Source organism: Liolophura sinensis, chromosome 5, assembly GCF_032854445.1.
Source record: "Liolophura sinensis isolate JHLJ2023 chromosome 5, CUHK_Ljap_v2, whole genome shotgun sequence".
Lineage (NCBI taxonomy): Eukaryota > Metazoa > Mollusca > Polyplacophora > Chitonida > Chitonidae > Liolophura > Liolophura sinensis.
This window is the reverse complement of record NC_088299.1, coordinates 4,533,102-4,596,293: the sequence shown is the minus strand read 5'-3', so window position 1 is coordinate 4,596,293 and position 63,192 is coordinate 4,533,102. Positions and strand designations below refer to the sequence as shown.

Sequence of the window (63,192 nt, the reverse complement as noted above, 5' to 3'; positions counted from 1 at the left end):
TGATTTGTCCATTGATGGCCGTTTTGATTATTTACGCACCCATTCACTTTCTCCTTTCAAAAGAGTTCCAATCAGTCAGCGGTTGTTTACTAACTATTTCATGGCTTCGGGTACAAATGGAGTAAGCAACGAGAAAAAGACTGCCATTTTACGTCATTCTCTCGGTGCACAAATCTACAGAAAATTCACCTAGACGTTGATACCGCTCTGGATCAGATCGACACCTGGCCAATGCCCGTTACCGCTCTGCCAAAAGCGTTAAATGTTAATCGTGTGGAATTAAGGGAAATATGTAAGTCCCGGACCAAAGTTCATGAAGTAACAAGCTCAGAGGAGGACAGTCAACGTTCCTCAGAATCTGATGATCGATACAGGCTCAGATGCTTCCATCCTGTCAGTTGAACTGTTTCTTAAGACAGTCTGTACAGAATTATACAAGTTCAGTTACTGGCTACGCTTCTCACCCTATACCTACGGTTGGTTGTTTTAAGGCTAACGTTACATCTAAAGACAAATGTAGCCCCACCAATTTTATCGTTGTTGAGCAAGGTACGAATCTGTTGGGGAAAGATTTAATCTAGGCCCTTGATATCACAATTCAGTCTTGTTCACTGTCATGTTTTTCTACAAATGTTTGTACACCTGAGATTTCCAGGCCAGCTGTTCAGACGGCAAGACACAAAGCCCTAGCGTAAATGAGGAATATAAGACCAAGTTTGTTATTGAACTTCCAGATTTATTTTCAGACAACTCCGGTTCAGTCCAAACTCCGTCGGTTGCCCATTACGATTCGTGACGACGTTTCTGATGAACTGAGATGTCTGGAGGACTCCGATATCATCGTGCGGACGGATGCTTCCGAATGGGCGTCCCCCCATTGTCGTACGCACAAGAAAAACGGTATTTTGCGTATATGCACATGTTTACGAGCCCTAAATAAGGAGATTGTTCCGGAGCATTTTCCTCTGCCCAACATTTACGAAATATTGAATGAGGCATTTACGCAGTTAGAGTTAAAATCCGCGTATCACTTGACGAAAAAGCCGAGAATTCACTGCGTTCATCACACACGAGGGGTTATTTCGTTACAAACACGTCTGTTTTGGTCTCTTGTCCGCCCCATCATGCTTTCAAAAAATGATGTCGAGCATTCTTCCTGACGTTCCCGGTGTACAATGTTTCATTAATAAAATCATAATGTTTGGCGCTGATCAGGAGTCACGTGACGGGACGCGACGCGACGCTTCCTGTTGTACTTCAACACTCACAGGACAGAAACTTGACAGTGAAGGACAAGTGTGAGTTTGATGTCTCCTCAATACAAGTTCTTGGCTCTATCCTGGACAAAGAGGGTATTGTTGATGCTGCTGTCCCTGAAAACCAACAGAAACTACGTTGATTTCTCGGTCCCGCCGGTTTCTACACGAAATTTGTACCAAATGTCAGCACAAAAGTCGATCCAATGCGTGAGATTCAAATCTCCAAAACGTTCATTTGGACAGATGCAGCCGAGCAGTCTTTTCAAGACATCAGGACAGACGTACTACACAGCCCCGGTTTGACACTGTGGGACCCCAATCGCGACGTCACGGTTACAACTGATGCCAGCGGTTACGGTTTGGGGGCACTCAGTACAATCAGACTGCAGCTGAGCGGAATTACTCAATCGGTGAACGCAAAGCCCTGGCATGTGTGTGAGTGGTCGAGAAATGGCACACATATCGATGGGGCTTCACTTCACGTTACGCCAGCACCACCAGGCGCTAGGCGGGGAAGCTTACTTGCCTTCTGTAAGGCGTCTCAGTAAAGCAGCACTAGATAAAAGAACGGCGGAAATCCGTCCTGCAACAAGGAAGTTCATTACATTCAGCCTAAGGAGTCCTTCGTCGTCATATGACTGAAAACTTGTTAAGCGCGACGTTAAACCCCAAGCACTCACTCACTCACAGTTACACGGTTGAACACAGACCTGGAAGGTCCAATAAAGTGGCTGATGCTCTATCACGCTTGCCAAGTGAGATAGTAGGTCAAGCGTTAGATGAAGACGATTGTGACACAGTCTGTGCAATCGGAGTTGATTCAGTTGTTACTCAGTCCGAATAACTCGAAACTGCTGATCGGGATTCAGTTTGCTCTCGGTTGATTTCAGTAATTAATTGGGGATGGCCGACTGCAAAGAAGCAGGTGTATCGTGATTTGCAACCATACTTTTACATCAGAGATAAACTTTCTGTTCATAACGTCGTGATTTTTCGCGATCAGAGGATTGTGCCGCCATCCTCTCTGATACCATAGTTGATTGAATGCGCTCATGGTGAAAACCATCAGGGCCTTGTGCGAACGAAAGTAGGCTTAAACGACTGGTGGCCGAAAATGGACAAACAGGTCCAGGAGGCAATCCGTAACTGAGTTACATGTCAATTGGCTAATAAATCCGCGGTTAGACGAGTTGCACCGATACAACCAGTTCCGATCCCGGAGAAACCCTGGCAAAAACTTGGACTAGATTTTGTAGGCCCTAACTTTAATGAGCCAGCTAACAAGAGATACATGATATCTACGATTGACTCTAGAAGTAAATGGCTGGAATTTGCCTATCATGGCCAAAACAACGATTTCCTTTATACTCGCTGTTTTCAGCAGAGAAGGCTACCCTGATGAAATCGTAACGGACAACGGCCCTCAATTAGTCTGCGAGGAATTTGAAAGTTTCCTCCGTAAACGTAATATCAGACATAGATTTTCCGTTGTGTACCACCTTGAAGGAAACAGCGAGGTTGAACGCTTGAATCGCATTTTAAGAGAAAATCTGTAACTTGCGAGAATCGTGAAACGTCCTATAAAGCGTGACCGAATTTCTGGGCACTTATCTCGGGCAACGCGACATGCGACAACATGCGAATCGTCTGAAAACCCCCGATTATGAGATTAATGAACGAGTAAAACAGCAACAAGCCCGATCGAAAGAAGCATTTGACAGACGTCACTGTGTGAAACCTCGTTCCCTTACAGCTGGTGCATCGTTTAGAATCAAGAAACCCTGGCACACACTACAAGCGGAAAGAAAATTTTCTGTTCTTATAAAGATTGTGAAACCAGTTGGCTCACATCCTTATGTGTTAGCAAATGGTCAAAAATGGAATGAAAAACACCTCTGTTTGCAATGTACCAATTCCAAGCTCTTTTATCGGGTGGGGAAATGGTCGAAATGGTTTGAAGATTTCAGAATGTCAGGGTAATGGAAACTGTCTGCACATTGTACCGGCGGTTACTCCAAAAGCGAGAGCTGGTAGTTGTCGAATCAGGCAACCGCCGGTGTGGGCAAAAGACTTTGTGACGGACATAAACAATTGAACGTTTAAACTGAAAGTAACTGAGGTTGTGTCAGGAATGCTTCTTACTTTATAGATGAGAATGTAGTGAACACTATAGGATATGTTAAAAGCACCTATGGGATCTGTTCGTTTAAAATGTATTGGCAAGATGTTTTGTCATTGTTTAAATCGATGTTTACGGACAGAGTTCGATTTCATTCTTTAGTCAGTTATTCAATGTGATTCGTACTTAGTTTTAAGTCGTGGATGCTAACATATATTTAGTTCTATCGTTTAAACGAGAGGGAAAATGTGGCATCCACTATTCAAATGAAATAATTTTAACTATATTCAGTGGCGCTGCTATCAGGTGATTGTAGGGGAGCTTCCTCCATGTTGTTGATACAGAATATACGTCCTGTCTGTTTCCTACTTCATGGCGTTGTTCTCTCCATCAAACCGCCATACAGTGCCCAGGGTAAAACCGCTGACTTTTGGTAAGCTCTTGACAAACTTTCTGCTATAATGATGTACTTGTACTCGTACATAACTAACTGGGAAGTTTGTTAGTTACATGCAATAGGTATGGTACATAAATTTGAGAAGCATTGTTCTCCTTTTAATGGAAAAATACTTTGGAAATTTGGAGAAGTATAATCCACTCTGACCGCTAATCGTCCGTCACGTTAAACAAGGGCAGATAAATGAATTGGACTGTGTTTTTATGATATGCGATGAGAGTGACTTCCCTTTGACCACTGTTTACCTTTGAACGAAAATGGCGCTCGCCGTGAAAAACTGGACAGCGGTTGTGGTTTCGGTCGTTGCTGTAATTGTAGCAGATGTCTACATCTTTACTTCGTCTTTAAGCTTTTCGACAAAGGCCATAATATTCAGAGCTCACTTCATTTTTGGTATCCAAGTAGTGTTGTTTTTCTTGTCTCGCTATGTGTGGCGGAGGCTCGGTGGAATTTTTGACAGTCATTCCGAACAGTTGGAGAAAGTGAAAGATGATGCAACAACAACAGCACGTGGTTTGTCGAGATCGGGTCCACTCGGAGTTAGGACTCCTTGCACTGTTGTGTGGAGGATAATTTTATTTGTATATCTAATCTGCTGCCATGTTAGTTATTTAACAAATTTATACTTTATCGGCACGGAGCCGGCTTTCATCAGTATGGTGACTTACATATGCCTGGGTTCTTTCGTCCATTTGATCACGGGGATGCTTATTATGGGCATATTGGGATGTATCGGCCGCCTTCTACAGCTCAAAAGATACAACGCCAACTCCAGGCGTCGTCTTAGAACCCTAGCAGCTATGATGTATGCTTTAAGTATATCGTTTTATGGTCTTTACACGGCTCACAAATTGCCCACAGTGAAACATGTTCGTGTGCCAGTCAAGGACCTGCCTCCATCTTTAGAAGGCTTTCGGATCGTCCAGCTGTCAGACATCCACCTGGGACCAACTGTGGGAAGAAGCAAAGTCAAGGATGTGGTGGAGATAACTAACCAGCTTCAGCCAGGTATACATATTGACATGCAAAGTTTTTTTAAGACCTGGGATCAAACTTAGGTCAGGTCACACCAAAGACTTTAAGAATGGCACTTGTTGCTCCCTTTCTTGGTGCTCAGCACTGAGAGGTTAGAGCAAGGAAACAGGTCTGGTTGGCCCGGTGTCAGTATAATGTGACTGGGTGGAGTGTCATGTCTGGTGTCTTTGGTATTATACTTCAGTAGCGACATTACTTTGGCAGCTTGCCACAAGAAGACACAATACAAAACGTCCTGGTTGTCATATCACTGAAAAATCTCTACAGGTAAGTATGATGTAAAGCTCCAAGCACACAGGTACATATACATATACACAGACCTGAGCAAACCAGCTTGAAATTCACTGAAAGAAATAGAGTATAAAGAGGTGTGATGGTGGAAAGTTATAGTCAAGGTTGTCCAAGATTTTTCTGACATTAATACAATTCTTTTTTGCCAGCCCAGCGCAATGACCCAGGAACATCTCACCAATGTGATCGCTGTGAGTTCAAGTCCAGCTCATGCTGGCTTCTTTCCTGGCCGTATGTGGGAACCTCTGTCAGCAACTTGCAGATGGTCATGGATTTCCCTTGGGCTTTGCGCTGTTTCCTCCCACCTTGATGCTGACTGCCAATGTATACCCTAAATAAACTAAACTTTCGGCCAAAATGTGCATTCTTAGTTATAAATTAAATATCGCGAAGAATTATTTTTGGTGCTGAAATAATTTTCCAGTAAAACATCATGGCATGTTTCAAGCAAATCTTAAAACATCTTTCTAAAATCAATAGAACTCTCAGAATCAGGGAAAATGGGCAAGTTAGTCATGGATGAAATTCCAGGTCATTAGGGGTAAGTGAAATATTGTTGATTATGGCGTAACACACCAATCAAATAAATAAATAAATACAGTGTCTGATTTAGTTAATACGTCCATTGTTGAGGATAATAGGGGAGTTCCAAATTCAGGGGGGAGTTGAATCCTGCTGTATCATGTGACGTCAGAAATGTGGGAAAACTTTTGTAGATGTACAGATCAGCTGTCTTAGCGTGTTTTGTAGCCACAAGTGACACCACTGTGCTTCGAGAATTTCTTAATTTCACAGACGTTTAGTCCCTCAGTTTTCTCCATCGTTCGTCGACTCTCAATACCTTTTTCTGATGCTTTAACCCAAATGACTGTGTTAGTGTAAATGTGATCAAAAATTGTGGCCTAACAATGATACAGCAGTACTTTCTTTTACCTTTAATGATGAAGGAGTTGGAGCTCAAAGCTCCCCAATTCATTTCCAGTGTAAAGCATAAACTTAATGTTAACTTTACTGGTGGAAGTGTTAGTCAGTTAGCCTAAAGACTGGACATCTTCAAGTTAATTTGGTACAGGTGAAGATAAATATGTTGTGTAATGTCTTCATTGTAAATTATTTTGTATATTTCAGACATTGTGGTACTGACTGGAGACCTGGTTGATGGAAGCGTAGATCGTCTTCACAAAGCAGCAGAACCACTTCAGCAACTTCAGACAACTTTTGGAAAGTTCTATGTGACAGGTACTGCTGGATATCTTTAGATATCTTGAACTCTGTAAAGGATATCTTGTGTTCTATACTCATATTGATATTTTGTATACTATATGCAAACCTTGTGTGCTATATGTATTCTGTGTGGATGTTTGATGTTTTATGTAGATACCTCATGTGTTGTGTGGATACCTTAAGTGTGTTGTGTGGATACCTTGCGTTCTGTATGGATACCTTGTATTCTGTATCAAGCCTGGAAATAATTTGTTTCAGTTAGTCCACATAAGTAAAAAAGTTATAATGTTATTTACATGACAGTTTTGTCGTTTACCAAACATTGGTCGCTGTCAAAACAATATGTGGTGCAGGACATTCTCTTTGTCCTGCTTCTTAATTCCTGGCTTGTATATGGATATCTTGTATTTTGTGTGGATATCTTGTACATGTATTCTATATGGATATCTTGAATTCTATGTGGATGCCTTTTGCTTCTGATATTCTACAAGGATATTCTTGTATTTTGTGTGGATATCTTGTACGTGTATTCTACATGGATATCTTGTACATGTATTCTACATGGATATCTTGTATTTTGTGTGGATATCTTCTACATGTATTCTATATGGATATCTTCAGTTCTACGTGGATGCCGTCTGTTTCTGATATTCTATATTGATATCGTGCATTTTGTGTGGATATTTTGTATTTTGACTGGATATCTTGTATTTTGTGTGTATATTGGCCAGGTACAATATAAACGGGGAGAATCAACTATGGTAGAGTGGGCCTTTATACTTAGCTATGCAAGACTATGTCTTGCTTGAAAAAAATCATGAATTATGATGCAGATACTATTGCCAATGTCAGCAACAAGCATACACCAAACAGGCTGACAGTGTTTTGTGAACTCTATACAACTCTGTGAAATAGTGACTACTGCGAGACCTATGTCATATTCAGATCTCAAGTTCCTGTCCATCTACATGTAGGTGGCTTTGTGTAACAACACTCACAGATGTTATTGGGTTGTTGATTTTGAACCATGAAGAGGGAGTTTGAATTTGTGCTAGGAGAAAATAAGTGAGCAGTACCAGATGACTGCCACCTTCATGTACCTCGTGTTGAGTGATAATTTTTGTGGGTGACAGGGAATCACGAGTATTACACAGGGGATGTGGACAACTGGATGAGGTATGTGGAAACACTGGGATTCACAGCACTCGACAATGCTAATGCTAAAATAAGCCACCAGTGGGCGCCAGCGGAGCAGATCTGTATAGCAGGCACAAATGACATAGATGCAGAACGCATAGGGTAAGGTAACAGTGTTTTATAATGGCAGAGAGCAATGTTTTTCTTTGGTTATTCCAAGCATTCTTTTAATCTCAAGCTTTTGTGAACAGTGTGTGATATTAATTTGGGTCCGTCTGTCTGTCTGTCCATCCATTCGACTTGGCCTTGGGCACGGATTTTGTGGATTCCCTTCACTGTTAGTGTGACTTTCATGCACTGTCTAACAAATGTGGAAGTTTGTCATTAAATTTCCAGTGGTCAGTGGTTTACACTCCGGTTCCCATGAAACTGATAGCCATCGGATAAATGAAAAATTCTTGAGGAATAATATAAGTGAATGAAATAAATCACTTTGTTGAACCTCATATCTGGCTTGCTACAAAGTATAATTTTGAATATTTAGCTGGATATATGTATTTTCTGAGCTCTATATTTCATCTAACATTTGGTAAGTAATATTGCACTTTTAGATCCACATAAAGTCCATGAAATTATACTTTTGATGCCAAAACTTAAGTTTTTCTGCTAGGAAATTAATCAAACTTTACAAAAGACTCTTTAAGTAGCCCTGTAAGGTGGATGAATCAATCAGGTTAAAGCGTAATGTGTTATCTGAAAAATGCCAAATTTGGGTGAAATACAGCATGCTGGTTTTGTTAGTTTTCATGAAATTGTATGTACCATGTATTCATCTGGGTATAAATGTGTGTTTTATTTACATGTAGGTATAAAAACCATCGTATGAATCTGGACCAGGCTTTGGCAATGTGTAACCCCAAGTATCCCACAATCCTCTTGGCTCATCAACCAAAGGCAGCTAAATTGGCTTTGTCATCAAAACACAGGGTTGATCTGGTGTTGTCAGGTGAGCCATCGTGTTGCTTTCACATTTAGGGGTCTTGTTGCTATTGGGCAAGTCTTTGCTAACAGGTGAGTCATCTTGTTGCCACCAGGCTAGTCATTTTTTTGCTATCATGAGATTTATCTTGTTATCATCAGTTCAGTCATCTTGTTGCTGTCAGGTGAGTAATCTTGTTGCTGTCAGGTGTGTCCTCTTGTTGCTATCAGGTAAGCCCTTTTATTGCTATGGTAGAGTTCTGGGGATGTGCTGTCTGGCATCTGCAGCTTGATGCTTGCGACCAGACAACCTGTAGTACTGTAGAAACAATAACTGATTAAGAGTTATCCCTTCTTGCACTGCCTGGTATGCTGCATTTAAACCACTAGCCCGCTATTGACCGGTGATTTTGTGTGATCAAGTCAGGAGGAAGTTGTCTGGTATGTGGAAGGCCTGGAAAAAGGTTTGTCTGGTATCAGGCAGGCCTGAAAAAGAAGTTTGTCTGGTATCAGGCAGGCCACAAAAAAATTTGTCTGGTATAAGGAAGACCTGAAATACGGATATTGGGCATCAGACAGGCTTGAAAAAGTAGGTTGTTTGGTATCAAGTAGGGTTGAAAAAGAGGTTTGTCAAATTTGTCAGATTTATCTGCAAAGGGCAGAGATAACTCTTTTGGAGTTTCTCTTACTGATAAAATGAAAATAAAATGAATACTGAATTGACCAAGAAGGAAATTACAAAGTAAACAAATGGATTATGTGTTAAGATTTATGCATTTTGAACTGGATGAATCTGTACCTCAGGAGATTTATTAGGTATCTGACATGGTGTCAAAGTTTTCTCCAGTTATGAAAGTCACCCAATCATATTTTAAGTTCTTTTTTCTTGGAGTGTGGCATAAAACACATACAGAATGTTAAAAAATAAATGAAGGAACTTCTCCCTTGGTCTGACAGCAACCTGCAGATGGTCGTGGGTTTCCCCCGGGCTCTGTTTCCTGCCACCATAATGCTGGCAGCCATCGTATAAGTGAAATATTCTTGAGTACGGTGTAAAACACCAAGCAAATAGATACATAAACAAACTTCTTCCTCTGCAGGCCACACCCATGGAGGTCAGATGTTTCCCCTCATCATTGGTGCATACCTCATAAACCCTTTCTTCGCTGGATTGTACAAATATGGACCCAGCAGCCATGTTTATGTCTCCATGGGAACCGTATACTGGGGAATCCCCATGAGGGTGTTCACTACCAGAGAAATCAGCGAGATAATTTTGACACGCATGTGAAAGTTGTTAGATATGTTGACCAGAGGAAAAACTGGATGTGATAAAGTTTGATAGAAATGACATGACAACTTATTAAGATATGATTTTGTATTTATCTTTAGCAGAGGACTTGGTATAAGAATCTTACACATGGTCAGGAAGAAAAGTATCACATCATTTCATCATTTGCCTAACTGTTGACGTAAAATTTTGCTCTTTACTAAATTACTGATTTTGCTTGATTCTGAGAATTTTATTAATCATAGCATTGTGTTTTGAATCTTGTTCAGAGGGTTGGATGATATCCAGGTGGGAAATTTAGTTTCAGCCCCGAAAGTGATGTCAAATATCCTTTAATAGGCCACAGAAGTCCTGTAATAGGCCACAGAAGTCCTGTAATAGTCCACAGGAGTCCTGTTTCTTGGGATCATGTAATTTTCTACTATTTAAGCATTTACATGAACTAGAATAAAACCCTAATTGAGGTAAATTCACAATGTGGCATTTCACCCGTTTTATGTGACCATTTACCAATTATCACACAGTCGTCGCTGCTCTGGTTTTTACTCTCTGTGCTCTCTCTGTCTTTTATTGTTTTCTGGCACTTGTATACTTAAAGAAATTACCCCATTCAGAATTTGGAACGCAACAGTTGGAGGTCTTTCTTCCTAAGGGCCACGCCTGATTTAAGGAGTCCACTGGCGCCATTGACTTTGTATTATTCCGTTTCACAGACGACTACTTGTTCCCTCGAGGTGGCCTTCGGTGGTTTCTCGGTTTGTCTGCATCTCTTTTCTAGTGACGGATTTTTTCGCATGTGGGGACGAACTTAAGCGCCCGCGAAATACGCTGACGATATTCGCAGCATGGTTGCAGACACAGAAGGCAGATTTTTCCGTTGATTGTGGTCAGCAGGTTATGTCATGTTACCTAACAAACCATGTGACACAAACGAAAATTTCACAGTTCAACACAAGAAATACGCCGGTAATTTCACTCTGTCCACATAGTGTGTCCGCTCCAGCGAATCTTGGCGATCGAGCTGACCGTCAAACAAGTCGAACAAAGTGAAATCATCGGCGTATGTCTTCCATGGTATGTGACATGTTTTGCCTGAGGAATACGCCCTCTCAGGCGCGGACACCGACACACAGCGGATTTTTAGAAATTCACAAAAAACGCCTGTACGTGCGAAAAAATCCGTCGTGTTTGTTCCTGGCTTTTGGGAATAATCAAGCCATGACTTCAATAGCAGGACATTGCAGTAAAATATTTGTAACCGTTTGTTAAAATTTTCTACACTCACACCTGGTATTGTATTCGCCTTTTTAACCTACTTTTTACAAAGTATAAATATTCGGGGACGCATATTTTTATGAGAAATTATCGCAGAACCAAACTGACTTATACTGAAAGATATTGAGCCTCTTAGTATTTCATATCTTTGGTGACAATTTGTTAAAATGTATTTCAAAATGCATGGAAACCGTTTTTTGGAGTATTACGTTGGAAATTTGAGTAGGTTCTCAGTAGATAAGTGTGAAATATTAGTGAATAATGCGGAATTAAGATTGATTTTTCTATTAAATGAGTTGAAGTATGATTTAGAATGCTGATGTTGCTGGATTTTGCGTGGAAAATGTACATTGTGATGTGGTATGTTCATGACAAGTTGCTGTATAATTGGAAACTATACTTACCATTTTAAACTTACATGTAGTTTAAAAGATTAAGGCAGTTATGCTTAACATGTGTCAGGTTTGTTTGTTTGTTTGCTTCCGCGGTAAACATAGTTTTTCGTAAAATTCAGCATTATTTCACCACTTTATCTTTATGTATCTAATTGTGGTAGGCCATCCCCAGTGGTGACATTCACCAGTTGTTGTTTCATTGGAACACTGTATGCTAAAACGAGGTATGGTGCGATACGCAGTCACTGTGCTAATCAGTACTCGCGTATACTTTCTAACCAGTACTTGGTCTACTCAGCCATGGTGTCCCCCATAGCATAAGATTTCCACATCCGAGGCAAATGCTTAAATCTCAAAAAGCAGTTGTGGACAAAACATACACAAACATCTCGGGCAAACATACATAACAATGAATTTGCACAGGAACAGTAATATGTACTTTGCATACATCATCTTTGTGTACCTGCACATTTAATGTGTACCAAATTGTTTACCCGTGATACACATCTTATTTACAGGACTACTCAAACAAATGTGTAGAAAACGGTACACATTTGCTTTTTGAGAGTACCAATCTCTCACTTCATGCAACCCAGAGCTGTTTCTATTCTCGAGTTGACTTTGAGTTGTGTAAAGATGAGCCTCTATGTGTATTTCTTTCCTTTATTTTCTTGGCTCAGAATGTCACAAATTCGACTTTGTATTTATTTTGCTTAATGGATTGACATCCCCCCCCCCACCCGTTGATATATTACTGACTGCACATGTTTTGTGTACATTGTTTTGTATGTCGCTTGCCTGAGGATTTGATGCTGTATGCAGCAAACTCATTTGGAAATATTTAACATTTTGTAATTTTCTCTAGTGTATGTATAAGTATATATTTATTAAATGCAGTTGTATATTTAAGGAGTAAAATGTCCCACGCGATGTATGCGTGTAAATTTTTACATTGTTATTTGCACGTTCATACTTATTGGAATGCTTTTTAAGATACCTAAAAATGTAGATATATGTAGTAATTATTTATTTATTGAATTTAAACTTTTGATTCTGAACTGATTTAAGGTTCTTGTTTGTCTTAATAACAGTCAGGTTTCAGGATTAATTAAGTTCCATAGGAATTTGAGAATATTCATTTTGAGTTAAGATATTTTTTGTGTAAATTGGGATTTTTGAGTGTATACATTCCCCTGGAATAGAGTTTATTGTAGAAGAATACCTTTTCAGTATAACACCAACCCACCTTTCAAGTATCACACCAACCCACCTTTTAAAACAAGGAAGTCGTATTCTGCCTAAGGGAATTGTCTTGGCATTTTTATCATGAATTCATCGTTAATGACATGTTTTCCATACCTGTGATATAGCATACTTTAACCAAGTTCGGACGTAATTCGGATAACACAGTTTTGTTCTCAGGAATCTTAGTTTTGTCATTGCAGGTGCATGAATTATTATATTGTTAATAATAAAAAATCGGATAGAAATAGACATGCTGTATAACTGGTTTCTCCATGTACGATATTTAACCTATACATATATGTAATTAATATTTAATCAGTTTGATTAATATTTACGAAGGTTAAATTTATCAAAATGACCGCTCAATCTTGTCATCTTGACACTAAATACATCTCCATAATGCATGCTAAGCTAATATTCGCTTGATACGATCGTACATATATGTAGTGCTTGGTGTAAAGTATCCAGTTAACGTTATTACCTGTCAGGTGAGTTTCGCCGTCAACAACTTTTCCGATGGGCCTGAACCGGCCCGGATAGCGCAGTTGGTATAGCGTCCGCTTCGGGAGCGGTAGATCCAGGATCAACCCTGGGTCGAGTGACACCTAAGACTTTAAAAGAGGAAGATGTAACTTCCTCGCTTGGGGTTCAGCATGAAGGGGATAGTGCAACGACTGGTTGACCCGTAGCAGTATAATAGCTCGAGCGGGGCGGCTTACTTGCCTTCGGTAAGTTGTCTCAGTGAAGCAGCTCTAGATTAAAGAGCGGTGGAAAGCCGTCCTGTAACAAGGAGGTACATTACATGCACCCTAAGGATTCCTTGGTCGTCAGATGACTGAAAAATAGTTGAGCACGACGGTAAACCCCAAACATTCACTCACTCCACTAGGCCTGGTTGTTCAAAACTGGTTTAAGAGTTAATAACAGATTAAGCTTTAAGCCAAGTCTTCAGTTTTGTACTTAGCGTAAAAAAAATTTGTAACATTATTTTAAATACGAACTAAATTTGCTGCTGTTGTACTTTAACTTTGGAGAAGTGCATTGGCTGGGGAGCTGGGCTAAAATTTTAATATAAAACATGACTTAATACCAGTATTAAACTAATACACTTTAGAACAACTGGGCCAAGAAGTAGCTGTTTTGATTTAAATCCAGACATATGAATTGTTGTTATTTTTAATGCTTATTGACTCACTAGGTTGTAACACCTCGCGCACCTCATGTGATCTAACGTCGGTTGCTTTAGATCCGGTTGAGTACGGTATCCATCATGAAAAACCTGACCTCACAGGCCGAGTGAAGTCTTAGATTTTGGCCAAGGTATCTTTATGGAGGGGACCAGGGTCCAATTTTATCAAACTTCTTAAGACTTAAGTCAAGAATTCTAACACAACTACAAGATGAATGATTTACTCTAGGACGCTCATAACAATGTACCAAATGGGGCCAACAGCTCCAGTTGTTTCCTGTTTTGAGTGTGGCTTTTTAAGCGTTGGGATTTTACAGGTATGACTTAAAGTCTTACGTTGCTTAATAAACCCGAGCCCTGAGACCTTATTTATCAAACGTTGTAAGACTGACGTCAAAAATTCAAAGACAGCTACAATTAAAATGTCTTTCGCTGAAAAGCTTAAAAATATGCCACTGAGTCTTTACTGAAGAATCTTTTTTTTAGCCCCTGCAGTTTAAGACTTAAGTTTCTTAATAAATGTGAGCCTTTAGCTCAACCTCATCCACACACCGCTGCAGTCATGCTGGTTTCCTCTCTTGCTGTAAGTGGGAAGGTCTGTCGCCAACCTGCGGAAGGTCGTGGGTTTCCCCCTGGCTCTGCTCGGTTTCTTCCCACCATAATGCTGGTCACCATTGTATAAGTGAAATATTCTTGAGTACAGCATAAAACACCAATCAAATAAATCAAAATAAAATAACTTCATCCAACCTACAGAGCACAAATTTGATACTAAAAATGAAGCCATGTGTTAGAATCCTGTTCCTGATTATTTAGAGATCAAGGCCAAGAAAACAAACTAGTCCTGGATTACTCCCCTTTGACCAGAAGTGCAGTGTTCTACTTGCTCCCTACAAAACGGCCACAGTGTCGGAACGATATCCCCAGAGCTGATATACTGGTATCCATCAGCCATGGCATTCATGGCACGGGATGTGGACCCCCCCCCACCCTCCCGCCAAAAGGAAAAAAGGAAAACATCTATTCATAGGTGACTAACCTAATCCATTTCCACCACTAACATTATCATCATCACCACCATCCACTGCCACCACTATCATTATCACCATCATCCCGCACTGTCATCGTCATCTTCCTCATCACCATCACCATCATCATCTCCATCCACTGCCACAATATCATCACCATCATCCTGCACTATCACCACTAACATTATCATCATCATCACCATCCAATACCATCAATATCATTATCATTATCACCCTCATCCTACACTATCACCACTAAAATCACCATCATCCCGCCCTATCATCACTAACATCATCATCAACCTCCACTCACCGCCACTAACATTATCATTATCATCATCATCCGCTACCACCAGTAACATTATCATTATCACCATCCACTACCACCACTATCATTGTCATTATCACCATCATCCCGCGCTGTCATCGTCATCGTCATCATCATCACCATCATCATCTCCATCCACTGCCACCAATATCATTATCACCATCATCCTGCACTATCACCACTAACATTATCATCATCCTCACCATCCAATACCACCTATATCATTATCATTATCACCATCATCCTGCACTATCACCACTAACATCATCATCAACCCCCACCACCACTAATACCGTCATCATCATCGTTGTCGTCATCACCATCATCATCCCGCACTATCACCACTATCATCATCTCCCACCACCACCACTATTATTATCATCATCATCCCACCACTACTTTCATCACCCATCCCGAAATTCTTTCACTAACATTATCTTTATCCCCAACTACCACAACTGACACCATCATCATCAGCACACCCCACCACCATGACCACCACCACTACTAAAATCATTGTCATCATGATCATCACATATCAATTTGTGGTTCTCATCAACGCCACCATGACCACCACTATCACTAACATCGACATTGTCTTGGTATAATTACCCATAATCATCACTGTTATCAACGTTATAGCCGTCCTGTTATCATCAGTGTTATCATGGTCACCATACTCATTATCAATTTTCTGTCATCAGCTTTATCATACTGATCACCGTCATCGTCCACTAATTTGATTAAATCTCTGCTTGCGCACGCACGACTCAGTGATAAAAACACGCTGTGTACATAACAGAATATTTAGCGTCCTTGAGTGGTATGTTAAGGCTCGATCGGTTTTTCAACTGGCGATACTTGGGGAATTCTTCCGGACTCTTCTCGCTCCATCAGCCGATTCACCTTGTCGCGATCGTATAAGTGAAATCTTAGGCATAGCACGTTATAAAACACAAATTTGGCAAATAAATTCCTTAAAAATAAATTGTTCCATCAGGCATTTATATTGCGTGCTGAACATGAACAAGCAAATGGTAACCTACTATTAAGTTTGTTTTCATGTTTATTTTCTGTGATTTTACGCGCCGCAATATTTAGTCCACGTGAAACTGATAAGTTATTTCAATATTTTGATCTATTTTATACGTAATTAAGATACCAGATGGGGCGAAGCTTTACATATTTTATGAAAACTCCTTTGAATACACCTGTTACTCGTATACCAGTTTGACCACAATAACATATATTTATGTCTATATGGTACAGCTTTACCTGTGAATCCAGATACGTTCACGTTTAACAGGTAACAAGAGTTAGGAGCGGTAAAGCCGTTACCCCCGGGGCGTTGTGAGCGTGACCCCAGGGTTACCCAGCACACGCCCGCACGCAAGCATAACTGGTTTTTTAGGTGGGGGAGGGCGATTTTTTTTTGTTCTTTTCTACCACATTAGTGTATTTTGATCTAGGTGACACACGACATATGTCTCATGTTAGCTTTGAACAGTTTCATCACTGTATATTGAGATGAGAGCCATAGCGACCGCAAGACAGACGGGAAGAGGCCCCGCGGGCACTGGGCGAGTGTAGCCGTACATTAACTCATATATTTTTCATTTATGCAAGTGTGAGTTTTTGTGGAAATGGGGGGTGGGGGAGGGTGAGTGGAGGAGCAGATATGATAGCCTTGCAAGTGCAGGCCGAAACGGAAGATAACCGTTTCCCTCCTACACACGAACACAGACAACTGAGAGTATTTCAACTCAAGAACTAAATATTTTTCAAAAATACAGTTGTAGAAATGGAAAAAAAAGTTAAATAAGCCTAATACAGTTAGACTTTCAGGACGTCAAGTCTCATCAGTCTCATCAGTACCGTGAAAACACGTGAATCATTTTACATCATTTCGATATTTAAATACAAACATTGTCAGTCACGAATGACGAATTAAACAATGACTATTATATATAGCCCGAGGCGTTTCGTTTACCAGATGTTTCAGTGTTCTGGATAAACACTTTATCTGATTACAAAGGTATTGCATAATTATAGATATAGCTCTTTTATACAGAATATCCCTAATATCCCGTCAGTTTTTAATGGCACATGCCAACATTTTTATTTAAATGGCGTCTTCCTTCACTGTCACTACCTCGACTTACAGAGGTAGTTTGACAAGAGACCGTATTTCACCGGTTATACCTATTGCCTTATTTTTGTATATTCACGAATATTTTATTTCTGACGATTAGGTTTATGAGTTTATGAAAGCAACAGATGTTTGTGTGACGTCTATTACGATCTCCCGATCTGCCATCTGACATATGATGGGGTGTCAGTTGTGTGATGTCTATACTTTACCATCTCCTGATCTGCCATCTGATGTATGATGGGGTGTCAGTTGTGTGATGTGTGCACTTTACCATCTCCCGATCTGCCATCTGATATGTGACAGGATATCAGTTGTGTGATGCATATACTTTACCATCTACTGATCTGCCATCTGATATATGATGGGGTGTCAGTTTTGTGATGTGTGCACTTTACCATCTCCCGATCTGCCATCTGATATGTGACAGAATATGTTGTGTGACGTCTATACTTTACCATCTCCTGATCTGCCATCGGATATATGACAGAGTATCAGTTGTGTGATATCTCTACTTTACCATCTCCCGATCTGCCATCTGATATATGACAGAGTATCAGTTGTGTGATATCTCTACTTTACCATCTCTTGATCTGCCATCTGATATGTGACAGGATATTAGTTGTGTGATGTCTGTACTTTAACATCTCCCTTGCTGACATCTGATATGTGTATTTTTGGGACCACATAGATCATGCTCTTGCAATAACTGATGTTGACCACTTCGGTGGCATAATGGTTAGAGCGTCCGCCTGGAAGTCGGGAGACCCGGGACCAAACCCGGGTAGAGTCATACCAAAGACCACTTTACTACTTGCTTCCTCGCTTGGCGCTCAGCGCTTAGTGGAACAGGACGGCCAACATTATGGTGAGAGGATACCGACAGAGCCCAGGGGAGATTCGCGACCATGTGCAGAGTGCTGGCACCGTAGGCTGTAGGCCTATAACTGAAAAAGTATCGACCATGACGTTAAACAAAAGTGTAACAAATAAACGAATGAAACATTAAATTTTAAGCGAAGTATCCAAAGTCATAATTCCTAAAGACCAATTTCATTAATGCAAATAGCATCACAATCTTTTAAACTTATATTCATAATTGTAATTTAAGATACTCAAACTCACCCAATTATATCTACGTTTATAGTAGTGTTGAATTACATGCACCTGCAAGGAAATGCATGCTCTTTTCAATGGTATTTGATTGATATTTAAATTTTCTTCTGCTTTAAGGTGTTTTTACCCATGATAAGACAGATTGTTTAGGCCTACATTTGATCGGAGTTTTAGTCTGTGCTTGGGTGGTCGGCTTGTCTATGCCTGTTATTTATGACAATCAGGCAATGCTGTTTGTCATGAAGATCTACCTAATTGAAATTCTGCTTTATTTACTATCCGTGAACACGATCCAAGTTCAATGTTCGTGTCTAATACATTAATGGGCACCAATTGTCTGGAATCAGTGAAGAAGTCCTATATCCCGTAGCCTACGTTGTTGTATGTAACTGTTGGTTTATCAGCCTGCATGGGTTTTAGCGCCAACTTCTGACACTAATAACTATGAGAAAGTCACGCACGGATGACCTGATATAGATTCCCATATATTGCTCACACCAAGTAATCACTGGCCATTGGAAAATCTCACATTAGTCTGGAATCTTCAGCCATGTATCCGTACACTCAAAACAAATATCTTAAACTGAACATAAAGTCTGTTATAGGAGGGGTGCAAGAATGTATTCTAATATTATAACATACTACTATATCATATTCAATATAATTTCCTGTTAGGTCAATAATTTTTTAAGTTGAATTGATATATGTGCTGAATTGATATATGTGCTGAATTTAACAGAATAATCAGCATCACTCACGCAACAGACTTGCTGTTAAATTTAACAGATTAGTTTTTTTAGAGTAAAAAAAAGACATTTATATATACGTATTTTTTCGACTGTATAATGACCTTGTGCTTTTTGACGACAATAATTGTTCACTTTGTACCGACTTTTTAGTCTTTACTTTTTTTTTCTGTGCAGCTTTCAACGGTAGCAATTTTTGCACGCACTTCCATGCTACTGCCTAATGGCGTTTCCATTAGGGAAAGTATCAGACTTGAGGCCTTTCGCGACCGTTTATTTTTGCTTGCTCTGGCCTATAAAACAGTGCTATAATTATTTAGTTTATTATTCATTCATTTATTTATTTGATTGGTGTTTTACGCCGTAGTCAGGAATATTTCACTTATACGACAGCGGCCAGCATTATGGTGGAAGGAAACCGGCCACAGCCCGGGGGAAACCCACGACCATCCACAGGTTGCTGACAGATCCAGTTTAATATGTAACTTTACAACATGTAATGGAATATAATTTCGCCCTATTTCACGAGGCTTTGTAAATTCCATTTTTTCCTCACATTTTCGCCGTCACATAATGTAAATTTCGATGGTTTATTCAGAGTTATTTACAATAAAAAATTACGCGAATCTTCATTGTTACCATTCGTACCGTAGAATATAAACAGCACAAATGCTAAGTAAACTTATGTTTTGTTCAAATCAATCAGTGGAGTGGATTTTCAACGACTGGTAAAACAGATTTAATTACAACATCACCAGTTTTTATTTTAATATATACTTTAAAATAATTCAGATACAATTACATCGATTATCTGTACAAACAAAAACAATGCATGAATGCGTATAGTAATAAAAACAATACATTCGTGTCATAAGTATATTTACCTTTTTAAGCTTTTGTGTTTGTCTTTTTTGTCATACGGTGTATGGATGTAATAGAGTAACAAAGACCAACAAAGACACGTCCACTAGTATATCGTTTCCCCGGGGCTCTGCCCGGTTTCCTCACACCATAATACTGACCGCCGTCGTTTAAGAGAAATATTCTTGAGCACGGCGTAAAACACCAGTCAAATAAATAAATAAATAAATAACTGATATATCGTAACGTATTACAATTTATACGCTGTTTCCCCAGAAAATCGCCTGAGTAGGCAGGCACAAGGCCCTGCTTCCACCATTTAACTTAAATCAACTGCACTAGACTGACTGATCTTGGACGCCGTCCCTCTATAGGGACAATTTTCTGGGAATGGCATAATCAATGGGTGTCAAAAGTACTGCAACTGTGTACCCTTAAAGTTTATACACCCGTATAATGTGTAACCATTTGACGAGATTCCAACGAGACTTTAACGATATTCTAACGAGAATCTTGTGTAAATATTGAGCTCTTGTTGACTTAATGACACGTCTTCTTTGAAATCTCGCTTCCACGTTCATTTTTCCACGAAATCTTGTCCGGATCTCGACCTAATCTGGACCAAACGTCGTACCATTTCGTTGCTTGTGCAAATGCATTTATTTGACCAAAACAACATTGAAAACAACATAAATGTAAAGTAATTAACCAAACCCACAAAACCAATCCAAGAGTAAAGTACAACTTGATAGAACATACCGGTATGAAGTCATAGTAGACAGGGCATCCGGTACAATTTTTTTCTCAGCTGTCAATCACAAAGCTGTCATGCGCGTAAACCTTGATAAACAGCCAGAGCTTGGGACCGTTAATTGAAATATACAACTGTCAGCCGTTCACACGTGGCTATTATCTGAAACGGGACACCCGTGGACGACGCTGCATGGCATGTGTTGAATCAATAGCACTGGTTTTGTTATTTCAATATTATTGGTTAGATATCATCGGTCAACCCTGTCAGAACACTCTATGTACGCGTATCGTTTTAATAATATTTAGTGTAATATTTGGTATAAAAAGGCTGCAAGGGCAACCATAATTGTGTACTACAGCTCCACCTCGTCGCACACCAAAATTATCTAAATTGCCTCTGATTCAGCAAATCTGAACAAAAGGTAAAAACAAAGATTTGGCGTATTATTTCGAAGGGTATTGGCGTTGTGTCAGACAAGTTCAAACCAATCAGTTCAGTAATAATCGAAACAGCTGTGTCAGGGCTGATCCAAAAAGAGTAAGGTATACAGATGTCCTGTGCCTCGTGTCACTAAATCAGTATACAATTCTTAGTGGTAAGCATACGCGAGTATTGCTAAGTAAAATAATGATATATGATATGTTAAGTGTTTACTATCACTGTGCATGAATTAAGACCACCTTGTATGGTGGAGAATATAGCTACAATCGCCCGTGGCCCCAGGGTCGTAGACGTGAGTCAGGCTTTTCTTAATTTATAGTATTATTCCTGAAATTACATTTGAACTCAAGTGCTTATTTTATAGTTTGTCACGAATTCAGTCGAAAACAACTCTTCGTATTAATATAATTATAATAAGATAATCTTATACTTTATTTCGAAGATAAAAATAAACTGGAGAGGTGTTTGACCTGGTCTTTTCGGTTATTTTGTGAACTTTGTTGCTGTTTGTAGCTTTCAAATGTTTAATCAGAAAAAAATCTGACAATAGGAACCAATTGTTCCCTTGGATTTTGGAACGTTGTGACGTCAAATCCCTCATTTATTCACCTAACTGCCAATAACACCACAAAAACTACTATATACTTCTTTAGACACGAATGACCGGCACCAGGAATGGCGTGACAATATTCTAAAACACTTTATCAATCAGTTTAAAAAAAGACACCTTCCAAATTGATGACAACAATGCTTTGTGAAATTCGAAAATGCAGTTCACTTGTAAAGTAAGTCGCAATGGAAGCGATCTCCCCCAGGCTCTGTCTGGTTTCTTCCACCTGCAAAAAATATATATAAACAGCCTTAAACAGCAATCAAGTAACAACACATTATTTATATATTCACTCTTGTTTTGTCACAAACTCAGTTGAATCTGAAATTTGTAAAACATTAATACCTTATATTAAATGTAGTGCCTGGGTCCAACAGGTGTAAATAAGCGATCCACCCTTCTGCATAGCTGACGAATATTTGTTAAACGTAATGTCCAATGAAATATTAAGAGACAACTTCCATGAAATAACTGCAACGTACATACGCAGTCTGCAATCACGACAGGTGGCAGGTAAACGACGGTGGCAAAAGCACTAAGTGTCCACTTACTGTACGAATAGAGAGAGAAAAAAACAAAAAAAAAAAAAAACGGAAGAAACAGACAGCTGATGGTTTGCTGCCATAATTGTGATATAGCGTTCCATCGTATCCTTAAAGCGATTCGCAATTTATAAATGCTGTCACTATACTGGCTCATTTCATTTGATTGGGTCGTCTTAAATTTTTTATGTACATAAATCCTTGGAAAACTAGAGGAGATAAGTGTCTGATTGGATAGCTATGACGGTTTGTTCAGTTTCAGTGGGAAGACTTCCACGTGGCCGTCGGATCTAGACAGTACACGGAGTGACATACGCGATTTATGTAATGTCTGGCTTGATTAAATGAAGAGGCAAGATAGGTTATTGCCCGGTTATCAAATTCAACATAGGTGTCATCTTATATTCGTATAGTGAATAGGAGCCCACTTTGAGAATTCTTGAGTTCAAATCCAAGTTTTCACTTTTCAAGGGCTAGTTCAGATGACAAGAAGCTGATAGCTGCACGCACGCATAGTTCAATTGTGACTTTCTGTTTTGAAATAATTAATGCAGCGAAACTGTATATAGCCGTCGGGTTTAATTACACCTTCAGGGGTCATATAAAGACTGCCTACCATATCGTGTCAGAAATGACAGTTTGGTTGTAGTTCGCTGACACGGACGATGACAACGTCAGGTGTGGTTAGGAGCAGTACTAGTAAGCCAGGTCCATCTACTAACACACCTGGTTGTTGGTTTCGTGTGAAATGCCTTCATAACAAAAGGGAGGTCAGTTGGGTGCAAGTAACATTTACCCAGCGTTCTCCGTATATCACCTATTATATGATACACTTCTGACATTTTATCATGGGGAGTGACGGGGGGGGGGGGGCTTTTCTCTGGCATGTCACTTCATTCTGACGACAGGTGCATACAAGTGTCGAAATCGCAAAGAAACTGTGTCAACGTTCGAGCCCCTAATTAAGAGAGGTTTGCAGAGATGGTGTTCCACTATCCCCTGGTGGTGACCTCGGAATGTTTGAGGTCATGAATCAGGACAAAGTGTACGTTAAATGAGACACAGTGATCAAATTTCCAGGTGTGCACGGGCATGTGGTTAACCATCTGATTGTTCAGTAGTTTGTCACGCGAAAATTCGATTAAGATCAAAACTCATCGCTGCCATGTGACACCCGAGTTTAAAGTATAGAAATATAATTCTCCTGTAAGTAAATATGGAAAGAGCGTCCAGAATCTTTGTCAGTCTGCTTTGTAATTGTGTCTTGTTCCCATTAACCAGGAAAACCTGTTAAATTGGATCGCCACATCTGATGTTTGAACAGTTCTAATCAAAGCGCAACTGTTTTGATTATCGATGGTATACGAACACGATTTGAATACTGATTTCACTCATTCGCCTACAACATTATTGAAAAATGTTGATTGATTCTGTTTGCACAATTCCGTCCTAACTTTGAACATATATATTTTCTTTGATCTTTCGTGGTTTGTGTTCAACGTCGTGTTGGGAATTGGCCCTGAGATGACTGTGTTTCGATAACATAACCCGAAGGCACCATATACTTAGATCACAAATGTTTATTTGTTTATTTCACTGTTGTTCAACGCCATACTGGAGAAGTTTCCACTTACAGAAAAACGGTTGATATGATAGGTGCAGGTAAATGGAGGCACGGACAAACTTCCTCACTTGTGATATACAGATATACACGTCATATTGGCGGAATTATCAATGCACGTAAGACTGCCAAAGGGTCACAGGAACGCCTTCGAACACTTGCACTCTGTTAACATAGTCTGTTAATTTAAACGCAAATTCCGTTGTCTGAGTGATGCTAGAATGTATTCTGTTATTATAACATAATAGGCCTACTGTATCATATTTAAACATAATATTCTGCTAATCTGGCAGAATGATTATGTTGAATTACTACAATTTGTATGCTGCATTTAACTGAGTACTCTCCTGTAATAACAGAATCAGCTGCAGTAACATAATACATTCGAGTATTACTCAGAAAACAGAGTTCTGTTAAATTCAACAGATTTTGGTTTGGAGAGTATTGTCACAAGCCCTAGGAGAGCGGGAATATCCACACATGGGGCCATTCAGTGTAGATAGTTTGATATAGATTACCCTGCAACTTTAGCTTACAAAGTAAAACTTGAGCAGCGACGAGAATGTGATGGCTTGAAAATGGTCACACGTATCCAGTGAAATTCGGTCTTTTGTCAGTTTACCTCAGTTAGAGTTTAAAGATAAACCTCGGTTAAGTGGAATTAGGTAAAAATGCACTGATGTTGAATACAATTTATTAAAATTCACTGGTCTAGAGTTATTTAAACAGCTCTGACGTCATCACATTTAAAAGGATATACCGCCGACTTGGAAAAATTGCCCGGCAGATGTTCGGTAATATGTTATATAACATTATCAGCAGAAAGGAAGATCGTATTTGGTTAACTAGACTTCTAATTTACTTTCAGTCTATCGTATTGTTTACATGTGCGATCCACGAGCGAACGTTGCATTGTGGCAATCTTTGCGCTGCGTCATTTGCATGACGGATCCCCCTACAATTCTCTTAATTGACATTTTGCGGAAACCATAGGCCCAGAAGGTTTATTTTTGTTTTTAGCTGAATCAAATCGAAAATTCTGCATTTCTTTTGGCGGTATGTCCTTTAATAAAGTGTACGTCATGAATACAATGCTAGGGAACCTAGCCTCGTTGAGTACTGTTCCACCAGCATGATTGAGTTTATACGGGTATGCAATACAAGAGACATCAGCATGGAAAGCAAAATTAAAGTAGCGACGGCAGTGTGATGTTTTGGATATGGTAACACGTAACTGGTGAAGCACGACGTCTTGTCCGTTTACCTCAGGGCTTTATTCCAACTGTCTATGCTTTCAAAGTAGCAGTTTATACATCGACGTATACCAACACCTGAATAATTGCTTTGAACAGTTAGAATAAAGCCTTAACTGAGGTAAACTGACAAGAGACCGTATTTCACCGGTTACGAGTGATTATTTGCCAACTATCACATTCGTCGCTGTTCTGGGTTTACTCTCTGTGCTCTACGTCTTTCATAGTATTTCAGCCATATTGTGGATCGGACACATTTGAACCCGAAAAGTTTTCGAAATGGTTTTTCGACATGTAAATGAAACATATAAATCAAAGGAAAAAAGGGGACGAACCCTATTAAAAGAAAGAGAAACATTTAAAATTCGAAAACCACTTAAAACTATTTTAGACATATGCCTCAGCGAAACATATTATATATAATTAAGTATAAAGATCCCACATGAGAGTTCATCCATTAGTGTACATGGCGGAAACCAGAAACATGAAGATGATAATAATAAGTCTGGGCGGGGTAACATCAGACCAGTGGAGGCAACTTGCCGCAAAACATGTGAGACCGGGAGAGTATTGTCCCAAAGCCCCAGGAGAGCGGGAATATCCACACTGTGTGGATCACATGAGGCCATTCAGTGTAGATTACCCCACAATATGAGCTTGGAAAGTAAAACGTAAGCAGCGACGAGAATGTAATGAATTGAAAATGGTCACACGTACCCAGTGAAATTCGGTCTTTTGTCAGTTCACCTCGATTACGTGTGATTATTCGCCAACTATCACATTTGTCGTTGCTCTGAATTTTCTCTCTATGCTCTGCATAGCTCTACCTAGACTTTTACTGAATAGTCCGTAATAATAAGTTTGGGCGGGGTAACATCAGACCTGTAGAGGCAGCTTGCTGCAAAAATTGTGAGATCGAAACAGCTTTTCTTAATACATAATGGCATCTTTACAGAACATTCAAGTCAGCCTTAATGGTGCTTTAACTTTCTATGGCACGCAATGTCGTAAAGAATACAATATCTGGAGGCACTCACGAGCAGTAAGCTTGTCTGAAGACATTAAAAAGATGTAATCGACACGACATCACGTCATGCATAATAACACTGTTGGATATTCCAAAAGTTATACATCATTATCCAGTTCACCTGATCTCACTGTTCAAGGAGAATTTGTCACAGTAAGCGGTCAACAACACCCATGTAGGCGTTGGCACAGTACTACCTTAGTTGAAGATCATTTGTCGCCTACCAAATTGAATATGGCATGCAAGAGGTGCAAGTCCGTAACGCCTACGCCTTCACGTAGGCTAGGTCACTAGGGATTTGAATACAAGACAGAAAACGCTATGATACAAAAGCTACCCGTCAGATATCGTCAGTCAACCAAACATGGGGCATCGTATCACACCTCAACCAAACGACGGGGAATTATGACACTAAAACGTCGGCAACATGGCCTGTATCAACTGGAAGATAGAAGTGACAAAGCCGTCGTGTAAAATCGTTAGATTACATTAAATGCCACTCGGGGGAAATGAGTCAAGGTCATAACATAGTCCGGGGAACCTCAAAAACTTTAGTTATCAATCGTTTTAATTTATTAATTTATTTGATTGGTGATTTACGCCTTACTCAAGAATATTTTACTTATACGTTGGTGGTCAGCATTACGGTAGGAGGAAACTGAACAGAGCCCTCAAAAACTTTGAATTTATTAAGGGCCCGACTTAAAAGTGTGGAACGTTCAATGTGCAACACGCCCAACCAAAAATGCAGCTGAATACTGAATCGTCATATCATTGTTCAACCAAGCAATCGTCAGTTGTAGTCTAGCTATAGATCGACTGGTAGCTATAGTACAAAACCAAGGATGCGGTAAGAGGAGGGTGTCAGATCACTAATTAACACAATAACGTCATATCACTGGTCAAGCAAACACAAAATAGCATAATGACGTCATATCACTTGTCTACGAGACGACTGGTAGCTATAGTACAGAAGCATCTGATCATCAGTCAACCAAACATGCAGTAACCCGAGGGATGTCAAATCGCCAAAATAACGTCATATCACTGGTCAAGCAAACACAACATAATGACGTCACATCACTGCAGTAACCGGAGGGGTGTCAATTCGCCAATAAAAAATAACGTCATATCACTGGTCAAGCAAACGACTGGTATCTGTAGTATAGAGACATCAGCACCATTTAAGCAAGCATACTGTAACATGCATTTCAATATACAACCGAGTAATAAGGCGAATAATGCATGGATAAAGCTGTGCAATTTGAAAGAGTATCAAACTTCATTTTAGGCTGGATCGTTGAAAGAACTCGTTCAAAAAGATTTCTGATACTTAACATACTTGCGATCATATTGGTGGGGACCGTTCTTTCAACTGGCTACAGGCATTAGGTCACTAACTCGTCTGCTTCTATCAAAGGTCATTTGGGAAGGTGGATCGACGCTAAGTACAAGCAACAGAGAACTGAGAAAGTGTATAAAGTATGAAAGTAAGACGGATTCATTCAAAGAGAAACAGTTAACTTTCAATGATGTTTTTTCAATGAAGGAATATTCTAGGCAAATGAATAAAATCAGTATCTAACTCTTGTACTAAGCCAGTTTATAAGTCGTCCATAACCAAAATATGTATCTCAGCTGCGCTTTGATTGCAGCTCTTCATATGTCCAACGTGACGATCTAATTTGGCTGGGCGAATGTACAGCTCCTAGCCCCAGGCTAAGCGAAAGTCACTGGGAATGAACGGCTCGATCCGGTTAATGTGTTCAAGAATCAGTGATGACCGAAGGAATTTTACCGCACTGATTTAAGAAATAGCCTTCACGCAAAAAACTATAAATGTCAATCGTGTCATACTTAGATTGATTTTGACCCAGAGAGAAAACAAACCTTCAAGCTACAAATGTTCTGATTAAAAATTATTTTGTTTAAATTAATAAACCTATTTCATCGCTATTGTTTTAATGGCTATCGAGAAATATAGGCACCCCCAGGCTGATAAATTTTCATGGCGGTTTCATTAAGTCAACAAATGACAATGAATGAATGGATTCAACCCGCCTCATGTCATTTCATTCAAGCATACTTTTGTTCTACTTGACATTTTTTCCCATAGAACTACGTCAGCAAACGTTGAAGGGAGCTCCAATGCATCGTGGGTGTTAAAGCGTACAATCCGTCAGCATGAGGGATTTAATCTGTCAGTCACTTACTTCCCCTAAAGCATCATGGGTCAAATACGTGACAAATGCTAAAGTACTTACACTATATATCACATTTAGGTAAAAACAGGTCGTAAGTTTTCTTGCTGCATTTTAAGCGTATAAATGAAGATTTGGAAAAAAAACCTCAACCGGGGTTAATTGGCAAGAGTCTTCATTTCATCGGTAATACGTGTGACCATTTGCCAGCCATGACACTGTGGTTATTGCTCGGATTTTTAATCTCTAGGTTTTTTAAAACTATATCACGACGTTCTCTCCTTTAAGTGAAGCAGCCTCCATGTGGGTATATTTATAATGCTTCCTCGCTGGATTGTCATGAAAAGGGCACCACAAATGACCCTAACCCCCGAGCCCAGCCTTAACTGACCTGTCTCCTAATGTTATGCGTCAAGTGCAGGCGTGTGACTGGGCTATCGTCAATTGTCTGACTGAATCATGGTTTATGGTCTGACAGGGCAATGTTTGATGGCATTATTGCACAATAGTTGATGGTCAGACTGGACAACCTGGATGGTCTACCTGGACAATAGTTGACTTAGACTGGACAACACTTGATGGACTACCTGGACAATAGTTGATGGTTAGACTGGACATTAGTTGACACAGACTGGAGAATGGTTGATGGTCTGACTGGGGCAATATTTGGTGGTTAGACTGGACATTAGTTGACTCAGACTGGACAACAGTTGATGGTCAGACTTGACAGTTGATGATGAGACTGGACAATAGTTGATGGTCTAACTGGACAATAGTTGAGGGTCGCACTGGACATTAGTTGACTAAGACTGGACAATAGTTGATGGTCTAACTGGACAATAGTTAAGGATCGGACAGGACATTAGTTGACCAAGACTTGACAATAGTTGATGGTCTAACTTGACAATAGTTGAGGGTAGAACTGGACATTAGTTGACTAAGACTGGACAATAGTTGATGGTCTAACTGGACAATAGTTGAGGGTCAGACAGGACATTAGTTGACTAAGACTGGACAATAGTTGACGGTCTAACTGGACAATAGTTGAGGGTCGGACAGGACATTAGTTGAATAAGACTGGACAATAGTTGATGATCTGACTGGGCAATAGCTGATGATGAAACTGGATAATAGTTGATGGTCTGACTGGACAATAGTTGATGAAGAGACTGAACAATAGTTGATGATCAGACTTGACCATGATTGATGATCTAATTGTACAATGGCCTATTGTCTCAATGGATCCATGCTTATAAGTCTGACTTGATTATATAAGATGGTTTTGTGGGACCATGGTTGTCCTGTCCGACTGGAGCATGGTGATAGCCCGATTAGATATTTGGTGATCTCACCGGACAATAACATTTTAGACAGGATCATGTTATCTCACTAGATTATGAATGGTCTTAGTTAGAATCACATTAAACTATCCTACTACATTTGTGACCAAATAGTTGAAAGACTGGATTCTAGACGGTAGAATTGCTAGGAGAATTGCTGATCACAATGCTCCGAATGCAGCCAATAAGAAACATTTAGGACTACTTTCATGCGGACATATGGGTTTCATTGTATACACCACCTACGTTATAAGTTTTCTGTGAACGTGAAAATACAAATGTTATATTTTAAAAAAGAATTTATTTTATTATTGCATAGGCGCTATACTAAAGAATTCTTCGCTTGTATGATGGTGGCCAGTTCAATGAGTGTCATACCGTTGTTCCAACCTTTCCCCAGAACACCCATCAAGACCATGCACCCAGTCCTTCCTCAAGAGCACTTATCCAGACCATGCACCAAGCCCTTCCTCAAGAGCACTCATCAAAACTATGCCCCCAGTCCTTCCTCAAGAGCACTCATCAAAACCATGCCCCAGTCCTTCCTCAAGAGCACTCATCAAAACCATGCCCCTAGTCCTTCCTCAAGAGCACTCATCAAGACCATGCCCCCAGTCCTTCCTCAAGAGCACTCATCAAGACCATGCCCCCAGTCCCTCCTCAAGAGCACTCATCAAAACCATGCCCCCGGTCCTTCCTCAAGAGCACTCATCAAGACCATGCACCAATCCCTTCCTCAAGAGCATCCATCAACACCATGCACCAAGTCCTTCTCAAGAGCACTCATCAAGACCATGCCCCCAGCCCTTTCTCAAGAGCACTCATCAAAAACCATGCCCCCAGCCCTTCCTCAAGAGCATCCATCAACACCATGCACCAAGCCCTTTCTCAAAAACACCCATCAAGATCATGCACCCCGCCATTCCTCAAAGAACATCCATCAAGATCATGCACCCAGGCCTTCCTCAAAACACACAAGACCAAGCACCTAGCCCTTCCTCAAAAAACACCAAAAAACAGACCATGACAAGTATAAATACAAGTGTTTTATTTAAATTGAATTTCTTTGATTATTGTATAACGCTATACTTCCTCGCTTGTACGATGGGATGGACAGTTCAGTGAGCGGGAGAAATCGAAGTGGCCGAGGTGGGCATGGGAAAACACGTGATAGTTGCATACTTGTACTTGAGTCAATGGTCAATAAGACGGTGCCAACCGCCCCACCAGCGTCGTCGACTGTTTATTGTAACCAAGGCCTCATGAACAATAAGCGTAGGTTGTTCATGTTCATATACAGCTATTGTCAGTGATGTAACTTTTTCATTTATTTATTTGTTTCCAGGAACACCAGTGGGAACAGCTCCCATTTACAAGCTCTGTAACCATAGCCCATAGATGTACATCAAGAAATGTGTGGCGAGTGTTAATGTTGACCCCTTTGGGGCTTTTATAACCCTTAACCCCTTTCACACCGCTGAGCCCTGTTGTACCAGGAGCTTTCGATTCGTTAAAAGAACCACTCTGGTAGTTGTGGGTGTAGGCGGGGTGGAATTACTGGGGCCGTCAGTGTTCTGTTTGAGTCCAGAACTGTAGAAGTCAAGGCGGCCATGACAAATATGGAGTCAGCCTTCAGAATGACAGCTTCCAACGTTCATTAGTAACAGCACTCGGTAAATTCTGCTCAGAAGCGGGATGCCCCGAATATCTCGGCTCGTTAAAGTAATTATATTAGACAGTTGATGCAAGGGTATGCCAGAAAGTCGGTAACGCCGAAAGGCACAGTTAGTTAAACAGCCGGTTTCATGCGCTGCGAGGGCTTCACATCGTCAGACAGGTTTGTGGGTTAGTCTGTCAAGGTGAAGGTCATGAGCAAGCAAAGATGTACGCTCGCGCTGATTACCGCTGCAGCGATGAATTTGAAAACAAAAAAAAGCTATGTATACCTTTCATTTATTAATTGATTGATTTATTTATTTGATTGGTGTTTTACGCCGTACTCAAGAATATTTCACTTATACGACGGCGGCCAGCATTATGGTGGGAGGAAACCAGGCACAGCGTTGGGAAACCCACGACCATCCGCGGGTTGCTGGAAGACTTTCCCACGTACCGTCGGAGAGGAAGCTAGCAAGAGCTGGACTTGAACTCAGAGCACCCGCCATGGTTAGAGGCTCCTAAGTCTTTATGCTGCGCTAGCACGCTAACCAACTGAGCCACGGAGGCCCTCATGTATGCCTTTTGCAGCAATTTCTAAAAAATGATCATTTGAACAATGGTGGTTGCACTAACTGCAACAGTAAAGCGGTGATTGTTCCGAGATTACGTTATACAGCTTCAGTAACAATTATTGTTGCTGCTTCAACGATTATGAAACTACGACAGCTGTATCAAGTTCAATATAACATTGGTTGTGAAATGCGACTGTTATAATCATTTCAAATAATGGGAACTGTTGGAGAAATAGGAAGACGAATTGGGATAGTAAGGGCAGTTGTGAAATCATTTAGCATCGTTTACTGCAACAAATTTTACACACTGACTGAAGTAAGAATTGTCACCATGACATCTGCTGAGAAAATTGTCAAACAGGTCGGAACAACGCTCAACTCATTGCAGTCACTTTCCCAAGAAACTGGATATAGCTTCGTATATTTTTATTTAAAATACGACGTCATTATAAATATTTTGGTGTTCATTGCATGAAACTCTCACCGAGAAGTCATATCTGAGAGTCAGGTACATTGTGACACCAAACTAAATAACAACAACTATTGCCAAGCCAATAAGAAAAAACTGAAGAAAAAAAATAAGTCTTTAATTATAACAACACCGTCATTATTGTTTTAATTAATGTGAGATTTTTTTTACAGACGGTTTATTTTAGAAAATTCTATTTCTTCACGAAGGTGTTGCTTATACAAGACAGGTGATGTTTACTTTTGTGTGTACTTGTTATTTTTGTTTCTTTTTTGCATTTTTCAAAATGTAATTAAGTGTTGGTTAATACGACGAGACATGTGGATGACGCCACATTGACAAATGTGGTTGACGAGATTACACTAATGCTCCAACGGTTCCTTAATCTGTCATACCCGTTGTGAGCGTTATACATATGTGAAGTAAAATCCTCGAAACATCTGCTTTAAGGTCTTTGTAAATCGTTTGAGATTGCACAGTGATTAAGTGGTTGGAGCAACTGCCTGTAGCTTCTAACCATGGTAACTCCACTCCAGTCCGATTTGCACAGGTAACCCTGTCAGTTCATCTCAGAAATCACACACCCAGCCCTTCTTTCAGTTCACGTATCCAATCCTTCCTCACAACGTCGGACAAGTACACACATCCAGTCCTTTTCCAACGACACCTTCAAGTCCATGCACCCAGTCCTTTCTCAAGAACATCCATAAAGTCCATAGATCCAACCCTTTTTCAAGAACGTCTTTAATTAAATTGCACACAATCCTTAACAAGGAACACCTATCAAATTCCACTTTCCAACCTTTCCGCCAAAACATCCATCGAGACTATGCAACCAGTTGTTCCTCAAGACCATCCATCAAGACCATGTACCTAGTCCTGTCACAAAACCAACCATCAACACCAAGCATTCAGTCCCCTTTAAATAAATATTGGATTGGTGTTTTATGCCTCACTCTTTAAATAAATAAATAAATAAATAAATAAATAAAGAAAGAAAGAAAGAAAGAAAGAAAGAAAGAAAGAAATAAAGAAATAAATAAATAAAGAAATAAATAAAGAAATGAATACTGTATTTCTGATCGTAAATATACATGTCCTATCAAAGTTATTCGCACTCGACAACTTGCGCAGTTCCCAGAACATACTTGTATGCATGTGTAAGTTATATAAAAATACGAACGTAAATGTTTGTAGCCTTATCGAGCGTGGGTAATTACAAAACATAAAAAAACACTGTCTTCAAAACAAAAAAGATAACGTGATCACAAGTAAACAAAATCCGAAATTACTACCAGATACAATTATTATAATAACGTTAAAAAAAACGCCGTTCTGATAATTACACTGTTACGCCTTTTTGTTTTATTGTGTGGAATATACGAGAACAATTTATCACAATATCTGAGAAAATTCCCTGTTTACACAGTTATGATATAGGCGAGGAAGATCCGGTAACGACGGCTTTTGGCAGACCTTTGTGTTTTTTTCGTACGGAAATAACGCGTCATTATACAGCCAGACATGCAATGGGTTGGCATCCTGGTTAATGAGTTTGCACATATCTATTGTTGTCTCTACAGCACTGGTTAGGCCTCATTGTTGTCTTCGTATAATCTTGACTCCAATCATTTTGGTGAATACACGGTGGCCCCTAGGCAGGCAAATTTGGTCTACCAGTCTATTTCGTGTGAAACATTTCGCTCGAACACCGATAACAACATATTTGACACTTCTGTCACGATATGTATTTCACCAGCAGAATGTATAATTAGTCTGTCATATTTAACATATACATGTATGATTGCAAGATCAGGATTCCATACTTCAGATTACATGTGCAGTAAAGTGTTACTAAACATGTATTTTATACAACAAATAGAATCTCCTAACAACTGTAAACAGTTTATTTAACCATTTGATTGGGACTTAAACAAATTTTATTGGAGATTTGGGGATAATCAAATGAAATTTGTGACATTTACCAAGAATAACACAAATTACTGTATTTTAAGCAAATATCAGACTCTTACCTGTACTATTTGTGATTTATAGTCATAAATTTATTTTTATGGATTAAGATCAAACCAAGCCGGATAGAAGATATCCGCTGTTGACCAGGTAAATTGGCAGCTACTCCACTTAAAGACGCTATTCTGATGAATTTTTGGCAAAAAGGTGATCACCACAAAACTAGCTCGAATAATTAATTACCTTTCACAAAATATCAGCCTCGTCAGTGCACCATGGAGTATATACAGGTCAGTCGGGTACCCACCCTATCAGTCGGGTCCTCACACTGGCTATCCGGTCCCAACAATGTCAATGGGACCCCCTGACTATCCATCGGGCCCCCACGCTGTCCATCGGGTCCCCATGCTGTCAATCAGATCCCCACGCTCTCAGTCGGGTCCTCACTGTATCAAACGGGTCCCCACACTGTCAATCGGGTCCCTACACTGTCAATCGGGTCCCTACACTGTCACCTCGGTCTCCACACTGTCACTCAGGTCCCCACACTGTCAATCGGGTCCCCACGGTCTCAGTCGGATCCCCAATTGCCAATCAGGTCCCCACTCTCTCCGTAGGGTCCACACGCTGTCAATCGGTCCCCATTCTCTCAGTGGTTGTGGGGGCATGCGTGGTGACAACAAACGGTTGAAGACGCATGTGTGACCGTATGAGCCATCTACCCCTGATTGAACACTACATGTATTCCACATATTGGGACATATCTTTCAAGGCACGTCACACGTGGGAAAGCTCGACAGTAACTTGCCTAAGGTCCGGGAATAACTTCGGGCACTCCGATTTTATCCATCCATGAAACTGACCGCCATCGTTTGTAAGTGAAAAAGTTCTCCGTATATCTTTAAACAACAGTCATATAAAGAAATAAGTTTTAATCGGGTTAACTACTTGTACTAGAGTTCAACTAAATCGCTTGAACCTATTCTTGTTATTTAGTTCGCAAATTATTAATAGGACATATTTTCTATTTCTTAACACCTCTGGGAAAGGCTCAGACATTAACCCCATATTTCGAACCCTATAGATATGATAACTGCAATAAGATCGAGCAACATGAGACATGGGAGTGATGTCCAGTGTTCTTATCTGTGCCCCTTGTCGTCGCGATATAAATACACATACTGACGTACAAAGCTGATTAGATTAGATATCCTAACCCCGTAGACTTTTACACTTTTACCTACCGATATAAAGGGTTGTTCTCTTACGCGTGGTCTAGGGTTACCGCGTTAACCTTGACTTAATGCAAACGCTCCTTCGACCAAACGCTTAGTAATAGACCAAATGTGGAGTGGTATTGGCAAATCCCGGGTACAGAAGAGTACTTATGTTTAGTACGTTACATGTTAAAATCAAAACATTTGGCCTTTTCACTACACTTGTTTACGTACTATGTATATAGAACAAGCCTTTGTTTTCGATAAGACATATATCAATGTTGCTGATAATCTATGACTAACGGCCGAATGTTTTACACAGTGCATGATCCGTAAGCAGCCAAAACAATAACCTATAACTGAGGTAAACATTCAGGGTTATTGTATGTTTATTTATGCGTGAAATATTCCGGTATTGTAGTATTACTTACCAAAACACTGAGTGGCAATCATAAAAAGAACAACCCACAAAAATGAGTTTGGAAATATGGGCCTCTATGTATTTGATCCCTACTTTGGTCTGGTGCAGTTACTATAAATGTCATAGTTCATTAAATTTATCTCTTACCCGACCTACATTGTGATTAAACCGTCTTGGTCGGCCAGCAACCTGTAGATAGTCGTTGGTTTTCTCTGCCCATGTTCTGTTCTGTTTCCCCCCACAGTAGTTCTTGTTGACGTTGTATAGGTGAAATATTACGGTGTAAAACACCAAATCAAATAAATAAACAAAAAATTAAAAAATAATCAATGAATGAATAGAACGTTTACTGCATGGAGACCACTGGTCTTCCATCAATATGGCGGGCATATCTGCACTTCAGATGTGGGGAAACTGCCTCAGCAACTTGTTGTTGGTGGCTTTCCCTAGACAGTCCGGTTACCTCCACTTACAAAACTTTATCCACGTCCTTTAGGTCAAAAAGCATCTTGAGTATAGCGTTCAACAGCAACCCATCGATAAATAAGTTAATCAATCAATCAGTCAGTTAGTCAATCGCTAGCGAAAAACCGGGCTGACTGCAGAGTCGCGTCGGACCCAAGATTTGCCGGTTTGCAATCGTTGTGTTTCCTGTACCTCGGTGATTAACATCATGTAAGGGATAAGAATGAATGAATGATATTAGGTTTTACGCCATATTATCAGCTCGTCATCAAAGTCGTGACCACAGCATCTTAGAGCCACGACACAGTATGCTTTCTTGATATGGAAATGAGCCTAAAATCGAGCCACATCCACCCCAGACAAGAAAATAATCTTAAGAACCAAATAAATTAAAAATTCGAAATTCACGTTTGAATTCAAATAACATTAGCGTAATGAATAGGCCCACAGTCTTTATTTATGTGACGCTCTCAGGAAATTGGAATATTGGGGGAAACCCAAAACTAGAAAATGGCTGTTACGCCATCACATCCAAGTTCGGGTACTGGAAAACTGCCATGCCAGGTGTCTGCGGTACGACGCTCTGGTCAGGCATCACTGTAAAACGCGTGTCACCATTGATACCAGGGCCCAGTTTCACAGTACGACATTTTTTATCGTACATTTGTCGTACGATATTTTAAATGTCACTTTTACCGTACCATTCTCTTATTTGTGCGATTGTCACACTTTTACGACATCTGTATATGTGAAAGTGAACGAAGCCTACAATACAAGTGGCCACCATTATATGACCGCATTGATGTTAAAAGCGACGTGGCGCCCCAAGCAAGCAAGTAAACAAACCTGTTACGCTGGATGTACTGCACTAATTATCCCAATGTCTACGCTGCTTGAAATTAACTCATTTTGCCATAGTTTTATTGTATATGACATGCCGTAAAAGTTTATTCGACTATCAGCTGCAAATATATTTAACCGAGAAAATACCACCCAAATCCTGGGACTTTATTTTCTTAAAGTTTGAATGAAAATGTTCTCTACTGTTAGAATATAGTGTTATGCTTGACGGATAAGATTATAAAAAATATTTTTTAAAAATAATTGCAGAGCTTTTCTTCGATATGTTGTGGGGTGTATCTTTGTCAGTATAAATTAATGATTCGGAAATTAATCCAATTCCCACATTATTTTTGTCAGTTTTATACAAGTCAGACTTCAACGCTTTCTTCATGCTTCTGTGCTAATAAGCCTATAATTTGCCAACCAGGTTCATTTCTTGCTGCCTCGATCAGTTTTACAACACTTCTCATGGTACGGTTTGCAGTCTTGATCAGTTTAAGAGCACTTCTCATGACATGATGAAGTTTGCAGCCTCGACCAGTTTTATAGCACTTCTCATGACATGATGAAGTTTGCAGCCTCGACAAGTTTTATAGCATTTCTCATCACATGATGAAGTTTGCAGCATCGACAAGTTTTTTTATAGCACTTCTCATGACAAGATTTGCCTCCCCGACCAGTTTTACAGCACTTCTCACGCAGATGTGTGCAGCCTCGTCCAATCTTACAGCACTTCTCATGTTGAGGATTGCAGCCTCGACAAGTTCTACAGCACTTTTCAAGCTAAGGTTTGAAGTCTTGAACAGTTTAAAGGCACTTTTCATGACGAGATTTTCAACCTCGACTAGTTTAACAGTACTTCTCATGACATAATGAAGTTTGTAGCCTCAACCAGTTTTATAGCACTTTTCATGATGACGTTTACAGCGTCATTCAGTTTTACATGACTTCTAGCCCAGTTTTATAGCACTTTTCATGACGAGACTCGGATTCATTGCTTGCAGCCTCGATCAGTTTTACAACACTTCTCATGACGTGGCTTGCACTCTTGATCAGTTTAAGAGCACTTCTCATGACGAGATTTGCAGTCTCGACAAGTTTTACAGCTCTTCTCATGACATGATGAAGTTTGCAGCTGCATTCAGTTTTACAGCACTTCTCATGCTAAGGTATGCAGTCTTGGTCAGTTGAAGAGCAGTTCTCAAGTTGAGCTTACCAGCCTCGTTCTGCCATAGTTTTATTGTATATGACATACCGTAAAAGTTTATTCAATTATTACCTGGAAATGTATTTAAACATGCAAACGCATTTCTCAAGGCGAGGTTTACAGCCCAGACTTCTTTTACTGCATCTCTGCTATGTCATGTTCACCAACTACAACCAAAGGGAGGATCCTGACGTCATGGGATTACCCATGCCTCTAGCCGCTTTCCTCTTACAATAATGCTTTGCATCGTCGTACAAGTGAAATATTCTGGAGTACAGAACATCACTTAAATCAATGAATAAATACAAATAAATAAATAAGAGGATTTTTATGGTCTCTTCCATGCATGGTGATGATTTGCAGGCGTCATAAGGATGAGGTATATAGCTTCATTAAGGTAAGAGTTACAGCGTGCACACAGGTGAGATTTGCAGCCTTCAGAAAGGTGGGGTTTACAGCCCGAAGCTTATACAACGCTCACGCTGCATTCATATTTTCTGCTTATGGCTTGTTATGACACAGTTAAACTGTCTTGGCCATTCATTGTTAAATAACCAAACCGGACTTTGCGGGGTAACAACAAGAAGTATACAAGTCAAAGTTGAAAAGGTAAAGTTTAAAACGAAACGTGACTTTATTGTGACTATATACAAATAACACAGTGTATGAGAGGTAAGCACACTGTGATATATATATATATATATATATATATATATATATATATATATATATATATATATATATATATATATATCCGGAAACACGGAGGATATGTTTACAGTTGATTCGAGCTAATACTGTCTTTGTATACATCGATGAATGAACTTCAAATTCTTTATTATTTTAATATCGATTTGTTTTAGGACATTATATATAGCTCGATATAAGTTCTTATGTACTCTTGCTTCATAGGAAGGTTGTCAATAGGGATGAAAAGGTGTTTAATGTCTGAATGTGGCCGAATGTGTATGTGCGCGTCTGTGGGCGCGTGCGTGTAAGTGTGACGTCACTAGAGTGTGGCTGCAGTCTGTGGTTTACAAAGCGTATTTTGAGGTGTCTGTCTGGATTTGCGTCAGTACGGCTGAATGTGGGGCTGAGAGCAGTTGTAAATGAGCAATAAAAGTCAAAGAGAATCCCGGCGAAATAGCTGTCATCCAGCAGTTACATCACCGGTTATACATAAAATTCTTCATCTCGTTTGAACAATACACTTGTCGGTTATACAACAACATTTAATAAATTATAGGCTACATATATTTTTGCAAGATTATGCAACGACGATGAATATCATAATGACGTGTAGCACTGATGTAGTCTGCTGCCTTTCACTGGAATCGTGGTCTCTTCATAATTCAATAAATTCTCCTGCCAGGGGGGTCGAGATGGCTAGCTATAAATCCACTCTCCAGTTTCCGAGACTATCCACCAGCTACACAATGTCATGGGTCTCCAATGTGCCATTGTCAATACATGCATTCCACCGACGCGGTTATCGCCGAGTCAAGGTGATCTACATAGTTTTCAATATCACATGTATTTTCCTGAGACGAGTCGTTTCCAATGTGCAAATTCCCACAATCCGCCTCGTGCAGAGAGTAGAAGTCGTCTGTGTTTCAATTCCAGGTGACGCCACTGCTGATTTGTACCATACACATACATACACCAAAGCCAGTCAGGGACGTTCTTCTCAAATAGAGCCCGGGCAATAACAGTCTTTTTTGTATGCGCTGACATAGATATGCGAACATGTTATGACGAAAAAAGTTCAATCACAGCGATGTCAGATGACAGTTTGTCTATGTTAGGGGTTTCCCCATAAATTACACGGGATCCCTACCATAGCAACTTCTTTTTCAAACAACTGTACACAACAACAACACAGACTTTGTTGAAGGTTTGCTGAGCCCAACAAAAAGGTCTGGAGTTCAGTTCTATGTAATTGTTTTTTTTTTGCGTACGACGTCATTATCTGGGTCAAATCCATGGGCATTTAACATACACAGAGACAGTGCGACGGGAGAAGATGTACAAAGATAACTGGGGTAATTATCAGCACACTGTGGTTTTGCACACTATGAAACGTCAAGAGTTCCCTTTGAGGTATAAGGTTACTGTAGGTATCCTGGCAAGGAGCGCATTCGCCCACTTAGGGGGGTTGTAGGCGTACATTCGGTCCAGCTCCTACACAAGATGGCGTCGTGGATGAGGATGCCTGTTCCTCAGGTGACAGCCAATCATCGGTCCTCAAACATAAGGTTAAGTTTATCCCCAGGGGTAAGCACTGTCCTCACAGTCGGTTTGAGCTCCAAGGTCTCGTGAGGCTTCATTACAAATTCCTGGGACACCTGAAGAATAACAAAATGGCCCACAAATTAAAGTCCGTCTGACAAAATATTCAGCGTCTTTGCTTATACATGTATGAGGATTTCCAAGTGGACGCTAGTTTCAACAAGCATAAACATTGGAGAATTATTGTGTTTTCTTACTCATTATTCGTATTACCCTAATTTTCCTACACTATATTTTAATTAGACAAAGCTAGAGTGTAAGTTATTCCGTAAGTTTTGTGACACTTACCCGTGCTAACGTCAAGTACATCTCCAGTTCACTGATTCTTCTTCCTGTTACAGAAGAAAAAATTAACCCATTAGTAAAGGAAATGATGATGAGCGCAAAACCAGATTGACTAAAAGCTAAGAATAATAATCATTATGACGATTAACAAGATTCATTAACAGAACTTCCACAAATGAAACAACACTATGAATATGTGGCGAGTTGTGAAAATCACCAGAGAAGTGTGCACTCTTATACTTAAAAAAATGAAGTTAATGGGTTGAACATCTAAAAAATGCATCTTCTGCAGAAAATATTACAGTGCGCATAAATATTACAGTGCGCATATCTGCAAAAAGACACTTACCGACGCAACTCCGTGATCCGAATCCGAAGGGCAGTGAAGAAAATGGATGAAACTCTTTCTCCTCACGTGACCACCTTTCGGGTATAAACTCGTCCGGTTTTTCAAAGAACTCCTCGTTTCTGGACATTGTATATGTGTTCAAAAGCACGCACGTTCCCTTGGGAATAAGGTGGTTGTCCAGTATACAGTCTTTCGTCAGTACTCTCGCGTTGATCGGGATTACTGGATACAATCTGCAATCATAAGAAAAAAATTCAGGAGTTATTATACGCCTTGAAATCTGCCAAATTTGTTTAATTCATGAAGACAACATCGGCAATACCGCACGACCACCCTGGTAAACACGTTTTTCCAGTCTATTATAAATGCATCTATCTGGTCAACGGGGTGAACGAGTTAAGCTATTCTATAATAAATTAACATGCTTTGACCATAGGTTGACTAATGTACACGCTAGTCACTTTAGAGGGGACGAAATTAAATAAATTGGATGGCGTTATTCCTAATGGCAAATGTGTTATTATGGAAATTACGCCGTTGGTATGATAGGACCGGGCGGGGTGAAACAGGTGACAGAGGGTGTACGCAACCCACTCATGTCTTCAAGGGGTTATCATTAATATCACAAACACAGAGGGTCTCTCTGAAAATCCCTGGCTTGCACAAACAAATATTCTTGCTAAGGAATCGTAGTATCATCACCATCAGTCAGGATCCCATAATTCGAAGGGAGCCGCGGGCATAGGGCGAATACGGGACCCAGGGTGGAGATGTGGCAGGCTTGCATTACAGGGCAAACACACACGGGCTTTAGAGGAACTCCAGTGTATATGTATGCCTTCGATAGATGTGTATATGGCGATATGATAGCGAAGGCAAACAGAGATGACCTTTCGTGTGGCATCACTCCACATTTCAAGTATGTGGGAAGACATAACCCAAATTCCATTTGTTCTGGGGCCTTATAGCTGGAGACTGCACTGAGTACCCTTAACCCATAGCAGTCAGCAAACAGCGTACATGCCAGTTGATCTGAATAGACAAAGTAGGTATTCGCATACATACAGACGTAGCCGAGTTGAAGGCATCAACACACCACAGACGTCAGTATCGCAAAGTTCTTGTGTTTCACTCTCACAATCATCATCACCTTGGTATAGCCTCAACTATCATCTTATCTATTCTATTCATTATGATGAGCAAACTTATACGGTTCAACTAAAAGAATGTGAGAGGTTCAAGATTGCACGACGATTAAAATGGCCAAAAGCTTACCGAAGAGTTTCCTTCACCACTTGCTTCATATAAGAGAACTGATGAAGATGTTCCGCCGTGCAGATTTCTCCCTGGCACACTCGACTCACTTCCTCGTGAAGTTTCTGCTGAGCGTCTGGGTTCGTAGCCAGCAGGTAAAACGCGAAGACTAGAGAGTTTGAAGTCTGTTGAGCAATGAATCAACATGGAATTATTCATCAAATTAAATAATCAAATTTATTATAAATCACGATTTCGTTTCTTTCATCACATTTCTTGTTTGTTTGCCTGCTTGAAGTTGCACGTCACTTTTAATAGCCATGTATTTATAACTGTGTTTCACAGAAAATGCGTGCCAAACCCTGTCACACTATGTTAATTATCACTCCACGACCCCATTTTGCTTGTAGCCAAGCAAAGGCGGCCCAGCCTGCCAATTCATAGTTTTAAGAATCATCCTGAATTGGGACCCCACTCACACGGCGTGCTCTCTAACACTCAGTGAAATGCTCAGAAAACGCTAATATAAGCTTCTTGTGATTCTGCTGACACTACCAAATCTTAAAACCTTACAGGTATGGTGTTTAAAAATTTATTGCTACATATCGATCGGTAACTACAATACGTACAAGAGGATCATGCATAAAATGTCTCAAATTATTCGTACCGTTTCAATTCCCGCTGCTAAGAGCTCTGAAGAATTAGAGTAAATTTCAGGGATGCTCATCTTTGTTCCCGCCAAAAGGTATGAGAGAAATCCTAATCCTTTCTTTGGAGTCGACGACTCAGAGGGTGAGTTCAGTTCACCACGAACCTCATTCAAACGTTTATCAATAAACTGTCGAGCTGAAATGAAGAAAAGAATAATTTGTTAAGCACTATTATAACTGACCTAGATAGGTAAACATTTTTTATCATCATTTTCGTCAAAACTTCAGTCCAAAATGAACTGAGTGACACGGGAAACGTATTACAAGATAAGTTTCATTAAAATTACGTTAAATGTTATTATTTTAAAGAGAAATGCACAATGATACTTACCAACATCTAAGATTGTGTCCCAGGCTTCGACATGTCGCCTCCAAATACTTGTGTTTAATTTTCGATGTAATTTAGCACCAACTACCATTTTCTGCCCAGTCTCAAACATTGTACCCGTAGCATTGATGAACTGTTGAACTTTAGGATCGACGTCTTTTTCTAAACAGCCGATTCTGTCTTCAAAAATGATTGCTCCTACAGCTGAAAAGTGAGTAAAAATACGCAAAACGTTGAAAGATGGCAAATTCCAGTGGTTATTTGCACAGTTAGCGAAAGTCACAGAGTAAACGAAACTTGTGAACGAGTCGGTCACATAATCTCGACAATATATACAAGAAAAATTGCTTTAATTCACATCGGATTACACAGACGTCATTTGTCGCACATCTACTGCGACCACAACCTCACTTGTCAAAATATCTCTCCATTTGACAACGCACGTCTCAGGGTATAGAATAGGCAGAACAAACAGTGTATATGAGAAAGCAAGGTCCACGTGCGAATTGAGGGCTACCAGAAGATTGACACAGATTTCACCTCTCCGGTCACCTCCACCAAAATGTCACGTTGCCAGATAAAGGACAGCTAGTTGTCAGATGTGCACGTGATATTGCTATGGTAACAGTTTAAGGGTTAGATTTGGCCAAGTTTTTGAGACTGGACCCCGGATTATCGCCGGCTTTTCAATGACTGCATGAAGACTTGCTCTCCGGAATTCTCTGGAATGCATTCTTTTTCTCTTATGGGTTGGGGTAAAGAGGCGGATTTAACTGTGAGAGGGACTGGCATGAGTATCATATAACACAAGTCAAAATGTCACTTTCTAATGAACCAACAAAAAGAAAGTCTCTTGTGTGTAGAATGAAGATGCCATGGGGAAAGCTCAGCTACTACTGTCTTGTACAAACAAACACCTGCTGCCTGAGAGCCCTTGTTTACCGTGAGGGGGGATGCCAAACAATTACCGGCAATACAAAGCCAGAGATTGTCTTGTGGGTTTACTTTTGTGGCTGGTAACTGGAATGGTATACAGGAACCGTGGCTGAATCGCTGGCGGCATATTTGCCCATCATCGCCAGTTGAGTTTACCAGTGTACTCTGACCAGACCACGAGCGAATACCACATCAGGACAATCAGTCTGCTTTCTCTTACGTCCGCTAGGCCATTACTGGTTTGACGGCGTGCCAGTAGGGAATTCTTCCCCTGTTTGAGAATTTGGGCCATTCTGGCGTGTCGACAACAATTAAGGCAAGCAAATTAGCCTGACAGCAAGGAAAACAGAGAAATCAAACACGTGCAAATAGTCATGTTTGTCTCACTAGCAATGACTCTCTCGAAACGAAGCTTTACATGGAGAATCTTTTCAGAATACCCCCTCTTTAACAGTTAAGCTTAATCGCCAAAAACGTTAAGGTCGTGGCAAAAATCATTTCAATACAATTTCTACTTTTAAGTATTCGTTTCGGACTGGCCGAAGTGAATAAGGGGTCAGATCATATTTGTGCCTTAACCTGCGATATGAGGATTTCGAACTTGTACAGGTGTTATATGATTAAATGAATAGGCTATGTGAACACATACCTTCTAGTGCAAAGTTGTACATTTCGTTGGGTAGATTCGGCAAGACGTTGTCCTGACCATGTGTGTCCCTCATGTAACGAATCCTATCCACCATCGATGTCACCACATCGTTCATCTCGTCAGCACACTCCAGAACTCGCTGGGGTGGCAACAACCGTTTACCCAAAATTTGTCTGTATTTGTGCCATTCTTCAGCATGCCTGTTGATAGCAAGGGCGATTTGTGTGAGATAATACTCATTACACTATTCCATCAATGTATGGGAAATGTAAATTTGTTCTTCATTCAACTTTATAGGCTACTAGTAAATTACCCAAGCTTCTCTCTTTTCTTTTCCTCGTATAAATTACTAATCGATTTAATATCCTGGAAAACACATTCTGAAGCAGGCCTGGATCTTCATCAAAAATACTCGTCTTAATAAGTGTAGGAACACGCTACGTCCACCATGTATCATAACACTTGACATGTAGATTTAAATTTGACATTTCAAACCAAAAAACAAATTTGTTATTTTGACGCTGATCAAAAAAGTATTGTGTTCCTTCCACCATAATGCCTTCCACCGTCGTATAAATGAAACACCAATGAAATAAATAAATAAATAAATAAATAAATAAATAAATAAAATGTTACCTATATAAAAAGTTTTTAGCTTACGCAGTCATAAGTCCTGATGTGTTTCTGCGAAGGTCTTTGTATTCTACCCAGGATTCATAAGGGGGTCTGTATGGGTGTTTGCCTTCTCCTCGTAACAAATCTTCTGCCAATGAAGGATCTGCCAGACTCACATTCGTCACCGGACCCATCTTCTCTTTGAACAACTTTCCATGTCTCTGGTGAAAACGTCGCTGCAATGTCAAAGAAAATTCACTGACATTTCTGCAAATTATAAACATATCATTACACAGTCTAGGGGTCGAAACAGACATTAGTATAATAATTACAAGACCAATGTTCAAAACAAAGCTCAACAAAAACCACCGACTCATGCAAGGAAAGCAGTCTCTGCCTGTGTCTATCACAGGGGCACATATGTTTACGCCTTATGCAAGCGTTCAGGATATAGTGCAAAATCAATTGCACCATATTCGTAACAGAACTGGTTGTTATATGTATATCACCTGTTAATAGAATTTATCTGTACTTACACAGTTTTGTTTACCTTCAGAGTTTATTCAAGCTCTTGTTTAAAATAGAAATCAGGATGGAAATAACCCTGGTAGACATGACATGAAAGTAGGATACAAGCACTACGTTTGCTCACAAATTCCTGTCATACAAACGTGGAGTCAGAAAAAAATCTTCCCTCAAGTGTAGAAACAGAAGCCATGGATAAATACAAGCTTAACAGACAAGCTGTATGCTCCCCGTGTGTCTTACTAAATGAGGTTTGTTTACAAAAGAATCTGTATCCCCCCCACTCCCAACACTATAATACGATGCTATCTTAAGGCGGACTCTCTCATCGTTACATCCGAGAGGTATACTAACAACTATACAGTATGACATAATCCGCTTCGACCAGTTTGGTTTCAAAACAATGATGATGATGCTTTAATTTATGGCCACTCAAATGTACTGAAAGTTTTAACATCTCATGACAATTTTCACTACGACATATCAGTTTAAGTATGTACAACGCATAAGGTTCGTCGTTCCTCGCTTAATGCATTGGCACCAAATCATATTTAACTTCTTATATAGTTTGCTACAAATTAGTTTTTTAATTTATTGTAATTTATCAGCATTAAATATTTGTCGTTGTACACTAATGGGTTCAATGGGTAACAGTCGTGCGGAATGTTGACGTTGGAGAGAAAGCATCCAAGAGAAGCATTATAGATTTAGTTGGTGACATGAAGCGTGTTCCTCTGACCTTTTTAGAGTCAACCGAGAGTTTTTATTTCTCACATTTTAGCACCAACTGTCAACAGATAAAAACAGCTCCACAAAGTTTGAAAAACCGAGGGTTACGAAGTATGCGGCTTGCCTGATAGCGCGTTTAATTGAGCAGTATTTGATATCAGACTCCCTGCATTAGGGTCACTGGGGAAGTTGTAGCCAGGTTTGGTGTACCCCGCGACCCCAACTTACTTGACATTCACACACACACACACCCTTCTCAGTTTAGTCCCTTTTCCTTTTCTCCGCACAAAAGATTTGGCTCATGCATTTGAATTTGATCAGGCAGCGAAATATATGTTTGCAAAAATAAAATGAAACCTAGAAGACTATATTGACAAAGGACTCGCATGTATTACCCTGTTATATTCATTTGCTTATTGTATGCAGGCTGGGATTTGTTCGCAAACATTACTCATATGTATTGTTATTCAACCATAGTACACAGGAGATCAGGTTACGGAGGCATTGTGAGTGGGGACACCAGCAACTCGAACCTTTCAAACTGCAATAACATGTTCACTGAAGCTTTGTGTCAGGTGAATTGCAATAGTCTATGTTTTCTCGACCGACACAAAATGTTCCAGTGTGAAAGAAGAAGTAAGTAAAACCAGGGCTTTTTCTGGGGGCTTCTTTTGAAGTGAACAATAGCGTTGGGGTTGACAGTCCCTGGGCTTCGCCGGTCAAAATTTACTTAGCTAGCTCATTCGCCAAGCCATTGCCGTAGACCTTTTCTTCAGAAATTTATTCGCACTTAAATTTTTACAGTAAGGAAAGTGTCCCTTTTTTTCCATGTTGTATGCGTGAACTCATTCGTCCTAGAGTATTCCTGCGCGCGATTTGCACGGTGATACCCGTGTCCCTTCCCCCGGCGGACGCCCGCTTAAGGCAAGCAAGAAGGTGGAGTCCCCAAAGCACAGTGCTAACAATGCCGGATGAGACTTCGCTGAAGACGAAGGCCAATTGACTGGGAACGGGTGTGAATAAATACGAACAACTCCTTTCGGGGTGTTCCCCTGTGGGCATACAACACAATAAGTCGTCAGTCAAACCTTGAAGATATGGCAGTCAGCTAGCCTCGGCACTCAACTTGCACTTTATCATAGATTAACTTTTGGAAGCCAAGTACATTTGAATAGTGCATGTATATAGCCGGCGCGAACCGCTGGGCCAGTAAACAACACATTGCAAATGCTCCAAATCTATCAGTCGCAAGAGTTTGAACCAGTTACTTAAACAAATATTCATTAACATAATGGCGATCACATTAATTGTAAAAATCGGCAATGGTTCATCACGGTGGATTAGTGACTGCATAATGTAACATTAAAGGTGGAGCTGACCTGAGAAGTCGTGAGAAATATCCAAGGCGTGTGGTGAACGTGTGATGTATGTATGACAGAGTTTTCAACAAATCTGGGGATTATAGCATCATATGTGACGTACTTGGAAAACCGCAAAAGCCGCAGCGTGGACTATGGCAGGTAATACTGAATATCGCTGGGGCGAACTTAGTCAGATTTCAGGCGCAGACGAGGCAGCTTTAATATATATATAATAGAAATATGCTAGATTCAACCGTTTGAATATTCTTATTCAACCGTTTTGCAAAAAGAACAAATAACGCGCAGAAGGTGTTATGTGAACACTGTATAGTTTTAGCTTCGTGAGTTACATGTTGTTACAGTGTCTATCTTTCGCCGCCTTACTTTTTAATGCGCATCGTTTATTTAATCGGGAAGACAAGCAGTTATAGTATAGCTAGACAATCATAATTCATCACTGAAATATACAAATATGGTTATCACTATGGTTTGGCGGTGGGTAAATCTCATGAGCTTCCATGAGAAAATGGTTTCTATCAAAATGTACCTCCAGGACACTTATCCATCTTTCCTGGGACTATTTATTTTAACTGGAAAACCTAATTGCAAACGTTATTAATGTTTACAATCAGTGACAATATATTTAGGCATATCTTTGTATCTAAAATTAAGATCAATTGGCTTCTACTTGACATTATTGGGTTAAACCCGTAAAGAACAAATGGCTTCTGCAATCGATGCCATCCAAAGCTGGTTCTCAAAGGATAACTGATGGGTAAGTCTGCGCGAGGTGGGAGGAGGTCGTACAATAACCTCTACAGCCGATTCACTGGCTTGTTTTCTCCCTGAAGAATGTCATCGCTGTGGAACGCGGTAGGTTTGTTTGCGGGTAGCTGATAATAACTGGACAGCTTTAAACAGCAAATTCTCATAATTCCTCCAGAAACTTCCAGGAATTTATTTGAGGACAGTTTATTTGCCGCCCCCTCATTCACGTGAAAAAAAAAAAAAAAATGGCACAATTTCATAAGCCTATATACTTCTCACTATTTGTTGGGTGATATTGTTCAACTAGCCTTACAATATATACAGTTCTGTTTAATTCTTTAAATATAAACCTGTATATATATTTCCTTGCTCACAACGAACGGCTTCTTAATTTCCCTATCCCTCAAATATCACTTGGATACTATACAGTGTGCATGTAACACTGTATCTTGTTGTACGTGTTTCTACTCATACACCTCTCAGCACATGCAAAATCCGAAACTAGGCCGTACGAAAATTGTCCTGTTACAAATAAGTGGTAATTAATTTCGCTGCATGTAGCACAATAAGTACACAGATATGAGACAGCTTTCGTTGGTATCCCTAAACTAACAGAGGAGGATGCTTTAAGGCTCACGATTGCGGATATTTGCCAGAAATATATAGGAAGAATGGGGTGAACATTGTTTTGTGATGTATACGGAATTCCTCCGAAAGTTGCCCATCGGGTTCAGCAGGGGCGTCCAATCCAGAAACCACAAGCTGCCCCTCGTCGGCTGCCACAATATTCTCTTTTCAAGTTTGAAACATCTGTAGAATTGACACCAAGGGACTTCCGCGAAGAGTGGCCACTCTGCAGTGGTCTTAAGCATTTCCAGGCTAATAACACAAATACAGAAAATCTGCCTAATTCGTCCATGTTAGATTCCGTGGGGAGCGTATTTGCCTTCGTTAATCATCCGCGCGGCTTTAACCATGGCGTTCAAGGCCGCGCCAACAAAAGTCAATGGAAGATTTGCCGCCAAGCTTTGCGTCCATTCCAGGCGAGACTGGGCAAACCTTTCCGCGAAGATAGGCAAGAAAACGATAGATTTGCTTCGAAGGTCGCTTCCAAGGATCATCCCAGGATTTTGTGTCAAATGACCGTACCGACTTGCCCTAAACAACTGTATCCCCTCCTGGAGCAGGAAAACAGGGGTTTGATGTTTTCTTAACGAAATTTCGACCGAATAATTGTAAATTAGATCAGGTGTATTTGGCGGCATAGCGCAATCAAGGTTCGTGACGATTCTAACTGTCGACACCTTTATTTAGCCAGGGCATCGGAACACTTGACACAGTAGTTGGGTGTCAAGTTTCGCAGCCAGAAAATAAAACCCTTGACAAACCTGCAATAATTCATCCAAAGGCGTTAGTGGGTCGTTATAATGTAGCTTGTATACTTGCTTCTGTGTTTGATATATTTTTTTTATTTCATTAGCTTATCTCTGGGTCCGCATATGGAGAACGAACTGGATATGTCAACCATAAAAAACAAGCAGCAGAATATCACGTCCTTTCGCTCTCCATTGTTTTGTTACCTCACTGACTTACATACAGAATGGAGTGATGCTAGCAAATATCAGTTGGTAATTTAGGACGGAAAGAAGAAATATGACTGAGATGAAAGAAATAGGTGTCACTGGCACTCCATGATCTTTGGTTAGAGTACAACATTCATCTTATCAAAAAGCATATTACCTCTTTACGGCGAGTACACATGGATAGAGGGCTTCGGCGAGCCTGTATAATTGCATTTTAGGTAAATGAGACGGGGTTGGCTGAATACGTCTTTGTATTGTTAGAGAATACACACGTAGTAGTAGAGATAAGGGGCTATACAGATGCTACCGCTGTGTCAACCATAGGCTCGAGAAGGCACTATTGTGTCACTGACAAGACCTGCCATTCATGTGCAAAAAGGCTTTTGGTCTTCTGGTACTACAGCAAAATCGCCTAGTGCAAAAAAAAATTAGTAACAAATGCTGTGGTTTTCCTACCGTGTTAAGGTGACTATAGAATGTACGCTTGTGGTATTACGGTGCTACGCTTCTGTTAAGTGCGACGTACTTGATAAACCATTATGGAAGCCATATGTGAACCGGAGAGACTACGGTGTGGTGTGCATGACAGGGTGGGGTATTCCGGCCAGAGCTTTAGGTCACCTCCTGTGCAAGACTGGACAAGGTTCCCCTTCACGTACCCCATTCCAACCGTAAAGGAAAAAGCGGGTCAGTTGGCAAGCTCGTACGCCAATCCAATTGCATTAAGCCGATCAGCTAATTTCTATAAATCCTCTTGTATAGCTTGGAAAGGGCTTGTTGATAAATAACCCGATTACATTATCTTCTAATCCTGTCAACCTAAACTCTTAAGACGACTACAGTGACTAAGTCTTATCATTCACTGTAAATGTCCTTCTGCCAACCCTGTCCATATAGTAACCACGCGCCAAATTGCTATTTGTCACACAATGTCCAGAAAATACGGAAAGCCAAACTTTTCTATCATTTCTTTTGAGTTCATACAGTTACAAAACTAAGCTGTACATACAGCTGTTTATCAGACTTGGCAACAACCCAGTGCAAGCCCGATTGTCTTACTGCCTTCGGGCGGCGTGATGAACTTCATAACCAGTTCTTAGACAAATAAAAGCTTACGACACTGTGAGTGAGAGGTGTGGCTTGGGGCCGAGTTGGGTTTGGTTTTACAAGGGTTGCCGGGTCAGTTTGTTGGACTCTGGAGTCTGCACGCCTAACGCGATGGCCAGTAAGATATTAAGGTGCTCGCCAGTGACCCGTGTTAGCCCTGCATACCCCCGAGGGTACTCCACCTTTTTACACCGTAACGACTCAACTAAACAATGCCTACAACTTGTACCTGGTTAGCATTGTGCTCCCACAAAAATCTGAGACAGCGGTGAAAAAAACTCTTGGCAGATAAGTCGCTAATTGCTACCATATTTCTTCGGCACAGCGTTGTAGATATACACATAGACCTACATGTGGAGTGCAGGCACTGGTGTCAGGAGCAAGCCCGGTCACATTCCGTACAGGTCTTAAATCTTTTAAATATGCATCCGTTTACGTATACATGTAAACCATAGAAAAATAAAGAGAAATGGTTAAGCAAAAGAAGAAAAACCGATGTCCTATTTTAAGTATCTCCTTCACGATTCCACTACGAACAAAGTTTTTGAAACTGTTAAGTTACATGTTAAATTCGTTCATTCCAGTGTGGTCTTCTTGTTTCTTTATGAAACTCTTTTCACCTCGCTGTACACGATATTAAAGGAACGGCTTTTCCTCTACCCTAAGGCGTGCTATCTATAGTTTATTAAAGTCAAGAAATCAGCCTTCCAGAATTAGTAAGGCACAGTATCCGGTCCAGTTTTCAAACGTATCATATTACCGACTGCCAAACCAAGTTTTTCCGTGGGACAGGCGTTAGTATGTAGAAGGTTAGTTTATTCGCCCAGGGCAGAGGGGTTTCTGGGCTCAGCGATACTATCAGAGGAGTCCGACTGGGAGCGGGTCGGGCCGGCTCCCCAGGATGTATGGGTTATTCCCAGTGCTAGAACTGGCCAGATCGCAAACACCCCAGGCCAGTATAAATATGATATGTTGACATCTCAAGGTGGACCATGCCGCCTCAATCGAGAACGCTTCATACCACGGTGGACACAGATTGTCTGTGTTAACGGCCGTACTTGGCACACGACTTAAATCAACAGTCTAATATATCCAAGGGTATCCCGCATTAAAAAGGAACCGTTAATGTTCATTACCTAGAGCGGCCAAAAACGCTCGATGGCGAGTATTTCTAAAGTATATATACATATCTACAAATTCTACACGAAAATCTCTATTTCAGTGTCTTAACTGTCTTTGACAGCGCGAGTGTCGGCGTTTAGTGTGTAATAAAGCAATCCATATCTAATCCACGAAGTTTTAGGGCCTATCGCTAAACACTTCACCGATCTACGGATATAGATGACAATCCGTCCACACCCAGAAGAGTAGGCTAAAGCGTGACGTGAACTGTGAACCATCAGCTGGGGCTGTGATATAACTGTTCAAATTCCAGGTGAACTGCGCGAACTGCCACTCGACACCATAAATACAATCTGTCTTACTATGTACAGGTCAGTCGTGTGTTGTGACATGGCAAGCTGTCCTTCAAAAACAAACGCCTCCCCGGAGTATGATCATATAATGTTAACCATGAGAACTACTTAACCAGCCCATTCCAGCATCTTGAGACGAACTCTTGTTGGTACAAGACAATCGACACACGGTATGATAACTTAGTTATCAACAAAAACAGGAGTTGTCAACAAACTAGCCGGAGTTGCGTTTTCATTTGAAAAGAATCCACTAACGTTATTTTTTGGTACGCTTAATCCTTAACGAATCAAACCTTAACGAATTCACGTGAAGAGCGATAGAACCCTGACTTTGTCAAAAATCTAGTCTACGAGTGGTGATTAACACATATAACAAATGTTGGAGTTCTAAGTTCTACAGACATGTAAACATAAAAACTATTGACACTTACCTGCACTTCGTGAGACTGGCCCCAGTTTTTCTTTCGGATATACTCGGGAATTGTTCCTACGATAGGGTACCCTTTCGGGCCGGGCAGATCATGGAGGCTTCGGGGAACGGGAGTGGTCGCCACCTCTCCCCGGTTCGCTGCCGACTGTTTCATCTCCGGCAGTGCTATACTCGTAGATTCACCAGCCTCCGTGAGTAAAGTCCGCCGCATAACCGGCTTTGAAATACGTTTCGCATGCTGAAGTAACTTGTGCACCACTGGCTCTGCCATGATTAGGATCCGAGCGGAAGAAGTCTCGAACTTCAGGTAGAGAATAGTTCAGATTCACGAGTGGGCCTCAGCTGTAAGAAAACATGAGGGGGTCGATGATTAGAACTTGGTCACATTAACACAATGTAACTGTCTTTATCGGTGGTACGACACCGCTGCCGCCCAATGCTCATCTGCCAAGAGGGGCTTGAGCTATAGCTTTAAATAGGGTCAGTGCAGTGCAGAAGTACTGTATACGCCGTCAAAGAATTGGATGCGGTACCGGTAACTCGCCTCATCCCTATTAGATATACCTGACGGACACAAACATATAGGCATATATCCTTATATGCGCACACGTCTAGGCTTTGACAGACGGTGTGAGAACAACCTAGCCAAGCCCCGGGACTATAGAACGATAGAGTTGACTGTCACCCAGTGGTCTTACTGGTAAGCCCACAAAAAGACTGACACTTGACCCGTCTCAAGTATAAAAAAAGCATGAATGCATTCGTTGTTTTACCGGTGTCCCCCAGCGGTGCGGAACATCACCCCGACCGCTGACACAATTCGCTTTTTTTGCCCTGTTATTTTTTTTGATCAACATTTAAAACAGACTACAGCTATACCGTCTGCTGCGTGGAGTGATCTTTGAGTACGGTTACAGGCCCCAAGCCGGAAACTGGGCCTCGGCCCCTTTTGGAAGCTTTGAGAGCTGGCTACTTACTTCCTGGTTGGCGGAACTACAACTGGTTAAGACGAGTAGGTAACATGTCTTACCTGTAGCCCTTCTTACGATTGGATCAGCCTTTAAACAATATATTACTGGCCTGACGGCCACATACCGCCCTCCGCCTATCGGCTATACACATTGACCACGTGGTTCGCCCGGTTATCTTGTTGACAGCGCGGAGCCCTCGGGAGTTAGTGTACGGTGGTTTGCCGGAGAGCAGATCGCCGGCCACATGGCCACACGGAATGCCTGGCTCAGGGACACGCTATTTGAAGGACTTTACATTGGCAAGAGACGTGACACCGCAGCCTTGCCGTTTGTTTAGTTTGCTTCTGGTTCACGGTGAAAACTGGGGCATATTTTTCGATTTACACAAACTAATTTTGCAAACAGGCCTGTGCAAACGAGGAAGAAGGTAGACATGATTGTTTTAAAGAAAACAAAGAAGTGCGACAGGCCGTGGTCTTAGGGCCTGTTTTACTCTGTAAAGCAAATTAAAGAAAATCCTTATGGCCAACAAAGATTTTTTTCTGGAACCGTGATCAGCTGTTCTTGAAGCTCTGAGTAAATCGCATGGATAGAGGGCTCGTTGGTTGGACTTTCAGTCTGCAACTTGCAACAGCCGCAAAACGCTGACGCGTGGTCCTTCATCGGCAAGACTTCAATTGCCAAGACGTATAATGCTTAAATAGCTTAAACGCTAAGTTTGCAGATTGTACTTGACGTATTCAAATAAAACAGTGAGGTTTTTAAAATGATAAAAATGACAAATTATCGATTTATTTACCTACATATTAAATTTGCAAAGCCGTAACTAATCAGCTCTTTTCTTTGATTTCGGGTGACCTCTAACCGCGTGCAGAATGGATTATCTACTTGTAGAAACATATATACAGAAATTGTCGCGAAACGAGCCGTCAGTTGTGAAGCACGACAACGCAGTAGTTTTACAATGATGTGTATAAGAGATAGGGTGACGATATAAAGTGGTATCTCCAGTCGGTAGATGGACCTTACAATAGAGGCCGGTGCAGCATCAACTCAGTAACACATAGTCTGATTTATCAGTAAATGCTTTAGACCTTCTATAACGTGCGAGGGTGTGTTTCGTTTGCCGGTACCCGTACACCCCTGTGGATATAGCCACAGGGCAGCGTTGCGCAGGTGAGGACGAATTTTAGAATGCACTGGTTGTAAACGCCGCGAAAAGAGGAAATGGGATCGCTAGCCCGAACTTGGTCAGCTAGAGCAGTTTGTTTTCCATTTAGCCTTGCCGATAGTGACTTGGGCGGGTGAGATCATCACGGCGCATCGCCCCGTTGTATATCATGGTGTCGACTATATCTGATCGGCACGGAGGGAATTTCATCAGTGAGGCGGCCTCAACTCTAACCCGTACGGCATACCTGGCGGATGAATGGGCCGAGCTCTATTGTCTTCCGACATACTCTCAGGCCTTAACCAGCCAACGCTTGTATAGGATACGACGCCTTAGCACCGTCTCATTGTAGAAAACAGAGTCATTCGAGGAATTAGAACTTAGTAACCCGGACTGTCCCAGGGGGAAGAGTTGTCCTCTTTCTTATTCGCACTGGAAGCTGACCTGAGTTTTTGTATATACTATATAGTTCCTAGTGCAAGAAGCTAGTTTGTAGAAGGTTAGTCCATGGCATGAACCAGGGCTTACGTAAAACTGAATTATAGTAAGGCTTTGAAAGAAATGATTGTGCACAAATACGAAAAGGCTGTAAAAGTGGGACAGCTAACGCTGTGCATTCTTAATCTGAATTCACGGCAAACGAAATAAAAGGCACAAAGCAGCGAATCGAGGTTAACGTGTCTTTCTTTATACATTGTATCTGTACTAAGCTGTCAGGTCTACTGATCTGCAGCGCTCGGCAAAAACTCTGTTATCGTAATAGGCTTGTACTATCCACATGTTAGCCTAGATCGGTTTTTATTTGCCTCGTGTTACATCCAGCAGTGATGGAAGTATACACGTGGTCGCATTATTCCAGGTCACATCATAACTTCCAGCCGTGCTTAACGTGAAATACTTCTGGGCTCCGCTCATCGGGGTCAGTGAGTGCAGATTGCGGTGGTGGTGTAGAAAATGTGCTCGTTTTCTCTGTGAAGTCATTCAGATGTACAGCTATCAAACCTTATCTGGGGTGACGGGCGAAAACAATACGGCATGTGAGGAGTCGCTCATTTCACTTAACCCGCCGTTCAATTCTAACAGCGCATAAATAGCATACGATTGAATGATTACAAGACATAGTCTTTAACCTGAAAAATCCACATCTCTATGTCCATCAGCTTCAGACAGAAGCGAACAAGTTTGCAGTTATATATATATATATATATATATATATATATATATATATATATATATATATATATATAATCTAATTATAAGGCTAGTCTATCTGATGTTCAACCATATAACACGTGCCTCTCGTTTTGCGAAGGCCACAACATAGCGGCTTCCGCCTTTGACTGACCACTTACATGTTAGTCCGCAAAGGTATATATATATATATATATATATATATATATATATATATATATATATATATATATATATATATGTGTGTGTGTGTGTGTGTATTTTTTGTCTGCTAACTAGTTAACGAGAAGAGCAACATTCTTCGGTCCTGATTCGTCTGAATTCAATCCAGAGGGCACCTGCTAGCTTGCATTCCTTTAAAGATGATATTTGGAATGGATGATGTACGTTCGTGTGGCTATGTGCTTCGTCACATCTTCACTAGAGCATCATTGGATATTTATCTTCGTACTAAACATCGGGATAGCGCTCTTCTCTCTGCGGCTTCTGGCTCTTTCACTTTTCTGTCCGGTCGAAAGCTTGTCAGATACGCGCTACTGCCCTCCACGTTTTTCAGCCAATACCGCCCCCCCCCCCCCCCCTGCAACCACTGACCAATCTCCATCCATATATAGGCCTACGAAGAAATCAACTTGATTTCATAGATTGTTACAAAAACATCTGCTTAGTTTTTAATATCTATTAAAATGATAATATGTACACTTCAAAAATATTTTGTACAAAAATTTAGATGATAGGAATGCATCTCTCTTCATACAATAATATACATTCGATCATAAATTATTCGTGTTTTCACGCTAATCAATCAGTTCCTTACATTTTTTCCCTTTATTCCAGAGCATGCTATCCGGACATCGAGAAATTACATTTACCCAGTAAATTCTGTATTAGACATACAATATATGTTTCGTGTCTGATTTAGATCGGCTGATTACATCGTGAGAAAAAAAAACACAGCATTCGTATTAAACGAGTGGAATATTCCAGTTTTAATCCGTTCTTCAAGACACATTGTAGATTCGGCTGGTTTTTCTTGTTAGGCATACTTACACGCCCATGCTCTATTAAAGCGGCTTCTTAATAGTATTATCTGACATGGACGCGATATGTAGTATATAGCTACACTACGCTGAACCGATGGCCCGCGACCACGCACCTTGTAACCCTGTCACCTATTATAAGTGCGTCGCTGTGCATTCGTGTGATGAAGGGGCCAACACGCCTCTATCGTGACGGTATCCTCATTGAAGGATAATCATTTCTGAAGACACATTAGAAATGTGAAAAAAGGTAAAAAGAAATGACATATTGACAGATTTCTAGTTATGCCTATATAGAACGCCGCGGCTGCGAATTCGAGTTTGAAGCACGCGTATTCTTCAATGGACGCACTTGATCAAACGGTTAAAAAGCTGTATCGAAGTTAAACACAAATATTTTCCCACTAACCTCCAGTGTCGACCACTGCTAAGAATTGCTTAATCAGCATGTAGTGAAGGTTTTCAACCTTGCAATGAAAAAGTGCGTTTGAATTTCGTTCTGGGCAGAGTTGGTCAAGCCAATGAAGAAATTCTAGAACGACACTTAAAAAAGACATAGCTTACCTGTTGAAGAGAAGCTTGGATTAATCAAGCTTCAGGTAAGCCGGGTTTCAGTCTCAGGTGGTATAGATGTCCAACTGAACAATGCATGAGGTCTTATCCACTGGGTATTCCCACAGTATAACCAAGCATAGCAAACTTGTGAACTCCACGGCCAGTGGACAACCGATGACTTAACGCGAAGCGAAATGCAACGAAAGTGAAATGCCACTGGCTTCTGAGAGCTGTAACGTTATATATATAGGACCAGTCGAGCCGCTGACATACTCCAGGCGCGTGCGCAAATCATCGGCAGTAGACTATTAGAGTGTGCGATTTGGCCATCCGATCAACCAGAGAACGCTCGACCTCATTTGCCTCCAAGCGAACAAATTATTTTCACTGGAACATGCACGAATGATCCACATGACTTAACTAGAGGTACAACCCACTGGCCTGCTTGTGGAAGCTGGGGTGGGGTGTGGGGGTGGGGGGAGTTAGGGTGGAGGTAAGTGTTTGTGCTGGGCAGGGCATGGCAGGACAGGAAGGATTTGCCAGGGACCGTTAAGTTAACCTCTCGTTTACAGTTCTACACATCTGACAATGTACACCATTGCTGACATAGCACTCTGTAAAACAGCTTAAAATACTACTATAAAAGCGCCCATCACGTTGACGTCTGTAGAAGTATACGATATGTACATCGGCAGGCAGTAACTAAAGTTGCTCAACTTCTGACAGATGACAAATTTTACTCTTTAAATTCTACAGTGTCGCTAATCACGACTGCCCTTCGCCGATACGCCGTTTGCACTCGTAGATAGCTTCTGACCCTAATATTGTTTTTTTTTTATTACTAATCAAGACATGACCTCTACTTGCAGCCTTGTCCCAATGCAAGTCTTCCCCTTCGAATGTGTTTCAGTGCAGTGTTGTTAACACAAGATAAAGCGATCTTAAACAAATCCCTCTGCACTATAAAAAACATTCAAAGCCATTGATCACTATTTTTATCTGCAGTAAGAGTAGCTATTTTAGTAAAACGTCTCTCACTTCTAACCCATCTCGAACAGGAATGTTGAGCGCGAGCCAAAGCCTGACACATCGAATCTATCTCGCATTTAGATTGAACCGGTGCGATCTCTCCACACAGATAAGGCTCTATATAGACTGAGCGAGAACTAGTAAGGCCAGGGGAAACAATATATAAGATTACTTACCGAAAAGCAGCGTGAGACCGAGGGCTGTGAGCTAGCTATAGGTATAAAATGATCCCGGTAGTCTTGACTCGTCTAGGATGTGACAATGTTTGATCCCCACTCGCCGTCCCAGACCCATATTTATAGCAGCTCGCTATAATCTCTAGCGGTCGGGGTCATTTAGTGCAAATCGCATTGTCCCTTGCTCTCTCTGTTTACGGCCTCTTTCCAGTTGAAAAGAAAATACAACCGTACAGCGCTCGCTCTGTTAATTGTACAGTGAATTGTTGTACCTCGGCTACGCTAAAGCATCGAGCAGCGAATTATGAACGGTAGGGTTTTTTAGTTCGCTTTTTTGTCGGGTTTCTCACAGATATATATCACAGCTATGACAATGTGGTACAAAAGAGATATGTATGTATAAGGGGGTACGTATTCTTTGACTGCCATCACCCTTGCACAGGCCTGACATCTGTCGGATGGTGTTAGTGATCATTGCATACCTGAGTTTACAAAGCGACTCATATACACTCCGTGACCATGTAGGTATATTCAGCTTTGGCCAGAGTGAATTTGGGGTGATATATGTTAAATTCGTTCGATACAGATAATGAATCTTTAAAACGAATATGACCAAAGCACTATCAATCTTTTTGAGTTTATGCGCTCGTGAATAAACAAACCCTGGTGTAAATAAAATATTCCATTTCCCAAAAGTAATCACCCAAAACAATACATTACATAATTACATTAGTTAGTGTGCTTTGGGTGCATCTGCATCAACCGCACCATTTAGGAATCTCGCTGTGTTACTGAGCGCGATTTGCTGAAGGCGACAATGCACCGATTGACCCCCTTGTTTACAACCGTTTGCATGTGTTCCTCAGGCCGTCTTGCATTACGCATGTCACCATCTTTTTTTTGTTCTAGTCTTTCGCGTCGATCACGTTCTATTACTGCCAGAGCCGAAGCCCTTACCACGTGCCTCGCGGAACGCTGGTCTACACATATGTAGCATTGATTTTAAATTTCCTGTATTTGCTATATCTACAGACAAAGCTGCACACCGACTGGAGTCGGTAAACGAAGATGGCTCGGCGGTATAGTGGCGCAGTGCTCATCTTATGTACCGTCTTCCACGACCACGTGTGACTGTATATAGCCCTACAGGTAAACCGTCTAGGGTCTCTATCGTTGTCCTATATACTTCATGTGGATTTACACTGTACTTGTACTCGAAATACTGAAGGTCGCATATTTTGCTGACCCCAAATCTTCCCTTGTCTCCTGCGCCCGCCCTCTACCCTGGCAAGCAGTCGATATTAGCCGTCTTTACGACTGCCGTCCCTGCAGGGTCGCCTCCCCAATAGTACACATACGCCTTGGCCTTGCATGTGATCTATGGCATCAGATGCAGACACATGGCCCATTCGCCTTGTCTCACATCTCCAAAACTACCTTGACGGTATTTCGGTCAGGTCCGCAAAGGCCAACCGGTGCATATCAGCATTGGAATGACTACATCTTCAGATGGTTGTTTTGCAGAAATTCACCTTTTTTCTCCTTAGATACGTATATTACCTGCTGCTGTATACTTATTTTGCGAAACCGGATGCCAATCCCGAAGTCATCACTCTTAAAATGTTGCCCATAATCCACTCTTGGAATAACAGATAAAATTCTTGAAAATACTGAGCACTCTTTTAGCATGTTTTTGCTATAGCAATACCATGTACGGGTCATTTACCTAGAAATTAGTGTTCTAGGAAATTACTGTTACCTCCAGCTTCTACTTGTGTATCTGGTTTTCTCTGGTTTATCTGGGAGTCAGCAAGCAAGCTTGTGGTTATAAATCCGTATAGTTTTTAATCCGCATTCGTCTCAAATTGTAGACGTATCGGCGTGTAAACATTACATTTGTTCATTAAAGAGATTGGTTATAGTACCTTTCATTTTTGACGTCACGACATTAAATATCTCTTTTTTTTGGAGTGGAATGTAAAAGTTAGGGGGAAGTACTATATCGTTAAGATGTTTCTTCAGGATAAACAATTAACTTCTTTGTTTATTAACATTAGGGAATAGCCGTTTCACTTGATAGCTATATATCAGCACCTACATCGAAATGTCGTGTTGAAAACACCTAGAAGTTGTTTGCCCATATATAAGAAACATCTTGTCTAGTGTACATTGGATATAGTTGATGCTATACTTAGTTCTCGGAATTTTGAACTGCAGCATATCCATGCTTCTGGCATGGACTGAATCTCCTATGTGGCAAAATACTTGACACACAGAGAATATGGATCTGTCATCTTCCATCATTCCCGGCGTACGTGTGTTCTACCCCTAATCCTGGTCCCGAGATGCTGAGTATATGTTATTTGCTAATTACCTGAAATTCGGAACCGATATGGTAGTTGAAGGCTAAAGCCTTTAGGTCATATCAAGTTAAACATGGTGTGGAGTCCATATGCGTGAGTACCTTGAATCCGGAACTACGCTACTCGTTTGTCTTAAACGATATCCTAATTTAGGTCTTGACGTTGAATATTCTGTGGATCCATTTTATAATGTGTGAAAACCCAGAATTTGGAAACCTCTATATGGCCGTTTGACCTGAACGCTATCCGCACAGTGGCGTCGATGACTCTGGTTTGGAACAATTTGTTGACTGCCCAGTTTCACAACGCAGTTACCCAGTACTGACACGGATCTGAAAATTGGATCAAAATTCATTGTTTGGCTGTGGGGCTGAAATGGAACGCGGTGATGTGGGCATGGTATTCTTTTTTATTGACGATATGTTATTGCAGTGTTAACAAACAATGCGTACATACTTACTAAGCGATTTTCCAGCGCGTGTATACTTTTTATATGAGTCCGATGATCAGTAAATATGTTACTTTAAATTTTCAAACATGGTTTCGACATCAGGTTTCATACACCGG

The 63,192-nt window shown here is 40.7% G+C and overlaps 2 protein-coding genes across 3 annotated transcripts; one reads left to right on the top strand and one right to left on the bottom strand.

Annotated features, from left to right (window-relative positions):
- Window positions 1–4,092: 4,092 nt before the first annotated feature.
- On the top strand, window positions 4,093–12,947 carry LOC135465743 (transmembrane protein with metallophosphoesterase domain-like). The gene is made up of 5 exons (XM_064743070.1): window positions 4,093–4,843; window positions 6,290–6,400; window positions 7,519–7,684; window positions 8,389–8,528; window positions 9,601–12,947. The coding sequence occupies exons 1-5, from the start codon at window positions 4,093–4,095 to the stop codon at window positions 9,789–9,791; spliced, it is 1,359 nt and encodes a 452-aa protein (XP_064599140.1). The 3' UTR covers window positions 9,792–12,947.
- A 26,543-nt stretch (window positions 12,948–39,490) lies between these two features.
- LOC135465801 (cytochrome P450 27C1-like) lies at window positions 39,491–60,347 on the bottom strand. 2 transcript variants are annotated; one of them, XM_064743149.1, is made up of 10 exons: window positions 60,263–60,347; window positions 54,131–54,471; window positions 46,197–46,387; window positions 45,537–45,736; window positions 43,955–44,155; window positions 43,581–43,759; window positions 42,935–43,098; window positions 41,660–41,892; window positions 41,314–41,357; window positions 39,491–41,081 (listed from the first exon to the last, which is right to left on the bottom strand). In XM_064743149.1, the coding sequence occupies exons 2-10, from the start codon at window positions 54,398–54,400 to the stop codon at window positions 40,971–40,973; spliced, it is 1,593 nt and encodes a 530-aa protein (XP_064599219.1). In that variant the 5' UTR covers window positions 54,401–54,471; window positions 60,263–60,347; the 3' UTR covers window positions 39,491–40,970. The 2 variants fall into 2 exon arrangements, with proteins under 2 accessions (XP_064599219.1, XP_064599218.1); XM_064743148.1 differs by lacking the exon at window positions 60,263–60,347 and adding an exon at window positions 59,067–59,213.
- Between the last annotated feature and the right edge of the window lie 2,845 nt (window positions 60,348–63,192).

What these genes read in the sequence shown, in the direction of transcription:
- LOC135465801 (XM_064743149.1), bottom strand. Translation starts at nt 54,400, where the DNA reads ATGGCAGAGCCAGTGGTGCACAAGTTACTTCAGCATGCGAAACGTATT. An exon ending in ACATCAGGACTTATGACTGC is followed by an intron (nt 45,737 to 46,196) that starts GTAAGCTAAAAA and finishes TGCTATCAACAG; the next exon opens with GCATGCTGAAGAATGGCACA. An exon ending in GGACACAATCTTAGATGTTG is followed by an intron (nt 43,760 to 43,954) that starts GTAAGTATCATT and finishes TCTTCATTTCAG; the next exon opens with CTCGACAGTTTATTGATAAA.
- LOC135465743 (XM_064743070.1), top strand. Translation starts at nt 4,093, where the DNA reads ATGGCGCTCGCCGTGAAAAACTGGACAGCGGTTGTGGTTTCGGTCGTT. An exon ending in TGGAAAGTTCTATGTGACAG is followed by an intron (nt 6,401 to 7,518) that starts GTACTGCTGGAT and finishes TGTGGGTGACAG; the next exon opens with GGAATCACGAGTATTACACA. An exon ending in ATAGATGCAGAACGCATAGG is followed by an intron (nt 7,685 to 8,388) that starts GTAAGGTAACAG and finishes ATTTACATGTAG; the next exon opens with GTATAAAAACCATCGTATGA.